The 72089-nt window shown below is 36.4% G+C and overlaps 1 protein-coding gene and 1 long non-coding RNA gene across 2 annotated transcripts; both read left to right on the forward strand.

The window, feature by feature from the left end:
* Positions 1–30163: 30163 nt before the first annotated feature.
* On the forward strand, positions 30164–31715 carry LOC149166034 (putative anthocyanidin reductase). Its single transcript, XM_089431264.1, has 5 exons — positions 30164–30327; positions 30454–30620; positions 30816–31025; positions 31111–31273; positions 31489–31715. Exons 1-5 carry the CDS (start codon positions 30198–30200, stop codon positions 31683–31685), a joined length of 867 nt encoding a protein of 288 aa, XP_089287390.1. The 5' UTR covers positions 30164–30197; the 3' UTR covers positions 31686–31715.
* Positions 31716–32728: 1013 nt separating this feature from the next.
* Positions 32729–35831, forward strand: LOC149166035 (uncharacterized). Its single transcript, XR_016260394.1, has 3 exons — positions 32729–35313; positions 35403–35478; positions 35616–35831. It is a non-coding gene; the product is annotated as an uncharacterized LOC149166035 (long non-coding RNA).
* Positions 35832–72089: the final 36258 nt, after the last annotated feature.

Raw genomic sequence — 72089 nt, forward strand, 5'->3', positions numbered from 1 at the left:
ACAAACCTTGAACATCAGCATTCAGAACCTCGAGAACCATCCCAACCTTTATTCTAACCAGCCCTTCGGTCCCACTGTGATTTTGGACCGCTTGACCCTTAGATGATCCCATGCTCTTGACGCTCCCATGCTATAAGCATGCCGGCATCTAGGGATTATTTTTCTGAGTGGTGTGCTAACGTCCTTGGGATTTGAGCCACTTTTTCAGGCCCAAGGCCCAGGTCAATGCCCAGAATGGAATGACACCTTCATAACAGTAACATAACATGGAAATGACAATACAAACGCAATTACTTGACTAAGACCTTAACTGAACCCCTAGTAGCCATGACAGACATTTTGTCAAACATATGACGAATATGTAATCTACATGTGTAAGTAACAGATTTGGGAATAGGGGTATCATACTTAGCTAAAAATCACTAAGAGGCATTGATGACTCAACACATTAACTGTCATTTCATCGATAATTTACAAGAAAAACATAATGAGAGTCATACATAACTATTGTCATAAAGCACACACATAACCAGCATTATAGCAACAAAAATACTAATGAAATCACAACCATATGATCCATATATAAACTAGTATAATACTCATAGAAATAAAAGGATAAATAACCTCATATTGATGATGCAAAATCCAAACCAAGGATGCGACTTCCACATTCCACTTGACCATAGAATGGCTGAGCCAAATCCCTGTTCAGTCATTCAACCTCGTTCCATATTCCAAGCATGAATGTGGGATCTCATAAAACACATCAATTAAAACTATCCAGGGCTTCCAGAGGCCAACCACCTCAACCAGTGAAATAGTGATTCCTCCTCATAGTAGGACATTAAAAAACCATCATTAGATTGGTCTTTATCCAAGCCTTCCAGAGCTCCAGAGCATTTGTTCCAACCAAGGTTCCAAGACTAGTAACTCAACACACAACTTTTACCAGGCTCCAGAGCGTTTGTCCAACCAAGGCTCGAAGACTAGTAACATAACCCACCAAGGACTCTAGAGCATTTCTCCAACCAAGGCTCCAGGACTAACAACTCAACCCAAGCTGTTACAGGGCTCCAGAGCATTTGTCCAACCATAGCTCTAGGAACTAGTAACTCAACCCAAGCTAGGGAAACATGAGAACCAACCAAATCAAAATAATGAAATAAACCCACAATATCCATGCTATTAAGGAAATGGAAGGGCTAGGAAATCCACTGTCAATCTTGGCTATCCTCCATGTCAATGAAAGATCATAACCAACAAACCACATGCATATGCCATGCATGCCAAAACTAGTGAGGAAAACATACATGCAACTCGGTACTTGCAATCAAAACCCATTGTAGTTGTTGATCCCGATGTCCTCTTGTGCTTTCCTACTCTTCTTTTTCCTTTTTTCTCCAAAAATACATGTATGCCACACCCTCCAAAAGTGTTCCAAGAAAAATTCTAAGTATCGAAGAGTATGAGAGAGAGAGAGAGAATAATGAAAGCGCTCCAAAAGTGAACTGAGAAATGTTACCAACTGATCCTTAGAAGCCTTTTTATGAATGATGCCTCTATTTTCTTCATTTTCTATTATTTTCCTTCATTTTCCTCCTCACATGCAACTTGTGACCTTTCACCACCTTGTTCTCCTAATTTCCATTATTTTCATAAATAAATGTACCAAAAATTCAATTTTGTCTTTCCAAGCCTGAGCCATTGTCTTCGCCAATTTCCTTAGCCATTAATAACCAAATTAACACCCACACTAGGATGTCTTGCCCAATATTCAACTTGGAATAAGTGTCCCATCAACCCTGGTTATTATTTTTCCTTTACTAACTTTTATTACATGGAATTGTTACGAGGGTTGTTACATATGTTAAGTATTTATTTATTTAAGGTGTGTGGATTCAATTTATGTCAGTTAATTTATTTGTTGTAACTTAAAATTTATGTGATTGCAATGCATAATAAGACTACACATAAGAATTGTTAACTAATTGAGTATTTGTTGAACCCAATTACAAAAATATGCAATTATTGTGCCTTATTTGCATTTATTTTTTTAAATTGAAATTAATATACTTTTTGTAGCTAAACTATGTTTCTATAGCCAAACAATAACCAACCTTGTAAAGTATTATTTTATTGAAATATTAGAAACTAAACTGTATATATATACTTTGCATACACTTCAAAAGTTTACAAAATCATATTGATGATTTAATGTAATTGAATTCTAAGAGAAATAGAATTGATCGATAATTATTTACACAAATATCTCGGTGCACTATACATTTCATTGGGTGTATTTGGGGCAGGGAGTGTGGTAGTTAATAGCATGTAGAGGCCTAACTACACACTTCCCTTACAAAATTTAGATTTAAAAAAAAAAATAAAAAAAAATCCCCATATTTTGTAAATTTTGTTAATGAACTATGTTGTATTCTAATATGGGGTAAGTGGAATGGTAATTTATGGATGTGAAAGGATACACCTATTATATTGCAATATTATAAAAGAAATTATATTTAAAAAGATATTTCCAGTTTTCGGGTTTGGATTTCTACGATAAAATATTTATGTTAATGTGTGTGTCCCTTTACATCTTTGTCTATTTTTACTAAGAATCATTTCACAACAAAGAAACTATATAGGGTATCACAACCTCTAGTTGTAGGAGGTCAGTGCCCAAGACATCCACAAAACTTGATAAAGATTTTAATAATATGATTGTTTGCAGACATAACACTATTGAGCATAACGAACTCATTCAACCAAACCAGACTTTACTTAAGTAAATGCAAACTCTAAAATTTATAAATGGAAAAAGAAATAATTTAGAACAAAGTTGTCACATTGGGCCAAAAAAGAATCCAACGTTTACACCTAGATGGCAATGGCCAATGAAATAGTAAAAACAAAGGAGATGATAGTGAGAGGAAATAGAGCGCCCACTAAAGCTTCCTCTAAAGAAAACACAAATATTTTCACAAATAAATATGTATTTAAAAAAAAAACTCGCTGCATTATACATTTATCTCAATTAAATAATATTTAAAGATGAAAAGAACAGAAAAATAAAAGAAACACTACACTGCAATCCATCACAAGATCCGGAATCAATTTGGTTTTACTTTATTAGTATTTCAGGAATCTTTACATTACAGTCTCCCCATTTCTGTGTCTTCGAACCCCTCAAAAATATTCCGATCATATTTTTATTACCCCAAGATCAACTATGTTTTATGAGTCATAAAAAACTGATTTTTTTGTTAAACAGTTGATAAACTACTTTGTAGTTTATAATAATAAAGATTACAAATTTTAAATGAAATTTATACGATATACTTAATATATATGATATTCTTTTTTTTAAATAACCCCATCCCTTATAAAATAAAACCCCGCTGTAAAGGTTCAATACATGATCTATTATTTGTTTGAATGATGGAGTTTTTCCCAAAAAAAAATTATAATACAAAGTTAGAGTTGAAAGAAAGAATGTGGGCCCCGTTTCTGTCATATCCATGTGCGAAACTATGAGCGATTTAAGAAAATGGGAAACTGATTTGCCAGAAGGGTTGTTGGTGGTTTCTGGAAGTAAGCTGTCACTGATTTGTCAATAGTCGGTTTGGTAAAACCATTTTGCGCCGCCCCTCTTTCCATTAAATATCGATTGATTTAGCTCATCGCAACTTGTTGATCTGGGCAATGAATAATGTGGACCGTCAATGGTTTCAAGAATTACAGGAAGTATAAACATTGTTTCTATGCCCAACTGTATTAAATATATGCTATTCTCGAGTTTTCAAACTTTTAAAAGGATTGTCAACGCTGCCAATGTTCACAGAATTTGGTCAACTTTGGGGATCGGTTCATTTAAGTTTTTATTTTCCGAGGTGAGGTATGAAATAGTGATGTTTGTGCCAATAAAAAACTAATGCGTGACACACCTAGACCCAAATTTCCAATCTCCTTTTTCAAAAGGTGCTCCAAAGCAGCAAGCAATTCTTTATTTAAAGTGCTGGTCAACATAACTGACAGTTGTCGTTGGGATCTCTCGCATTTTGCATTTTCTTCCCCTTTTATTCCCATAAGGTATCTACTTGAGCTTTTAGAAGCTTTTCCATACGTTGTACAAGTGTTGTATCCATTATTTAACCCTTTTTTACAGGACTTCTTTTCTTTTCTTTTTTTTCAAAAGGTGGAAAAACCTATCAAACTCAGTTTGTTAAACCAACAGTGAGGACAGCCATCTCTGGCTGCTATCCGCTAATGTTACACGACTAACAACGGTCTTTTTCATTTTTTATTTTTTTTTTAAAGTTGAGTCTAGAGGGTCATTCTATAGCCTCAGTGTGATATGTAGTTTTATCTATCTTTCATCAAAATTGAAAATTTGCTCATCTCCACCAAAATAAAAAATTTAAAAATAAATAATATCATCTCATAAAAAAAAATGGACTTCAAGAAACTGGATCCCTCTCGGCTCATCTTTTTAAAATGGATCTATGTTGGTAAGTAGTTGATTTAGTGTTGGCATAGAAACAACTTGTGTAACTAAATTTTCTATTGAAAAATACTTATAGTATTGGTTGGATCACAATAAGATCCCACTGAAGTAAAAAGAGTTCCCAAGGGAGATATCGAAGGCAATGGTGCCATTATGTTCTTGTTTTTGTATTTTCTCCACTTTGTTCCTAATGGAGACTGAGATGTTGTGGGAGTCAATGTAGATACAAATACTTTACAAGATATATCCTTAATATTCTCTTGACTTTCCTCTATGCTTACATTTTTAGAGTGCTCTTTGTCTTCAAATACTTCATAGTCACCAACAGGTTGAGCATTTCCTAGATTTATAGCACTGGTGGTCAAAGAACCACTTTCTTTTGAATTTTGATTAGCCGGCTCTGAAGCTTGAGAATATGTATTAATAAAAACACTTTATGCTTTCTCTAAATGAATTTCCTCTACTTTATACAAAGGAATTTTACAAGTTTCAAATTTTCATTCTTCAATTTAGTGTTTGTTTCTTCAAATTTATTATGAAGGTTGGATGCATTTTCCCTGCGCTTTCAGAAGATGGTACCACCATGGAAACGATTTTTGAAGGAGTTATCAAGTACAATGGACTGAAAATCACTTAACGTTGAATCCTAATAGTTGTATCTTCCATCTCTTCCTTTACATTTAAACTATCTTCTACTCTAGACATTGTCATGATATTAATAGTCTCCAAAGAAATTGTATCAGGTGAATTTATCATAAAATTGTGAGGATTCCTCTTAACAGGATGTTATTTAACCATATGCTTGTCATATTGTCTCGAATAGAGCTAATTGGGGGAGGTCTTGTTTAAAATTCTCATATGGGCTCTTTATTCTCGATAATATTATGGACAAACTTGGGCTCAAATGAATAGGTACTTGAGAAGACAAATGTACATTATCAGCCGGAACATTCATAGGCACCGAAAGGCCAAAAGTAGTGCCAGTAGATGACACTGAAAGTTGATCATGTGAATGGGAATGGTCCTTAGTTATTGGGAAAAATGGACTTCTATATGTAGAAACCTTATTAGAAACATTGGTATACCTTGGTGACTTGGCACCTAAATTGATGTTGGGTTCTACAAGTGTGAAAGCAGATAAGGTGGATCTCTCAAAGACATCTGACGCAATGTATTCATCCAAAGATCCAATCTCTATAGGTGGTGGAAATTTTACTATGCATGTTTGGGATATATTCCACATGTATGCGGCCACAATGTAATATGCACCTTATGTTGTCTATCACATACAATACCATTTGATGCATTGCGCATAGCATCATCTTCCTATCTCTTAGTTGTGGGCTCCTCCCTTAGGTTGGAACCTTGTATTGAGCTTCCTTATGACTTGTTGTTGGCATTCGATGGTATATGTAGGGAATGAAATAGAGTCAAAGATATTAGGCCTTGAGCCAAATATTTTGATAAAAATGGACCTCCTGCAATAAAGCCGGAAAGAAAAATTATGTAAATTAACTTTTTTACCTATAATTTTGATAAAAAGGACCTCCGACAATAAAGCCCGAAAGTAGAACTATTTTTTTAATTTTTTACCCATAATAAATATTTTTTGTAGGAATCATAATCATGTGACCCCTTTTTCTTGCACAAATTTGAAGGAGCTCCCACATTACCCCTCGCTTCCTGCAAAATTCTATCAGTTTCCTTGGTTCTTTTTCTCCCTTCTCTGGATGGTTATGCTTGAGTGTATCACCACTCTGCCTCCTCTCTGCTCCTCAATTTGTGGTTGCTCCACAACTTCCTGAGGTTCCTCCTTCAGAGTTAAAATCTCTGTTCTGGTGGGATCTCAAGCTCCCTCTCAAGAGGGCATCACATCTCTTTCTCCTCATCAAAATTTACATCCCTTCATGCAACTCGAGTTTTGGTGTAGCCCACAAAAATTGAAAACACTGTTGTCAGCTCAAGCTTCTTCCTCAAATATTTTGAGACATGCCATTAAATAGAGGCTCCAAAATTCCTGAAATGAGACACATCCGACCTTCTCCCCGAGAAAGCCTCCTCTAGTGTAATCATACCAAGAATCCAATGAGGACTTGGGTTCTGCAAGTAGTCTACTATGTTACTTGCCTCTACCAACAAATGCAGTGATAGGCCTTGGTCATGTAGCATAGCTCTCACAGCTCCAAAAATGCTCCAGTTCTTTCTCTCAGCTACCCCATTTTGTTGTGGGTTGTGGGGTGTTGTCAACGCTCTTTGGATGCCTTATTTCACATGGAAATTCTTAAATTCATTTGAAACATACTCACCTCCATTGTCGCTCCTGAGAGCCTTAACCTTATTTTTGATTGGTATGCAGGATTCACGATTGAAGACAAAACTATCTCCCCTAGGTTTGGTGGCTAACCTAGAACAATAGAGAGACAAAGGACTTAATGTTTTCCTTAAAGTAAATAGATGAAGGGATGAAACCTACCTGGAATCTGTTGCACATTTCACTCCTTCTTTGGCTTGAATGCTACAATCCTAGCTCCAGTTGCCAAAATTATAATGTGTGCAACTAGACAGCACAAGCCAAGAAACTACGAGATATATGTACCAACATCTATCTACTTTATTCAACATATCAACATGGTATTGAAATATATGAAATAATGACATCACATATAGGAAAACAAAGAAATCTTATACCTATACTCCGAGGCCCAAATTGGGCTCTTCCTTTTCACATTCATGTTGATGCCTCTAACAAAGCTATAGGAGCATCTCTAGGCTAAATAGATGACAAGCTACCTTATACTATATACTTCATTAGAAAAAATCTATCCAAAGTTGTGTTGAAATACATAGTGACTAAAAAGGAGCTCCTAGTTATTGTCCATCCCTTGAATAAATTTAGACATTACATTATTGGTTACCAGACCTTTGTACGTACCGACCATGTTGCCATTAAATATTTGATGAAAAAGCCTTATGTGAATGCCCAAATTATTAAATGGTTATGTTTGTTACAAAAATTTGATCTAACTATTATTGATAAGCTTGGCTGAGAAAATCTAGTTGCAGATTTTTTGTCAAGATTGGCTTTGCCTACAGGCAAGGAAGGAATGGTCGATGACCAGTTTCCAGATGAGAATTTATTCTCCATTTCATTTCTCTCTCGGTGGTCTGTTGACAAAGCCAACTACTTAGTAGCTACATAGTTCCATCCAAATATGTCCTCCAAGGAGAAAAGCAAAATTATAAGGAAAAGCGCACCATTGACTTGGATTGAGGGAAATATATTTAAGTTGGGCACAGATCAAATTATGAGAAGATATGTTAGGTAGGAGGAATTTTTTGACATGCTTCTGACTTGTCACGATGGGCCTTGTGGAGGTCACTTTGAAGCCAAAAGGACAACCTTCAAGGTACTACAGGCTGTCTATTGTTGGCCCACTCTCCACCAAGATGCAAGAAGGTATACCAACTAGTGTGATCGGTGCTAAAGAATGGGGAAACCTACTCCCAGGGATGAATATCCTTTTCAACCTCAGGTGACTTTTGAGCCATTTGACAAATGGGGCATGGATTTCATTGTGACCATTGATCCTACCTCACCTACCACTCCACCAACAACCTACCTCACCTACAACTCCATGGCCATACCTTTCACTCATTCCAATATCTATTCACCCTACAAGCAAAGAAAGGCCACATAAATTCAAAAAAGGGTAGCTATAGGATTTCCTATAGTAGTACCACAGGAAACCCTGTAGCAACCTATTTTGAAGCAGCAGCAGGCTCCAAGCCCAACCTTTAGAACCCATGCATTGGAGGAGGAACATCACAACTAAAAGCACTATGGCACCTCTCCAAATCTCAGCAACAACAAAGGAAGCCAACACCTGCACATCAACAAGAGGACAACCTATTAGCAAAATAAAATCAACAAAAAGAGAGCAATAGAGAAGATGTACCTAAACCATGAGCAACACAGTAGAGCAACCCTCCAACATGGATCGGAAAGTCAACAGAAGCCATAGGTATGTCACATCATCCACACTCTCTCATAAGTACGAATATGATTAAAACTGTAGGAATATGTACAAAGTTGGTTTTATTAGCGAAGGTGGCTAGTTAACTTGGCCACCCTCAACCCGATAACGCAAAGTTAAAGTGTTAGTCAATTGGACACATGGCAATGTCACATCAAAGGGAATAAATAAGAGGAAGTGTTGAATGATAACTAATAGTGGGACCAACGGTCCAAAAGGAGAAATACGTACTCATCCAACTAGCACATCACTCAATGAAATTGACCATAAATAGAGATATTCCCTAAATTTCATGCAAGATATTGTTCATTTTGAGATTTTGAGAGCTGGGACCACCTAGAGGAGCCATCAAAAGGAAAATCTAGTCTCGACCATCCTACAGTGAGCACCTATAGGAAACATCTAGAAACTACAGGAAATAGTGAGGAAACCTAGTCTTGGCATCCTACAATGAGCACCTATAGGAAAACTACAGGAAATAGGGAGGATTGTAAAAAATGTTGTGAGGGGGTTCCTAGGGATAGAAATTCAAGAATTCTCCTCAACCAAGGAATTACAGTGAGAGGTAGGTGCCTGCTTTCATTTGTAAAGAGAAAAAGAAAAGAAATTGTCATCTCTTTTAGTGATTACAGTGTGCATAGAGATAGGAAGAATTGTGTGGAGGATTGAGTAGGGTAAAAGGATAATTGTAGTCATCACTCTCCTAAACTCTAAACCCCCATCACCTGGGAAATATCTTAAGCTATAGCCAGCAAAACTTCATACAAACAGATTGACAGAGAGAAAAGATGACAGGGGGTTTCAACAGAAGGGAGCCCACCAAAACAACTAGAATACATCAACATCCACTTGTGGTAGAAATATATACAAGGCATCAATGGTTGGGATTCTTCGAGATACTTAGGGGATATGATGATGATATAGCTCGGGAATTTACAATGTCACTCATACCTCTACCTAGAGTCAGTGCCACTGTTGTAGTGAGGGGATTGTCAGTGACAATTACCCTAAAAGAATTAGTAGGATAACCACACTTCCTCTACGTTTGAAATGGAGAAAAGAGGATAAAGCTAGCATCACTCTTGCCAAGAAGAACTTTTTCTTAGAAGGAGAAGAACCAATTGGGAAAAAAATGGGATTAGAAGGGGGAGTATTCCATATCCTTGTGATGAAGTAAGCTGTCACATTCTCAATTATATTTCTTGTGAGGGTAGGCTCAATATAGTCTATGGTTACTAGTTTAGACTCCTCCATGATCTGAGATTTGGATAAGAGTTACCTCCTCATAGCAGATTTAGTGTGCCTTACTTTTTGTTGCAATCAATAATAGACATGAGAATCAAAATACAACAAGGGAAGCATCAATAGTGGGTACATCATGGACTGATCAAGGTCATACTGGAAGAACCCTAAACAACTTAAGAATCCCTATTATGTGGTCAACATTTGTAGACATGAATAGAGAAAATGCAATTCAAGCCATTAAGTATGAAAGAAACCCTACTTCTAGTGGTGAAGAAGAGGGAGAAGAGCTTAAAGAAGAGGAAGAAGAGTTTGAAGAAGAGAAAGGAGAGCTTGAAGAAGAGGAACATGAAGAAGAAGAAGAAGAGCTTGAAGAATAGGAGACAGAAATAAATGAGGCAGAGGATGAAAATGATAGCAAGTAAGAAGCACAAAAGGATGAATCAAGTCTTGGAATACATAAAAAGGAAGGAGAGGAATCCCCAAGAGTTCCCTAAGTCCACAAAGAAGGAGGCAGTTTCTGCCTTAACTTCTCTAAGTACACCTATAAAATAAAAAGGAAAGAGGTGGAGGCAGACTCCCATATACTTCAGAACAAGGAGGAGCACCAGGATAAAACAAGAGTGACCCCAAACACCTACCAATACTTCTATAATAATTGAAGACTCACCAAAATACCAATACAAGTTAGTCCCTCTAGGAATGAGAGGTGAAGAGGGCACATCAAAACAATCTTCCCCAAGGTCACCAATCACCTATGTGAGGAGGCCTGTCATGAGGTCAACCTCAAGAAAACAAATTAAAGAACCTTTGACCCCTTTTCAAAAAGGAAAAGTCCTCCTATAGGAAACACATACATGCCTGTAGGAAGCAAAGACAGTCCTACAGGAAACTCTGTCAAAACTACAAAAAACAAAGAAATAGGAGTAGGAAGGACAACAGGGGCAAAGGGAAGGAAAAGAGGTAGCAACACAAGTACAAGGACACACAGATACTCAAAAGCCAGTAAAGGGAGAGTCCAAGGAGCTATAGGAACCTAGCCCATAGCCAAACCTTAGCTCCTATTGCAGATTCATTGAGGGAGGCAAAGTAATACCACAAAAATTGTCCATCCCTCTATTCCTTGAACTTGAAAAGGAGAGATAAAGGACACACCACTGGATGCAAATTGTTAAATAAAAAAGTGTAGAGGATGTGGGCCATATGGAAGAAAAGCTACTAGAGATGGGCAAAGAGTTGAGTAAGATAAGAGACAAGGAAAGAATGATGAAATGTCAACTAGAGGCTGAGAACACATGGATGATGAGGCAAATACATGAAAAAGAGAGCCAATTGGAAACTATGACAAGTCTCTCCATGGAGGAACTCCAGTATAGGATGGCAGAAAAATCATATGCCTTATACCCCAAAAAACCGTGGATGCAGTTTCAGATAAAAGCCCTAACATAATGAGGAACTATGTAGTTCCAAGATTATAGGTAGTTCATTGACCTCTGTGACCAAATCACCCTACAAGACAGGACCAAGATGTATGAATTCCACCTACATAACTTGGCCCTAACATATTTTTATGTGTGGTGTTGAGATTTGCAACAAGAAATGCTAAAAATAGAAAATGTTAAAAATAACACTGCTATAAATATCTGGGCTATAAATAGTAGTTCAACCATTGTGGATCTTAGCAACAATGGGTGCAAAGTGAAAGTGCTAAAAAAATCTTTTCTAAAAATACCATTTCGGGATCCCTTCTTATTTTAGTCAATCCATAGACTAAACATAGGAAGTAAAATTCGAATTTGATATTAATAGTAGTTTGTAAATTGATTAATTAATTCATCTTGAGTTAATTAGTTAAGGAATTATTAACATGAAGTCTATGTGAGGACATGCAACAATTTCTCCTTTGATTGAGGGATTTATCCATCAGTTATAGAGTGAGTTGTAATTAGTTGGTTCAGTTAACTAAGTCAAGTCCAGTTAGATTAATTTAATAGTTTGTTAAATTAATGAGATTTCAGTTACTTAATGCTTGAATGCATGTAACTATTGTATTTCAGATAACTAAATATTCACTCATGGATAACCCATGCATGTCAGTTCAGTTAGAGACCCAGTTCAAATCAGATGGAGGGACAATGTACTATCAGTTGCTCGAATATTCCATTATGAATATTCCTTGCATGCAGAAGGAATATTATTCCTTAAGGATTACACAGTTGGATCAGAGGTTACAGTGAGTGTGATGAGGCCAATTCACACATGTGATATCATTGGACCCCAATCAAAACTGCGCAAGGAAATAGGAGGCTTGGAGGGCTTGAGGAAGATATATTCTATGTCTATTGAGTTTGTGAGCAATATTGTTTGATCGCAGAGAGAGCAGGATAGCTTGAGCGCTGATTCTTTTTGTAACTTGAACAAGATTTCTTTTTGAGAGCAGGATAGCTTGAGGACAAGGAGGAATGGGGCTAGGAAGGGTTGCAGACAGTTAATTTGTTACAATTGCGGAGGACTAGGCACTACGCCTGTGATTGTACCAAACCAATGTGAATATCTTGTTCGTATTGTGCTCAGTTTGATCATGAAATGGTGGATTGTCCTATGTTGATCACACAGATGCACAAGAAAGGGGTACTCTAGCCTCTTCCGACTCAGAATATCCAAATCATGAGGTTTGAACCACACAAAGAAGACCCAAATGTGAACATGGTACTCAAAAGTGGTGTGACCACAGGGGAGGATAAGGGGAAGTAGCCTGAGGTAGATACATGGGTTTGCAAAGCTCCTACAAAGGAACCTGAGTTTGACTAGAACGTGCAAAGGAAATGTTCATGGAAGCTAAGAAGAGCTTCTTGGAGGCCTCCACTTTAGGTAGTAAGGATCAACTAGAGCCAGGGATGGATCCTTCTATGCTTACTACCTTTTTGGAGACATGCATGAAATTGTTGCGCGAGAACAAGGCAGATAAGGGACTACATGAGTTGATCACTAGGTGCATAGGATCAGGGGAACCATGTGTAGTATAGAAACTAGGAAAGCATGTACTGCACACCAGGAGGGAAATGAGATTGATGACACAAATTGGTGAGTACGAAATGGATCAGGTAATCCTAGACTTGGGTTTAGACGTGAATGTGTTAGCAAAGCAAACATGGGAATGCATGGGCATGCCCGTGTTACAGTGGTCCCGTATTCAATTACGAATGGCAAACCAACAGAATATTTTTCACATGGGGAGGTTGCAAGGGGTAACAGTTGATATCGAAGGCGCAAGAACACAGATGGACTTTGAAGTAATAGAGATTTTCGATGACAACAATCCTTATCTTGCATTTCTAGGAATAGACTGGGCCACTGATATGAATGGAGTCATTAACCTGAAGAAGCAGAAGATGATATTCAAGAAAAGGTCCCTACGCATAGTAGTTCTGCTAGACCCAGCTAAAGGAGCTCGCTACACTGAACCAGTGCGCGACGATGAGCTAGATTGTATTTACCAAATAACGACACGAGACCAGGAGTAGGTGAAACCAACTGCAGATGGGAGAATCTCATGGGAGCGTGACAGTTCTTATAATTCAGATTTAGATGAAGAAGTAGAACGCTTACAGAACTAGCTGCACGAAGTGACAACGCTAAATTGCAACATGATGATTAGATCACTGTGTTACGTGACAACAGAGGCAAGGGAATGACCAACCAATGATGGGGTGACAACGATGGATGAATTCCTAGACAAACTTGAATGTGCAGTACCAGAACAACAGCGGTACAGTGGAATGGGCGTTGCATGCAACACCCACATGATGGTGGATTACACATCCGAAGACCATTGGAAACTGGCGCAAATGTAGAAGATAGATGCACTTATGGTTTGGAAGTCCCTAGCATCGAATGAGAGTCGGGCATCCAGGATGGAGCTGTTTGTGCGCCCACTTGTGTCGATGGGTGCAGACGTGTGTTGTGCAAGCACATCCCATACTAAGGATTGAAAATCAAAACCAAATGTGACAATAGGAAAAGCGATGCACACCACAAATATTCCACGATGGAGCATTCAAAAAGCTATGTGGAATCATGAACAGAGTTCACCAGGTGAGACGAACTGACTGGGACCTGCGTGTACCAGCGGTTCGATGGGCCTATAGGGCCATAAGAAAAAACCGGATCACGGAAATGACCCCAACACTAATGAGAAGAGATGAAACCATAAGAGCATAGAAGAATCCCCATACCACAACTCCCACAGCTGGGATAGTACGTAAGGACCCTGGTAAAGGAATTATGTAGTTATAGGAAGCCATCCAGTGAGGGAGCTTGAAACTTCGCGAACTCGATGAAGATTGGGTATGACTGAGAAAGAAGAGCATGACATTGGATGAAGAAATTAGAAAACTAGAAACTGAAGTCATGCAAGCACGCTGTGTCGAAAAACTAAGCATGATGGGACAAGGTCTAGCCAACCATACGACTGCATTAGAAGAAGTTGTGACCCTACTACAATGGTTGTGACCACACCTTACTAGACAAAGTAAACAGGGGAGCGTACCATACAAAGAAGAGTGTGATGCACTAACAGATGTAAGGGTAATTGAGGGTGCCGACGGCCCTGGCTAGTAGGAAAATTAAAGCCTCACACCGGTGGTGCGACCACCTGACTATCCGTAGGAAGCACCATCTCAACGCTCCAAGTAGTTGAAAGAGAGCATGAGACTATAAAAGAGTATGTATGGGAGATGCACGGGACGGAGGTTGCATGTAGGACCGGGATGTCACAGGGGTCACGACTGCACATAAGGGGCTGCCCTGCTACATGGATAAGCTAGGAGATGATCGTTGGTGTCACTGTTCATGACAAGAGGTCCAATTTAAGGCAAAAGGAAGTGGGCAGTGGACAATTAAGACACGAATTAGGAATGGGATTTGGGACGATCTGCCGCCAAGAAAGCGTTAATGGTGTAGAGGTGGGGGGAAGGGTCAAATTCAAATTCAAAGGACACTATAAAACCCCCAGGGCTAGCTCCAAGGCAACACTTGGTTGTTTGAGAATTGAGCAAGTACAGAGCATTGAGTGCCACGTACTCTTACCATCCTCAAGTGTAGACACAATGACAACTATTAGAACAAGAGTGTGATTCGCTGAAGTTACCACGGAGCCCCGTATGGCCCATGAGGAGCCTGGAGTGGTGGAAGCTACGCCAAAAGTTCCAAAATCACCAAGTATGCCGCGGCCACAAAATGATAAGTAAACAATGGGGTCAGTCTGTGTATCCCCAAGAAACCCATGGTTTGGCAAATTGTCAATGGTGGAGAAGAGAAAAGTCATCACCATTGAAACAACAGAGGAGGAGGAAGACTTGTAGGCCCTAATTGCCCAAATTGAAGTGCAAGACGATGAGACGAAGGATCTCTCCCAAAAGAATTCTCCGATGAAGTTACCTCCATATATGCCCCCGTGGAAGGGGAAAGCCAAGGTACCAAAGGACTTGGAGGCCACAAAGAGAGCGCTCTAGACCCTGCTCCTCCCCAATAATATAAGGTTTGAAGGTCCACCGTTGGGATGAGTACCAAATATGAATTTCAAAGATTGGGACCTCGCGGATAGTGAGAAGTTCTCACATTTGGCCACAGAGAAGTTAATAGAGCAGAAATGGTTGCGCAATGTGGAGAAGGCTAGGTTACTCCATTTGTGATGGATACCCCACTACCACCACGCACCTCTCACCATTTTTGTCATTAGGCAGCTGTTGTACCTGGTGCATGATGGGTCTCTCTGGCTGGAGTAGCCGGTTCCCATCACCCCGATCTAATTCAATGAATTTCTCGACTATTGATCAAAGGAAATGACCCCGCGGCCATAGCAGGGAAAAGCAGCGACTTGGCCCTCGCAGAAGCTATGAAGGCCAAGTATAAACTAGAAAAGAGAAAGTCAGGGTATGCAATAGCCAGTATTAAAGACCAAGGGGTGCGTGTAGCCACCCAGCTACTGGCCGACAAGCTAATGAGGAAATGTCGTGTCGATGAAGTACAAAAATCTGTGATTATGTTGGCAGAGCAATGTGCAGAGGGGGTCTAGTTCAACTGGGCACAGTTCCTATGTGATGAATTTTTTATGAACTACAAGTAGGCCCAGGAGCAGGGTAAGACCTTCCACTATGTGTGGTTGCTCTTATCCATCCTGTTGGTTACCGCAGAGCTACCAATGGAAAGTCAATTTCTCGCGACTGAGGGTGACCTGCCCGAAGCCGTGAGGTACACCTTGCAGTGGGCTACAAAAGACACAAATAGGATACGTGAGATAAAGGTGTTCTGGGTGTTCGTTGAGGCGAGCATCTGAACATGGATCAACCACAGGTTGCACTTGTCCCCTACAGTTCATAATAGCTTGCAAAGCGGATATGCATAACCTGTATATCCGGTTGCGCAAGGATCTAGCCTGAACATGGGTGAAGCTTCTGTTCATTGCAACAGATTATGCAACCTTCGTAGTGATGGAGTCATGGCCTTTGGAGTGGCGCACCTCGGACTTGGCGGAAATGGAGAAGATCGCAACACAGTAATGAAAGAAGGACACCAAGTTGCGCCTCGTGCAACTAGCTGAGAGGAAGCACCTGGAACAAGTAGTAGCCACATGGCAAAAGGCAACCGATGCAGCAGCAGTAGAACAGATGACAGAGACTACAATTGCACCAACTAGAGAGGCTGAGGAAGGCCAGGAGATGTCCTTGAGGCAGCAGACCAGGGCAGTGGACAAGGAGGAGGACCACACAGATCCAAGTACAACATCAACACATCTCAAACGGCTACATGACCCAGAGAAAATAGTCCCCAGGGAGAAAGGGAAAGCCACGAAGACATTTGTCGACCTAATCATGCTCACATGAGGTAATCTATTAGATATTAGAAAAACGATTCGGTAAGTCACGGATGACGCGCTCCATTGATTGTGGATGGAGCAGAGCACTATGTTGGGGGCACTTAGTGTGCAGCTACAAGGTTTACAGGTATAGTGCCCCAAAACAGGCACACTAGCCCAGCATGTCGCAGTAGGAACAGATGAGGCCAAACAATCATTGCGCACCCATATGGGTAACACCTTCATCTTTCCCAAAGGTGCATTAGCAACAACAAACAAGGATGACCGAGCTGCGATGAGCAACATGATATGCGTTAGGTTGAACTTGGTTGCCCTGATGCATGAAATATTGTACCAGCTTTAGGATGGGGTCATCGCCAAACTCTGCGCCTGGGAAGGCCAAGCGGTCTAGGTCCTACATGAGTAGAAAATCAACATGGACCAGCTTAGCATCCAAAGGGATGAGTTGGTGGTAGGCTAGCGGTTTGGAGCAAGCCGTAGAGGATGCATGCATGAGCGTTTTAGAGTTGGTCGTGCTGGCAGAGCTACCAGCAACAAAATGGGTCCATAGATTGATGGCGTGGTCCATGAGGCTTGGGGGGAAACCTCAAAGGTTTAGTTGGAGCTAAACCTGCAAATTGTCGAGCTGCAATTAAAGGCACAGCCCTCCACACCCCCAGAAGTCAAAGAGCAATGTGCCCATGCTATCCAAATGGGGTTGGAACAAATTGGTCAGGCGACACAGGGGTGCACCGAAATGTTGGAACAAGCACTAACCATACTTATGCACCTGCAGGAAGACCCAAATCTACAGTGCCTAGAGACAGAGGTGCGTGAGTTGTAGCAGGAGTATGACAGTGTCTGGGGCACCATGCAGACGGCTTCCCTTACTCAAAGACTCACTAGACTACAATAGGTAAGGGCACTGAAGGACCGACTAGATGCTGCACACCAAAAGGAAGCCCTGCTTAATGCACACATCCAGCCATGGATCGATGAAGCATTCATAGTCACAACTACCATTAAAGGGAAGTGAAGTTGACACAGATGTAGGAACTATATACGGTTGGACAGGAATGTGACCCTACTCACGAAAGTTCAGAGATACACGTGAAACAAGTACAACAGGTGGTAGAATAGTGTGTTGCGGACACCCAAGCTGCGCATGACCTACTGTGTGGACTTCACGCAAAGATCACTGCACCAGAAGAGTGACTCGAGACGGGTCACAATGATTATGTTGGGGGCCTGTTGGGTAGCGGATCCCCCCATAGCATGTTTTTGGGGCTTGAAGCCCGAATTTTGGTCAAGTGTAATTTAAAGACCCCAAGAAATGTGGGCGCGGAGTGTGAGAGTCTAGGGTTGTCCGCCCCCAGATAATGTAATTTAATGTAGAGTGTGCCAACCTACCCATGGTCCATGGACCATAGGATTGTATAAATACAGTGAGGCTCTAAGTGTAAAGTCAGTCTTAGTTTGACAAGGAACAGATAGATGTGAAGGCATGGTTAGTTTAAGTGTCGTAGTAGTAGGTAGAGGCTCTATAGCTAAGTGCACAGAGGGCTAGTAGAGTCCACACCTGAGTGTGCAGACCCCTGTAGCTTAGTGTGCAGGGCAGAGTCGGGTCTGTAACTAAATTTGAGTGTTAATAAAGATAATATTAGTTCAAAATATTGTGCATCTGGTTGTAGACCTGTATTTCTATGTTCTGGTTATTCTTAATGAATTTATATTATTTTCAAGTACGCGTGCTAATCTGAAAGCTGAAAAAGTAATAAGAATATTGGGTCCACAAAAACTAATTTAAGCACTAATATAATAGTAAGGATCGGATTGGATCGGAATAATAAGAAGGTGCGCATGGGTTGAAAAGAATAGGAAGCTACGAGGAGCAGTGCAGTATGCAGATTAGGATCGCGAACCTCCAGAACCCTCATCAAGACATCCCTAGGGTGCAGAAACCTGGTTCTAGCACCCTTCCATACTACTTCGGGTGAGACCTCAGTCCGTGCTTTGCGGACTGTTGCCGAAAGGGCCAATAGTACTAGGATTTTCTTGGCTAAACTCACTGCTGAACCTGGGTCAGGCCCCATGTAGCCAACAAGAAAAACTTGAGAAAATTTCAAAATTCACCAAAATTCCTCAACAAAGTCACAACCTTGGCCCAGTACTTGCCTGATGAATTCATATTTTACAACATAAGGCTTCAACCAAGACTTGTCCAACACTTGGAGCTTGTCATGATTATCTATTTCTAGCCACCTTGATGGTTGTTGAGTAAGTATGAAAAGTTGTAACTCCTCCATATCTCTCCTGTCCATCCTTGCAGAGAGGCACCATTCAAATGAAGAGGATGTATTATAATTGAAACACAAGAACAATGTCGAATAGTTTCCATGATATATTTCAAAACATCCTAAGTTAGTAGTAGCTAGAACTATCTGTGAAAATGAGATGTTGGTTCCTTTTTTCTAACTCTCTTATCTAACATTAGCTTTCTCACATTGACTACATCATCCCATAGAAGTAGCATAGATGTTTGACAATATCACATATGCTCCATTCAAATGTCTCAAGTGGCTGAGGAGGTAAACTATGCATGCATGATGCTCGACTCTAGGCTTCACCTCAAACTTTCTACTATTTTAATCGAAATGATGCTAGCCTTCATCTACTAGTCCTATATGGATGCAGGCATATAAAATAACAATGAAGCTGATATGGCCTACCTTAATACCTACTTCTTTTATTTCATAAAAATTTTAGGGTATCTTCCTCATGCCCATCCTTTCAATACCCACACTGCAAAGCCACTAAGTCAGTACATGAAGGAAAAATAATTTCTATGGTAATAAAGTTAGTATTCACCCCTACAACTTGCATTCAACTAGAGAGTTTCAAGGATTCAACAGAATGACCAAATTGGGTATATAACTTAATGACCACATTAATTACATCTATTGATTCCTGTCATTTTGAAGTTGATAAAAGAGTCCCAACACCTCATTACAATATCCATTCAATGCAGGTAACAAGAAATTATTGCATTCCATGATATTAGATCCCTCTTTGGTATTTTGAAAAACACTTCATATGCATCATCCTTTCTTTTTATTGTTGCAGCGCTGCCAATTCTACATAGGAAGTGAGAGAACTAGAAATATTGACTGAATTGGATTTCACTCCAATCAACTGCATTTTAGAAAATATCTCACTACACTATTTTCTCAACTATTCTACTCATACTTCGATATCATCGCGCTCAAAATTATCACATCAAGTTTCAACATTCCAACTCCATTTCATCAAGTAGCTTTCCCACCTCTTCACAATTTCTAATTTCAAAATATCCTGTAGTCGTGGTGTTCCATGTAACTATGGATTTTCCTACCCTACTACAGGGCTGCAATCTCAGAGAAAAACTTAAGGACAATTGGAAATGTGTGTCTCCACTTATTCCTCCCCATCGCATTTGGTAATACAGCCTAAGGGTTTCCTAGCAGTGTCCATCCTTGACACAACCTCTGAAAATAAAATTCCATGTGAACACATTTTGATTGGGAATTTTGCCAAACACTTGGCGTGTGCCATTCATACTTCCATAATAAGAATACATGCAGACAAGATTAGCTACCAACAAAACACTCTGGGTTAATACTCCTATGACGAGCATCTAGGCATGGAATTTATGGCCTTCTGATGGGGTTTTCATGTTGATACATTCCTACAAAAAGAAGTAACAACCATTTAAGTCAATGGTGTATGTTTCATTGACACCCTGAAAGTCCGCCTTTATATGAGAAGAAGGCATCCTTGTAATCATGGAGGTATTCATCATTGTAGTTGTTGTTGTAGTGAATGGTGTTATGGTTTGTTGTTTGTATTCAAGTTCAGCAGGAGTTGGAAAAATTACTATAGAAAATTCTTCCGCGAGTGAGAAAAGGGCCTCAGCAGAATCAGATTTAGATATTTGAAAAACATAGGCATATGATAAAACACCAACACACTCAGAGAAATGGATGAGTGAGGGAAATTAGGACATGCCAAAGTCTTCAAAGAGAATTGAAACAAAGAGGGATAAAAGAAAGCTAAGAAAAAGTGATTATCTCAATCTACTAAATTAAAATATGATATGTTCAGAAGGTACCTCCTTGTTCATATAGGACCGACAATTAAGCAAGAGGTAGATAGCCTAATCAAGAAACCCATTTTCAGTGATGAAAGTAAAAAATGTGTGTCAAACCTTATGTGAAAGGAAATGGTGATGTAACCATGTTGTTGGAGGAAATTACAAAAGGGTTGATCTTAATGAACATGATAAAGATAAGGGCAATTCATAATTGGCGATACTTTTTTTCTGGCTAGTTGAATAATCTGTTATTTTAGATTCTAGAATCATGTTAGCTAGGTGAAAAATTCCATGTTATACTCACTATGTAGTGATCTTCTATCTGATTCTCAAAGTATCAAATATATGGCTGATAATATATGCCCATAATATCAAGTATAGCCAAAAAAATATCCTGTATGGAAAGTATAAATAAAATATTATTTAGGAGGAGCATTGCTCCCAAATTACAAGGGGGTTACACTTCAAGAGATTATAGAGAAAATTTCCAAATACTAAGACTAAGAAGTGTGACACTATGTTAAATGAGTTTTCATGTTTTATATCTCTACTAGTTTACTCGTGATCATGTAGCCCTCTAATTTGGGATGATGCGCTTAATAACATTAATCATTATATTAGGTTAGGATCACCACAAACTGGACAAAGCTCACATTCAATTTTAGAACCATGTATCGACTCATGGATGAGGAAAATTGGATTAAAGAAGATTAAAGCTTATTTACATACAATAATTCAAATTAAGATGTTTGCTTTTCACTTTACAAAATAGAGGGAAAATATGATAAAAAGGACTAGCCACTCCCTGTATTCATTGTTACTTAAGGAATGTTTTACAGATTCAGTACGAAGCATAGACATCTCTACTCACTCTAGGAAAAAGCAGGAATTAGTTCATAAGGTGATTTAAGTTGATGTCTTGCATTGGTAAATTTCCTTAAATTTTTGCTGAATAGGGGGTCATCTTGAAATTCAAAGAGATGATATCTTGTCTTTTGTGACTCAAAGAAGGCTCATTTTCTAGGTCAATCAGTATTGTCAAAGTTGTGTTTTTCTCTTGGGGCCTAAAATCTAGTAGATTGGCTCAACTTATTTCATTGATATGTGCAGGGGAATTTATTGCAATGGAAATCATGGAACTCAAAGATATTATAATTGCACCCAAAGGGATGAAATTGATAATTGCTCCCTTTGGTGCTATTTGTGTTGTGTTGTTTACTGCTCCAACCTCACCGACAACACAAGTAGGCTTTAAACATTTATGATCCATTTTTCTATTTTGAGCAATATCTCAAAAAAAGTAGAAATCACATTTCCAGGAGTGATATGGTTCAACTCAGACTTAAACACCATCTCTAAAATTGCTATAAACATACTAAATTGGTCATTTAAAATCAGTACTATATTAAACTATCTGATATGGGAAATAGACAATGAGACCTCTTTTTTAGCATTTTGTAAATTTGAGAACATTGATTTTGAACTTCATATGCAGAAATACAATATGTGTGTTTCTCATATTGGTTGTGCAGCACTTGAAGTGATTTCGTTAGCCTTTTTGGGCCCAGGTTGGGTTGCTCGGAGTGTTTCCTTAGCTAGATATGTGGCATTGATGATATATTTTGGTTCTTTCCATCCTCCTGGTGTGTTTCCATTCATTTATCCCATTCTTGAAAATTGTATGTATATAATATCACATTACTTGGAATCAATTTCACTTAAGCCTCAAACCTGTTGTTGCATTTTCAAACAAATTTGAGTCAATTTGTTGTAATTTCAATTTGATGTTGGGCCTGTGAAACAAAGTTGATTTGATATCTTTATAAATATCTAAAGTTTGGAGAATTGTTTGTAGTTGCTAGACTAACTATACTTTTCATTGATGGACAAAAGTTTCAACACCTACAATGGAGGTACTTCGTATTTCTTGCAGTAGCAGACTACATTCTATTATATTTGATGGTAAGTCTTGCCCTATCTTGAATGATTTCATTAACTCTATCAATAGTGATTCTCGTGTTGTTTCCACACTAGTGTAGATTTATCTTAACTAAATATATATTAAGCATTAAGAGAACTAAAAAAGAAACCAAGGTGTAAATTTCTCCATGCTTAAATAAACATAGTTGTTAAGATGTACTTATAAAAATCTATAAGACCATAACTTGGAGTCTCCAAATAATCCCTACTTTGTTTGAAAGTTGTTTTCACAAAAATGATGTACACAAATAGATTTCTAATGTTTCAAAATAATTTATTATTTTCAAACTCACATATTATTTATTTCTATAAATTAATGTTCAAAACAAAAGCATGGACCCATTGTCTTTTTGATTAGCTGCAAGTTGTAGACCTTTTTCGGTAAGTGTTGTGGGCTTCTAAAATGTATGGAAGTAGAACTTACTGCATTGTATGAATCATTTCCATCTACAACAGGATGTTTCACTACCAAACTACATGCACATCATTAGATTTATCTACCCTGAACTGTATTAAGGACTCCAAAGTCACTACTTGAATAACATCTTGAGCTTTAGAATATTCTAGTTAAGAGATCTTAAATATTTTAATTTGAAATGTTTCTCTAAACTATACTAATTTGGTTTTGTTCTGCAGCAAGAGTTGGTGAATTTCTTGAAAAAAATTACAAGTTCTTAAGAGTTGATGTAATTCGAAAAGCTGGTATCTCCCTTGCCAAAAAAAGGGTTATAGGTCACAAAAGTACCAAAGTTTTGCCTGTAAGTGAATAGTTCTTTAGCAAAAATAAAAAATGGAAAATGCACCACAACTATGTTCATGGAGTGCCTTTTGATGTCTATTTCAGCAAGGTAAAGCATCTCTTGCGCCCTTCTCATTAAATCTGTAGTGGAAGGTGAAATTGCTTTATGAACTTTTTTGTTGCAATTTTAATGTAAGAAATTGTTACATGCACGTTGTCATTTGTTTGGAAATATTTAGAATTGGTTGTTGAGGTTGTTCTAGGAACCAATGTATATCTGCATGTAAGAGAAAACCTGGAATTAAAAATGTAAAATAATTACTTTTCACAGTTTCCAGGTTTAAATGGTTCAAATATTGTCCTTGAAGATGCTTGTAAGCATAAATCTTGGTTTGTAATTTTATGTCGATCCCTAAACTTAATGGCTAAATGTTCATATCAAAATAAGCTTTGTTGTAAGATTGTGTGTATCTATAATTTCTAGAGAGATTAATTCTCTGTGAAACCATGATGGAATACCATTTTGAGCTAGTAGATTAGGGAACATGTACTGGTCAACTGTGCATGAAAACAACAAATTTGCAATGTTCAAAATATTCGGTTTCAAACAATTAATGCAGAATAGGGTAGGGGAGGGTGGTGGAGGGTGTGGGTAGGAGATGAGGGTGGCGAAGGAGGATGAGGTGACGTTCAGTGGAGCCCATCAAGTGATGGGAGGAGGAGGGGTCACCCGAATCGAGTCACTGATGCCGGGGGAGCTATCACCTCAGCTTTGCTCCTTCCCTATAATACCCCACTCCATTATAAGTTACATGTTTCCCTAGTCATTGTCTCTACCTGACTTTTCTTTTTTATTTTTTTAGTGGTTCATGGTCCCTCAAGATCTGTGTTACATTTACATAGAAATTTAGATATCATTCAGATATCTAAAATTTTTACTTTTTTATTTGAATTTTTATGTGATAAAGGAAAGATAGAGGTCCCAATTATAAAAAGTCACCCATCAACAACAACATTTAGATTTTTTTTCACTCAAACTATAACATATTGCATAGATCTGTCTTCATCAATTCTCTTCCTCCATATGCTATTTCATTTACAATGTTTCTTTTGTAACATCTGGTGCAATTGATAGTTATAGGTCATTTATAGGCTATAAATGTCTTCAAAGTTTCACTTCTAATTGAATATTCAACTAAACATATTGAGTTTTTATACGTAACTATTTTTCCCTCTAACCCACTTTTCATAACTTCCATAACCATTAGGTAGGAACGTGCAATGATAATGCTATTTTCTTTGTTTAGTTAAAGATATGCCAAGACTTTTCTAAATTTTCTAATTTATTAAAAGTTGTAGAATTTACAATTTATAAAGTTTCAAGGTCTAATTTTTTAAATTCTAATTCTTTAAAAGGTGTTAGCTCAATGGAAGTGTGCCTGCTTTACAAGGAGGAGGTTGGTGGTTCGATTCCATCACACCATGATATTGATATGGAATGTTGACGATTATTTTTTGGTGATAGAGGCTCTTTTTTCCATCACCAATGAGCTTATGGTAACATTTTTCGAACCTCGCCATAATATGAAATGGTGAAGGTCAACGAATGCCACCATATACACATCAATAGTGATGGTGATGAAAGGTTCATCACCATAAATTATTGTTGTTGATATGAAATGGTGACGACCACTATCTGTCATTATAATCATTATTTGTGATGAACCTTGAATGTCACCAATGAGCTTATCATGACATTTTTTAACCCTAACCAAAATATTAAATGGTGATGATCAACGAACATCGCCAAATATATGAACAAATAGTGATGACCATTAAAGGTCCATCACAATAAATCGTTGTTGTACATATGAAATGGTGATGGTAACTATCCATCATTATAATGATTATTCGTGACAAACCTTGAATGTCACAAAAACACCAATACTTTTGGCGACACCATCTTTGGTGATGTTCAATTTTTTTGTGACCAAGGCTAAAGTCTGTCACCATTGCTCATATGAAATGGTGACGGTCACTATCCATCATTATAAATCATTATTGGTGGTGGACCTTGAACATCACCACAACACCTATACTTTTGATGACGCCACCTTTAGTGACGTTCAGTGTTTGGTGACGAAGACTCTTTTGACCATCACAATGGGCTTATGGTGAAATTTTTCGCCACTCACCAATATCTTTTTTTCTTGTAGTGAGAAGCCAACTAGCTTGAAGGTCAAAGAAAGTGTCGGGTCATAGGCAAGGTCAGATTGTTGATATGATTAGAACTTGGATTGTGCTAGATCTGGTTGACTTTGAAATCATTGTCAAGCACCATATGTTGGTCACACCATGGATCGCCAATACTGGTTCAGGAGAAGTATTCATTGCTCCATGGGAAATGTGGAGAAGTGAGACATACAAGATATATGTGTGCAATGTACTATACCCAGGGAAATCCTATGTAGGGCTACGAGGATACACCAACAACCTAGGTCATGGATTCACAGGCTTCGAATCAGGAATGCATCACCAACTCTCTCATGATGAGATGAGGTTAGGCATTACAACTTATCAATGGAGGATCAATTGACTCAAACCTGGGCGTAACCCTAAAAGGGCACAAGCAAGTCTCTAAACTAGTAGTGGTGGTTGAGAGAACATTTATAGGGACTGTGACAACAACAAATTGATGACAAACCTATGGGCATTAGTTAGGCACTCAGAAGGGCAGAGGCATCTAAATTTGGGCCTTGGGCTCTCTTACAATGTCAGTCAAGCTAAGGAATGACTCTCCAATGTTCATTTCCATTAATATAAACATGATTATGTAACATGAAGAGGTGTGATTTTTGGGATTCATATTCCAAGGTTTTTTATTATTCTAACTCTTCAATTTTTCTCTTATTTACATAATTAGAAATTTCTCACCGGAATAGTAAAGATTAGTTGTCTAACACCTACAATTTACTAAAAAACTAGATTTTTTTAATAATGTTAAGACCTTTTAATTTGCACTAATAGAAGGCCTTGTAATTTCAAGGATATAAAGACTTTCATTATATATATATATGTGTGTGTGTGTGTGTGTGTGTGTGTGTGAGAGATCTTAAATTTAAAAATCAAAATGCATAAGAAAATTATATCCTCTATAGCTTTACATATTTTTGTGGCAAGATTCCATTATTTAGTTATTTAAACATTATAGTAACATGTATGCATTATATTTTGCATGAAAAATAATATATTAATAACAAGAAACTCAAAATTAACATATTTAGGTTATACATTAAAAGAGATAATTCATTCGTCTATTTTTATATTTTTACAATATTTCCAAACTCAACATATAAGTAATTCTAATAATTTCTCGAGATTAATAGATTGAATTTTTTCTAAATTTATATTAATACTACTTCTAATATAAAACCATCATTAATAAATTTATACTCGCAATAAATTAAAATACAAAAATAATAATAATAATTATCAAAACTTAACAAATAAAAAAATTAAAAATTAATTACACGCACATCAAAAATATAAATAAATGTCATTTAACAAAGAATCCATTCTGTATAGCAACTTCACAACTAGAACATGCCTTAAACACAGGTTATTGAAGTTAAGAAATATAATATTTGATCCACAGATATTTAAGACAATGATACTAACCCGCCCACTAACATGTTCACCATAAACGAAAGATATAATGAGAATTTCATTTACCAATCAACGCACCCATAAATATAAAACCCACTCTGGTAAGCTACACACCGAAAAGTATAAATCGTCATGCATGTCGACATTGGAGAAGCACGGATCCTTCGTACACAAGCAATATTGGTTCATGTGACTACATGTTGACACTGAAAACATGTGGATTTTAACCACTCCACTATAACTCTTAGGAACTTACATATATGTTGTTTACAATTATAAGTGAATTAAGGATTTGAACCTCGAATTTTTTTTACATAAATTTCATTTTCACAATTATGACTAATGAAACGGTTCCAAAACTAAAGAAAGATATATTCTTTTATTTAAGAGTAATAAACAAAATTACACTAAATATATAATATATAAATTTAATAATAAATTTTGCAAAAAAATTACTATATAGATAATAAAAACTATTTTAATCATAGAAATCAATCAATTTATCAAAATATGGTAAGGTTTATATGGGAAAAATAAATTTTTAATAATATGATTTTGATTTATTATTAAATAAGAAACAATAGTTATAAGTGAAAATAAGATTAAGTGATTAATATTTTAAAATTCTAAAATTTCATATTATAAATTTTAATTTTTTAAATTGAAAATCTCTTTCATAATCTTAGATTTCATGTTTATTCCTTATATCCAAAATCATTTGTACATAAATAAAAAGTGAAAATTAATTGAAAATTATCATTATAGATTACATAGATAAACGTCATTATAGATTACATTACATAGATTAAAAAACTAGTAGTCATAATGTACGCTAGACTTCCCTTAATAATGTTTAGTTGATATAGTGGAGTAGAATCATTAAATAAAGTTAGAGGTAATTGTCATTCTTTAAAAAATGACAAATGGCCATCGTGTATTTATCACAAACCTCCTTTGCAACCTACCAAGCATGGTTCTCTATTTTTGAGAGAGATATATTTATCACAAACCTTATTTGCAACCTACCAAACATAGTTGTCTCTATTTTTGAGAGAGATATATTTGTTCCCAAGGATATAAACTTGTTTATCCTCCTTAAAAGCAACATTATCATTTTTATCTAGGGCTTCCATTTTTAACTAATGTTACTAGAGGAGAAACACACTATTTAATGAAATCAAAGGGACTAACTATGCACATAACTTTGACATAAACATGTACCAAATGGACAAAACATAACATTATGACCTAATTACATCAAAAGATAAAAATTGAAAATAAACTATTGGAAATAGACATAGTGTTAACTATAAAGAGTTTTTATTTTTATTTTAAAGGTGACAAATTTTAAATATACATCATTTACTATGGTGAAAGTCATAATTACATCAAAATTTAAAAATTTAAAACAAACAAACTATTAGGAAAATATATAGTGTTAAATATAAGGAGTTTTTATTTTAATTTTAAAGGTGATAAATTTTGAATATACATAATTTACTATTATAAATGAATGTAAGCTATTTCATTATTGTTTTTTAATGAAAACAATATCACTTCAAATGACTCATTGTGATTTATAAGGAAATATATTTTTGCTATTAGTAAATGTTTTGATATTTTAATCCATTAATATGTTTCTTTTACGTGAGTAGAAAAAAGAAAATTAATTGTAAATTTCCCTCTAAAACCTAAATTCTTTTATATTTTTAAGAAAATTTTGTAAATTTTTTATATCAAAATAAAATTTTAAAAAAACTTTTAAAATATCATTAAAAATAAAATATAAAGAAAATTATGTTAATTTCAAAATATTGTTGTAAAAGCTGAAATTTTTTAAATAACTCAATTAGGAAAAAAACACCATCAAAACATTAAGATCGAAAAAAATTTCTATCGGAATATATTTTTTTTTTTACGTAATAGAATATATAGGGTGTCGTGCGTACTCCATAAGCATATTAATATGAAGAGGTCACTTTTGATTATGTGGTAGAGGATTGTTCCACGTTGCTAGTCCTATAGACTTGCCCAACCTGACCTCTTTTAGGTAATTATCAAGCATATTTATTTTTAATTTATGGCTTATCAAGTATTTTTTAAAAACAAATTATTATTTTTTTCAAGAATTTTGATTGGTAAATATTGGAAATTTTTATGTTTCTTTTAAGTCAGTTTTAACATCATATAGTTTCCATAATAATTTTAATAGTGTTTTTAGGTAAAAATTACATAAGAGAAATTTTTATAGAAACGTTTCAAACTAGCGAGTACAAGATACTGTTAAAATCATATAAAATCTTTATATCAAATCACTTCAACGAAAATCTTGAAACTAAGTACTTATGAACCCCTTTGTCCAATAAAAACCCACCAATAATTTTGGAATATATGAAGTGTCTCGAAATGATTTTTGAAGTTTTTGCTTCAAAAGAGCACCGAGTATTATCTGCTAGGTCAATCTCCATACCGTAGCCTTTCATTTGGACTTATTATGCATCATTTCAATTTGAATTTTATAAATATGAAGTACTAAGGATGCTTTTGAAGAAAAAATTGCAGATTTGACAAATCATGGAAAATGCCAGAGACTTGAATAGACAAACTTTGAATGTCAGGTTTAAAAATACAAGTTGTATTTTACTTCCTGAAGAATAGGTACACATGCAAAGCATGAATAAAAGTAGGTACACCTACAGAGCATGGGTAAGACTTTTAGGAATAGAATTTGTATTCTACTTCTTGTGGATCGAGGTAACATTTAAGTAAAGTTGGTTTTAAGCGAAACACTGCACCAATTAGAAACGTGCTTAGTGATGACGAATTACGTTGAAAAGAGGTGAGGAGTTGACATGACCAAATGCGTTGAGAAGAAATGAGTTGTTGGATTAGATTTTTGTTGAACTCACTGATTCTTTTCAGTTTGATTTTAGAATAATTTCGGAATTGACAATCCGGCTGGTTATTGGATATTTATATTGCACTCAGCCTCTCATTTTGCAACTTGCATATCAATATCATATTCGCTGTATGTTCCGTGCAGAAAAATGCAAGGTCACGAAGGTGGAGAGGGCATGAAGGTTTGCGTTACAGGAGCAGGAGGGTATATCCGATCATGGCTCGTCAAGAATCTTCTCCAGAGAGGCTACACTGTTAACGCCACCCTCAGAAACCCATGTATGTAATACAGTTTGTTTTGCCGCCATCTCATAAGAAATTAGCTGCTATTAATTAATCAGTTTGTTCCGCCGCACTCCGATAAGAAATTAGGTTTGAGCTATTCTCGTATTTTTGTGCCTTCAGATGACAAGGCAAAAACTGGGCCTCTGCTGTCGCTGCCTGGTGCTGCAGAGAGACTGAAGCTCTTCCAAGCAGATTTAAGCGAAGAGGGCGCCTTCGATTCCGCGGTGGAGGGCTGTGATGGGGTGTTCGACGTGGCCAGTCCTATGGACTTCTCCAAGCCTTCTGAGGTACTTATTATGCATAAATTTCTATTAACATTTGATTTGTGAAGTACGAAAGGTATTAAAAGGGATTTAACAGCGTATAAATTTTATATTTCTTGCGACTTCATTAATTTTAATCTTGATTTATGCAATTTAACTTATCTTTCTCAAAAACTTTTGAGAGATAATCCTGATAAAAAGTATAAAATTATGGGACAGGATGATTTTGTTCAGCCTGCTTTGAAAGGGGTATTAAATATATTGAAATCCTGTTCGCGCGCTAAATCGGTGAGGCGTGTGGTTTATACTTCCTCGGTGGCAGCAGCCTGTCCGCTGAGTGAAGAAGGGGAGCTTATTACTGGCTCCAGTCTCGACGAGTCAAACTGGACTCCATTGGAATTCATGCGCAGGAAAGCCGGCCCTATTAGTGTACGTATATAAAGTGTGAGTAGTATGGTTGAATTTGCATCTCAAATATGGTGCAACTTACATGTCGTGCTTATCATGCGTGCAGTTCTATTGCATATCCAAGACTTTGGCGGAGAAAGCCGCCATTGAGTATGGATTAAACAGTGGCCAAATGGAGGTTGTGACAATTGGACCGGGTTACGTTGGTGGGCCAGCCATTATCTCAACATTTCCGTATTCATGTGGTGAAATATTAAGCCCCATTACAGGTATGTAGTCATTTTATTATATGTTCGTTAAAAATTTTGAGGTGTTTGCTATGGGGCTTCTTGTGAAGGTGAAACAATCAAACCAGGAATAGGGAGAAGGCGAATGATAGGACATTTCTATTTGAGTTGAGGAGGGGGTTTGGCAGAAAAATATGTAAAATATTTTAGTTTAAACTTTAAAACACTAAGGGCAGCATGACAATTTCGGTTTACAGGCCATCATGAAGGATTGAAATGGAGTGAGTCATTTCTGGGATCATTACCGTTAGTTCATATTGAGGATTTATGTCAGGCTCATATATTTCTGATGGAGCAACCAAAAGTACAAGGTCGACATATTTGCTGTGTTTCCTCTCTCACCGTTTCTAAGTTATGGGACTCCATCCATAAACTCCATCCACAATTCAAGTAAGTAGCTTCTCCCAGCATGTTTCTCAGTTATCGCACTCCAGCTCCCGGGATGAATCCATCATCTTAATATTATTATATTATTAAATTAAGGTATGTTTTTAATTATATTTAGACATATTTTTCATCCATTAGTTTTAATTTTTAAGAAATTTTAAATAAGTATTTTTAATAAGTTTTGAATTATATTATTACATAAAATCAAAATAATATAAATATACCAAAAAATGAAAAATAAAATAAAGTTGTGAATACATATAATACAAATATATTGTTTAAATATGTAAATGAAATGGCTAATAAATGTTGATAGACATCAAAACACTTAACTCATAATCAATATAGATTGATTATGATTTTGTTAGATCTAAGACTTTTGTGATCCATTATGTACAGAATAGTCTTTCAGAATAATCACATTGTAAGGATTGGGTCGAACCAACTAATCTGGTTCATCCTCACCACAAGGTGAGAAACCAATCGATCTCAGAGACTAAATAGCAGGGATGCATCAATGTTAAGGGTAACCTATTCAAAAATAGTTGTTTTTGAAGAATTATTAAGTTTATTAAAAACAATTATTTACTTAGAAAATAGCCATTATATAATAATTAATTATTTAATATCGAAAATGTAAATAAAATAATATTATTAGGGTTGACCTATTCAAAAGTTAATAAATCTATTTGTCGATTCAAATAGTAATTCTTTTATATAAAATTAATATTATTTAAAAACAAATTAAATATTAATATTAGGTTGAAGATAAGTTGTTAGGTAAGGAATTGTTTAGTGATAATATTAAAAATATAAATTATTTACCAATTCAAATAAAATATTATCATTTTAGAAAATAAAATAATTCATATATCATTATTAATTAATATATTTATCGATTAAAATGTTAATAATATTTCAATATAATTTATTTATATAATAATTAACATTAAGAATGGAATAGATAGTACTATTAGGTTTAAGATTAGTTGTTATGTAATTAACTAGGTAGTGAATATATTAAAAATTATCTATTTACCAATTCAAATAATAATATTATCTATGAGTAATATTCTTAGTTAGTTAGGATTTACCAGGGAAATTAGGTAGAAAACTAGTGGTTATCTTGATTTAATAAATAGGTTAATATTATTTAAAAGAATTTATAATAGTATTTAAAAACTAACCATTATGTAATAATTAAATAATAATGTGACCAAAAAATATAATTATTCTCATGGTTAAAGGTATAAGGTTAAAACCTCATCGCTAGGAAAAATTCAAGATAAATATTATTGAAATTACCATGACCAATAAGGTCTAATAGATGGAATGAAACAACAAAGGGAAGAATATCCTCATTGAAAAGAAAAGATCAAGACGAAATATAGGAACCAACAGATGAATGAACAAAGATGAGGGAGAAGGAGCTAGGAAGTGAGAGTTGGAATCCAACTTTCACTTAATTTCTAGCCATCATCCCTATTGAGGTTTTTGGCATGCCTCTCAATCTCAATCGCTTCCCTAAGTTTCCTGTGGTGGAAATGATCAATTTAGCAAGGACTCTAGATTCTTCAATGCAGACATGGTGTTTTGATTTTTCAACATGTATTGTAAGGGCCGAGGTGTGGAAGCGATTGTTTCTGATGTCAACAACATGTTCATTGATCCTCTGCTTAATAGATCTTCCCGTTTCACCAATGTAGGGGATACCACAATTGTAGGGAACGAGGTAGACCCCTTTCAAGTCCTTCGGGTCAATATGGTCTTTGACCGATCTAAGAGAATTTTTAATGGTATTGAGAGGCTTGAAGGACAAAGAAACATTAGTTTTCTTAATAATATGGTCGATCCTATCCGTGGTTCCTTGGATATATGGGAGATAAATCTTAGGAATAAGATCGGCAAGAGCGGGCTTAACCTTCTGCTCTTTGCTAGCTCTGTGAAAAGCTTTGAGGCTAAGGGGTCTGCTATACCCATTGTTTTCAAAAACATCAAGAAGATAAGACTTCTCCTGATCAAGATGGTCACTATCAGAAATGCTTAGCGCCCGGGTAGTGAGAGTGCTGAGAACCCCGAATTTCTAAGCTGGGAAACGATGATAATTACCATGGAGGTACTGTTTCGTGTGAGTCTTCTTTCGAATAACTTGGTGACAAATGGAACCGTCATCCCTCCTGGAAAGGATAATGTCGAGAAAGGGAAGTTGACCATTCTCCTCAACCTCCATAGTGAACCTGATGGAATCTAATTGAGAATCTAGGTGGTTGAGGAACAAATCAAGCTTCTCCCTACCATGAGGCCAGATGACATAGGTGTCATCGACAAACCTATTCCATTTTTTAGGACGAAGATTAGTGAGGCAAGGGCTCTTGTCTCAAAATCTTCCATGAACAAGTTTGCGACAATGGGGGAGAGGGCAGATCCCACCGCAACACCACAGGTTTTTTGATAGAACTCACCTTGGAAACTAAAGAAAGTAGAGGTGAGGCAAAGACCTACTAACTTGGAAGTGTCTTTATCAGTGATGCAGTTAATGATATCAATGGCTTCTTGGGTGGGAATTTTGGTGTATAAGGAAACGACATCAAAACTCACCAGTAAATCTTTGGTATCTAATTTGATGTCTTTCCACTCTTGAAAAAAGGAGGCAGAGTCTTTCACAAAAGAATCAGTGTGACCCACAAGAGGTTTGAGCTTTTGGGCTAGGAATTTAGCTAGAGGATAGGTTGGACCGTTAATGGTATTAATGATAGGTCTCATGGGGGCACCATATTTATGAATCTTCGGAAGAGGATAGATTCTAGAGGTAAGGGGGTGCTTACAATGACTTCTCAGGAGAGGGGATTAAGAGATGGATATGCTTTGATCACAAAAGTGACCTCCTTAGAAATGGACTTAAGGGTATTTTTCTTGAGCTTGATGTAACTTTCACTATTAGATAGATGTTCTACCATTTTGTGGACATAATCAAACTTGTAAAGAATGACAACAACTGTCACATATCTAACCTGTCTTTAAGCATGTAAAAAAAAATTTCACTATGATGTCTGCACCATCATTAACTTAGTCGTATATTCCTATGTCATTTATAATTGGCATTTAAATATTTCTATTATCGAATCAATGGTTTAAGTTAACGTATGGCCTAAATGTCAAACGCCATTACGCTACCATGCTGTCTCGGTACTATGCCAAGGTTAACCTTTTATGTGATTATAGAACAACCCAACCAACATTATATGCTGGCGCTCCCTCCGCTAGACACCTGGACTGGCTTTTAAGGCTGCCGGCCTGATCACGTGCTCGGGCATGGCTTTCCAAGCTGGAACTCTCCCGCGCTTGCACTTTGGTTTTACCGCCATGATCGACGGTGTAAGGATTCCGGGAAGGATCGAAGGCGGAGGTTGCTCCACGTCTCAAGGTTGGGACTTTGCGTTTATAAACTCAATATTCCGGATTCTTTGCGATTTGGCTGGTTATTGTTCAGCGCTCCGACGCTCTGTGCATCTCTTCATTGTAACTGGAGATCTGTCTCATATTCCGGCGCCATTCCTCTGCTGCCGCTTCTTGCCCACATGCAACCTCACCGTGATGGTCTCCGCTCCGAGGATGTAAGTCTCCAAATGCGCATGGTAAGAGCTCCATCTGTAAATGTTCTCATTGATTTTTAGAGTTGTTTAATTAACACACAGAATAACGACTGCACACTGTTGATTGACAGATGGAGATAATCCGCTATCGAGGCTCCCTCGGCGGTCTGCTCTTCTCTCCGGCGTTATCCTCCCGAATGTTTACAGGTACACAAATCATTTCTAACTTACCTTACGGGTAAATACTCTTGGTTCCATGTTTCAGGTTATATTTCCTCTGTGATTTATACTTCTATGCTTATTTTGCAAACCCCAGCCACCTTATCCCTCTACGATTGACGCAGATGGCGGTCAAGGACTTATGAGTTTACGGGTCCATGCGTGTAGGGTTTGATCTTGGTGGAAGCTGGTTAAACTTTCCCTTCTTCCACGGCAGTTTGAGTCTGAGTCTCAAGTCCATGAGACTATACAGCTCGACTGTGTCTATGTAACTACTGTACATTGTTTTGTCATATTTTATTTGTATTGATGGCTAAATTTACATACCCATCATGTTTCCTTCCGAATTAATAGATTTGGGATTGGACCCATATGGGTTTGACGGTTCTTGTTTTAAATGCAATGCCATGTTAACTATACTGGTTTACTTTTATTTTCCGCATGAGGTTTTCCCAGTAAGGGTCGGCTTTGAACATTATACAGTTTGCTTATTTAAGTTCTCGTTCTGGGTTCTAATCTCGTATTACCATATCTTTGATTTATGACGGCATTTGTCCCTTTTTACAGCCGGACTTAAGGGTTTCCAACGAGTTCGCCCTGCATTTCATTCTATAGATGTAAGGACGAACTCGATGTTGAGTTCTGGCAAGAGAAAGACCTTCGGTCTTACATTCAGACTTTGGATATAAACTTTATGCTGTTCCTTTATTATCGAGAAGTAGATTCTGTATGCTATATAAGATTTGCTCTATAGCTCTCAGTTATGAATGTCATGGCTTAGCCAGCTTTTCTATTACAACAATAATGGTTCTCTTCATGGTTACAGTATTTAGCACATGACTGCCCGTTCACTAGGATGATGGTTTCTCTGTTTGTTACAGCTGATGCGGACCGTCTGGATAAAGATTACTATCTATTGGCTGATAGAATGATACTGTTTACCTATTGATAAAATAATGCTGTTCATCTGTTGATGAAGTAATACCGTCTCTATGTTGATGAACCAATACTGTTTATATGTTAATGAATAACACTGTCGCGTATTCAGGTTTAATGCTATGAAAGTCTGCTTGCAGTATTACCGCTCAGATTCTGGTTATTATTTGTAATCCATGCGTAGGTTAGGTTCTGTCTTCGAACTGTTTATCTTCGAAAAGAATATTGGCAGAGTCCGGCTACGGCCAGCCGCAGGTATCCACCGAGTCATCCCTGTCGCGGACTTGACCCGAATGGAGTCTTAAGGGTTTTGTTTCGACTCTACCGTCCTTCAGACCTAGCAACCTGAGAGCTATCTAAAGGAGTTCTTTTCAAGGTTATAGTTACACAGTTAATGGTACTTTGGCTTTCTATGTTCCTTATATGATAGGGGTCGATCCTACTACAGGACTCTTGGGTCTGTTCGCATGTTACCCGACCATCATGCTCTAACCCTATCTCCTGCTAACGTATTCATGTTACTATAACAGTTTATCTTCCCATTTCAGTTGTGCGAATAACTATGGTACTTATTTAAACATAACAGTATGCATTCTGAATCTTGCATAAACAGCTACAGTTTACTATCTACCAGTATTTTGGAGATTCTGTCGCTGTTAGCTATAGGTATTCTAAATTACCTGTACTGTGTAAATAACTGCAGATACTTCAGAGTTTTAGCTACTTACCTGTTTGCTGCCGGTGGAAAAATCTCTTCAGTAAGTCTCCTGTAAATTCTTGTGTCAAGCTCGTTATCCACCCATCCGTGAGACTTGTCCTCCGGGACCTGAGCCTCCCCCCGAGCTTACCCTTACCGGATCACAATCCTCAGTAAGACAGCACTTAGTGCTTGACTATCTGGTCACTACCAGACTTAGTCCAAAACAAGGTTTTTTTTCCTTTTTTTCTTCTGTCTGTCTCTACAGCACAGAGAAAACTGTCCACCCCCCCATTCCTTTTCCTGGAAATCCTTCCAGTTAGAGGAGGTGGTTATTTCAGTTTCATTAACTACTTTCTTTTTCTTTTTCCAGTTCCCTTTTGGGAGCCCAATGCTTTTCTGAGTAATTCTTTAAACATTATTTTAATGCATATTTAAAATTAACAGATTACTCTTAAAAGAAAATAAGTTCCTCAATGTCATTCAGTTTTTACCACAGTAAACTTTAAATAATTACATTTACGGGGTCATCACATCTCCTCCCCCTGAGTTTGGACATCGTCCCGATGTCTAATGTTCTCAAACAGCTCCGGATAAGCTTTCCGAAAAAGCTCTTCATCTTCCCAAGTAGCCTCATCCGGCCCATAGTGCTGCCACTGCACTTTAATTTGGGTAATAACCCGCTTCCGCAGCTGTACTTCTCTCCGGTCGAGAATGCTCAGCGGCTCGACCAAGACCTCTCCTTCCGGTTCGACCTGCAAACAATAACAGTGTCAGTTTTCTATCTCTTGACACTTCTCCAATTAGTTCAATTGAAAGTAACTCTTACCCGTATATCTTGCCACTTGATCACATGCTTAGGGTCATAAATATACTTTTTAAGCATGGATACATGGAAGACATTATGAATTCTAATGTGGCTTGGTAAAGCTAGCTGATAAGCTACTGGCCCAACTCTTGCCAAGACCTGAAAAGGTCCAAAGTAACGAGGCGCGAGTTTAGCGCAACTGCTCCATTGTAGAGTACTCTTCTTGGCTTGTATTCTTATATAAACGTGGTCGCCCACCTGATACTCTTTGAACCTTCTTTTCCGATCTGCAAAATTCTTTTGCCGATCTTGAGTGGCCTTCAGGTTAGCTCGCACCCTTTTGACCATGTCCTCCATTTCCTTGAGCATTTCGGGTCCCAACCTTAACTTATCCTCCGGGCCACTCCAATTTGAGGGCGTCCGACATTTGCGTCCATACAAGACTTCAAATGGAGACATTTGAATTGATGTGTGATATCCATTGTTATAAGCGAATTCCACCAGGTGTAGGTAATCTTCCCACTGAGTCGGTTTTTGCATTACACATGCTCTCAGCATATCTTCCAACACCTGATTCACTCTCTCCGTCTGTCCATCAGTCTGGGGATGGTATGCTGTACTAAAGTTCAACTGTGTACCCAATTCTGCAAATAGTGCTTTCCAAAAAGCGGATGTAAACTTTACATCCCGATCTGATATTATAATCTTTGGAAGCCCGTGGAGTCTGAACACATTCTGCATAAATATGTGTGCAATTTGGACTGCCCTGTAGGTCGATTGCACTGGAATAAAGTGGGCTGCTTTACTCAATTTATCAACTACCACCATAATAGAGTCATTGTTCCTCTTTGTTCTAGGCAACCCAGTTATAAAATCCATGGATATAATCTCCCACTTCCATTCCGGAATTGGTAGGGGTTGCAATAACCCAGCCGGGTGCTGGTGCTCTGTCTTGATCTGCTGGCACTCTAAACATCGCGCTAAATATTCAGCTACATGTCTTTTCATTCCTGGCCAGTAGTACTCCTTCCGAAGTGCAGCAAGCATTTTCTGGTATCCAGGATGACCTGCGTAGTGACTGGTATGAAACTCATTCAGAATTAAGTTTCTAAGACTATTGTCATTTGGTACAAACAGTCGTTTTTTGTAAAACAGCATTCCATCCTTGCTCACTTCATACCCTTGTTGGCTTTCCTGGCTGGAAAGTGACTTTTGTCGCTTCAATTGCTGATATTCGGCATCCTGGTTTGCTGCTGTTTTTATCTTTTCTTGCAAGGAGTTTTCCCACTTGCTGAGAGTAACTTCATATAAACATTGTACTTTTCGGCTTAGAGCGTCTGCTACACGATTTTCTTTTCCTTTCAGATGCTTGATATCAAAATCGAACCCGCTTAAGAAATCTGCCCAACGGGCTTGCCTTTCATTCAATGTGGGCTGACTGAAATAGTTTGTCAAGCTGTGATGGTCTGTTAATAACAGAAACTTCTTACCCAAAAGATAATGTCGCCACATTTTAAGGGCATGTATAACTGCTGCCAACTCCAAGTCGTAGGCAGAATACTTCTGCTCATGTTCTTTCAGCTTTCTTGACTCGTAGGCGATCACTCTCCCTTCTTGCATTAGCACACCCCCAACGCCTTCCCGACTAGCATCAGTACATACTACATAATCCTTATTAGGATCAGCTATGCTTAAGATGGGAGCAGTAGTGAGTAAGTGTTTAAGTCGTTCAAAACTTTGCTGACATTCCAAAGTCCATTTGAATGTCCTCCCTTTCTTCTGTAAAGACGTGATAGGATATGCCACTCTCGAAAAACCCTCCACGAATCTTCTGTAGTACCCTGCTAACCCCATGAAGGATCTGATATCTGCCGCATCTTTAGGCACGGGCCAATTCATTATGGTTTTAATTTTCTCAGGATCCACTGCAATCCCTTCCTTGGTGATCACATGGCCTAAGTACTGAATCTCTTCTTTGTAGAAATCGCACTTGCTGAATTTAGCATACAGCTGATGCTCTCGCAGGGTTTGCAGCACTATCCGGAGGTGCTCCTCATGTTCCTCCTTGGAACGAGAATAGATCAGAATATCATCAATGAATATTAGTACAAACTTGTCTAAAAACTGATGGAACACGCTGTTCATCAAACACATGAATGTGGCGGGTGCATTAGTCAATCCGAAAGGCAACACTACAAATTCGTAGTGCCCATATCGGGTTCTGAAGGCTATTTTAGCAATATCTTCTTCTTTAATTCTGATCTGATGGTAACCAGATTGCAGATCGATTTTGGAGAATACTGTCGCCCTTTGACCTGGTCAAAAAGCTCATCAATCCGAGGTAAGGGGTATTTATTTTTGATTGTGAGTTTGTTCAGCTGTCGGTAATCGATACACATCCGAAAGGTTCCATCTTTCTTCTTGACGAATAGCACCGGTGCTCCCCATGGAGATACACTGGGACGGATATAATTTTTATCCAGCAATTCTTGTAATTGCATTTTCAGCTCAGTCAACTCAGGTACACTCATCCTATAAGGTGTCCGCGAAACTGGGGCAGCACCTGGTATTAACTCAATGGTGAAGTCAATATCCCTCTTCGGAGGTAATCCAGGGATTTCCTCCGGAAACACATCCGCGAATTCTTTTATTATTGGAAGATGGTCTAGCGGACTCCCTTTATCTTTGGTTTCTGCATAATTTACCTGAATGGCATACACTTGGCATCTTTTCCGAATGCATTTCACTAACTGGGATGCAGTGATTGGCCGGACCTGCACTGGCCGTTTAATTCCCTGCATCTCCTGTTCCATTCCCAAGTCATCCTTGAATCGTATGACTTTCGTTTTGCAGTTCACTAAAGCCCAATGCTTTTCTAACCAATCCATCCCAATCAGGACGTCATAGGATCCAAGTGGAAGCATGTTCAGATCTGCTACCACCTGCTGTCCTGCTACCGTTATGGGGCAGTTTTTGATTTTTGCCATTACTCGTCTTTTAGCACCTGTAGCTAGCTGTACCAGCCACGGATTCTTGAATTTTTCAGGCTGCAATTTACACTGTTCAACTATCTTTGGACTAATATAACTTAAAGTAGCTCCTGGGTCAATTAGAACAGTGATAGAAAGGTCTGAAATTTTACCTTCGAATTCTACCATGGTGGGCTGATATTCTGCCTGGCGGTCGTCCAAGGCTGCATTAATTTTTGGCACACTTCGCCCCACGTCGCCCACGGTTGATGCCTCATGAATCTGAGAGATCTGATCAGTTCCCTTCCGTTGCGGACAGTTCTTGACATAGTGTGGTCCGCCACAGCCCCAACACTGTACTGGGGGTCTGGTTGCTCCCTCATTATCCAATTTGATGGATGGCTCTCCCATTCTGGTTTCACTAACAGGCTTGGACCTGAATGAGCTTCTCGGTGCTGCTCTGCTACTCTGGCCTTTGACGCTTCCTTTAGCTCCACCAACCCGGCCTCCTCTATTGTTTCCCACAATTTTACTACTCTTTTTCTCATTCCATTTTCTGTTGGAACTGTCCCCTTTCTGTTTGCTCTGCTGGTAGCACATTCTGGCTTTACGGATAGCTTCGTCCATGGTTCTGGGATTGTCAAATTCAATCCTTTCTCTCATATACATGGGCAGGCTGCTAACGAACCTTTGCACCTTTGCTTTTTCTTCTTTCAGGTAGGGTACATAACGGAGCAAGGAGGTGAAACGATTGATGAACTCATCCATAGTCTGCTGTCCCAATCGCAGATCATGGAATTCCTTTGCTTTTTCATCATAAAAGCGCTCTGTCAAATATCTCTCTTTAAAGTATTTTTGAAATTTTTCCCATGTTATGGTTCGCTCACTTACCCCCTTTACGATTTTAACTTCTTCCCACCACAATGTTGCCTTCCCTTGCAACTGAAAAATGGCCAATCGTGCCTTCAAGTTATGGTCATACTCATATAGCTGGAAATATTTATTCATGTTAATCAGCCATGCTTCAGCTGCTTCCTCTTGCTCTCCATCGTAGTGTGGGGGTTTAATTTTCCGGAATTCTCCCTGCAATTCCACCTTTTGCCGCTTTGAAGTCTGCTGTTCTGATGCATTATCAGATTGATCTTCTCCATCTTCTGGAATCTCAGATTCTGCGTGATAACGCTGCTCCTCCGTCATTCTCTGTTGCTCTGCGCTAGGGTTGGCCAGTGGCGGGTTCTGTTTGTCAGACAAACTTTTTAATATCCTTTCCTGCTCCATTGTCAAACGTGCATTGTCCTCACGCAACCGAGCCATTTCATTCTTCAGCTCTTGAACTGTTTCTAATATGGCCAGATTTGTACTACGGGTCTCCTCCCCCAACTGCACCCACAACTCTGGGTTGTTTCCCGGATTCATTTTCCCTGTATTCACCTGGTCTGTTCTAATCATAAAACAGTCAACATTGTGAGCTTCTGGCACAATTTAATCACCTCAATCAAGAAATATCAATGCTATAAGGACTTCTTCTTTTTTTTATAAAGGAAAACATGCTATTCATACCCCAGAGGCCACAGTATGGCAACCCGGGCTCTGATACCAATTGTCACATATCTAACCTGTCTTTAAGCATGTAAAAAAAAATTTTACTATGATGTCTGCACCATCATTAACTTAGTCGTATATTCCTATGTCATTTATAATTGGCATTTAAATATTTCTATTATCGAATCAATGGTTTAAGTTAACGTATGGCCTAAATGTCAAACGCCATTACGCTACCATGCTGTCTCGGTACTATGCCAAGGTTAACCTTTTATGTGATTATAGAACAACCCAACCAACATTATATGCTGGCGCTCCCTCCGCTAGACGCCTAGACTGGCTTTTAAGGCTGCCGGCCTGATCACGTGCTCGGGCATGGCTCTCCAAGCTGGAACTCTCCCGTGCTTGCACTTTGGTTTTACCGCCATGATCGACGGTGTAAGGATTCCGGGAAGGATCGAAGGCGGAGGTTGCTCCACGTCTCAAGGTTGGGACTTTGTGATTATAAACTCAATATTCCGGATTCTTTGCGATTTGGCTGGTTATTGTTCAGTGCTCCGGCGCTCTGTGCATCTCTTCATTGTAACTGGAGATCTGTCTCATATTCCGGCGCCATTCCTCTGTTGCCGCTTCTTGCCCACATGCAACCTCACCGTGATGGTCTCCGCTCCGAGGATGTAAGTCTCCAAATGCGCATGGTAAGAGCTCCATCTGTAAATGTTCTCATTGATTTTTAGAGTTGTTTAATTAACACACAGAATAACGACTGCACACTGTTGATTGACAGATGGAGATAATCCGCTATCGAGGCTCCCTCGGCGGTCTGCTCTTCTCTCCGGCGTTATCCTCCCGAATGTTTACAGGTACACAAATCATTTCTAACTTACCTTATGGGTAAATACTCTTGGTTCCATGTTTCAGGTTATATTTCCTCTGTGATTTATACTTCTATGCTTATTTTGCAAACCCCAGCAACCTTATCCCTCTACGATTGACGCAGATGGCAGTCAAGGATTTATGAGTTTACGGGTCCATGCGTGTAGGGTTTGATCTTGGTGGAAGCTGGTTAAACTTTCCCTTCTTCCACGGCAGTTTGAGTCTGAGTCTCAAGTCCATGAGACTATACAGCTCGACTGTGTCTATGTAACTACTGTACATTGTTTTGTCATATTTTATTTGTATTGATGGCTAAATTTACATACCCATCATGTTTCCTTCCGAATTAATAGATTTGGGACTGGACCCATATGGGTTTGACGGTTCTTGTTTTAAATGCAATGCCATGTTAACTATACTGGTTTACTTTTATTTTCCGCATGAGGTTTTCCCAGTAAGGGTCGGCTTTGAACATTATACAGTTTGCTTATTTAAGTTCTCGTTCTGGGTTCTAATCTCGTATTACCATATCTTTGATTTATGACGGCATTTGTCCCTTTTTACAGCCGGACTTAAGGGTTTCCAACGCGTTCGCCCTGCATTTCATTCTATAGATGTAAGGACGAACTCGATGTTGAGTTCTGGCAAGAGAAAGACCTTCGGTCTTACATTCAGACTTTGGATATAAACTTTATGCTGTTCCTTTATTATTGAGAAGTAGATTCTGTATGCTATATAAGATTTGCTCTATAGCTCTCAGTTATGAATGTCATGGCTTAGCCGGCTTTTCTATTACAGCAATAATGGTTCTCTTCATGGTTACAGTATTTAGCACATGATTGCCCGTTCACTAGGATGATGGTTTCTATGTTTGTTACAGCTGATGCGGACCATCTGGATAAAGATTACTATCTATTGGCTGATAGAATGATACTGTTTACCTATTGATAAAATAATGATGTTCATCTGTTGATGAAGTAATACCATCTCTATGTTAATGAACCAATACTGTTTATATGTTAATGAATAACACTGTCGCGTATTCAGGTTTAATGCTATAAAAGTCTGCTTGCAGTATTACCGCTCAGATTCTGGTTATTATTTGTAATCCATGCATAGGTTAGGTTCTGTCTTCGAACTGTTTATCTTCGAAAAGAATATTGGCAGAGTCCGGCTACGACCAGCCGCAGGTATCCACCGAGTCATCCCTGTCGCGGACTTGACCCGAATGGAGTCTTAAGGGTTTTGTTTCGACTGTACCATCCTTCAGACCTAGCAACCTGAGAGCTATCTAAAGGAGTTCTTTTCAAGGTTATAGTTACACAGTTAATGGTACTTTGGCTTTCTATGTTCCTTATATGAAAGGGGTCGGTCCTACTACAGGACTCTTGGGTCTGTTCGCATGTTACCCGACCATCATGCTCTAACCCTATCTCCTGCTAACGTATTCATGCTACTATAACAGTTTATCTTCCCATTTCAGTTGTGCGAATAACTATGGTACTTATTTAAACATAACAGTATGCATTCCGAATCTTGCATAAACAGCTACAGTTTACTATCTACCAGTATTCTGGAGATTCTATCGCTGTTAGCTATAGGTATTCTAAATTACCTGTACTGTGTAAATAACTGCAGATACTTCAGAGTTTTAGCTACTTACCTGTTTGCTGCCGGTGGAAAAATCTCTTCAGTAAGTCTCCTGTAAATTCCTGTGTCAAGCTCGTTATCCACCCATCCGTGAGACTTGTCCTCCGGGACCTGAGCCTCCCCCCGAGCTTACCCTTACCGGATCACAATCCTCAGTAAGACAACACTTAGTGCTTGACTATCTGGTCACTACCAGACTTAGTCCAAAACAAGGTTTCTTTTTTCTTTTTTTCTTCTGTCTGTCTCTACAGCACAGAGAAAACTGTCCACCCCCCCATTCCTTTTCCTGGAAATCCTTCCAGTTAGAGGAGGTGGTTATTTCAGTTTCATTAACTACTTTCTTTTTCTTTTTCCAGTTCCCTTTTGGGAGCCCAATGCTTTTCTGAGTAATTCCTTAAACATTATTTTAATGCATATTTAAAATTAACAGATTACTCTTAAAAGAAAATAAGTTCCTCAATGTCATTCAGTTTTTACCACAGTAAACTTTAAATAATTACATTTACGGGGTCATCACAACAACTCACATTTTAATCGATAAATATATTAATTAATAATGATATATAAATTATTTTATTTTCTAAAATGATAATATTATTATTTGAATTGGTAAATAATTTATATTTTTAATATTATCGCTAACCAATTCCTTACATAACAACTTATCTTCAACGTAATATTAATATTTAATTTGTTTTTAAATAATATTAATATTATATAAAAGAATTACCATTTGAATCGATAAATAGATTTATTAACTTTTGAATAGGTCAACCCTAATAATATTATTTTATTTACATTTTCGATATTAAATAATTAATTATTATATAATGGCTATTTTCTAAGTAAATAATTGTTTTTAATAAACTTAATAATTCTTCAAAAACAACTATTTTTGAACAGGTTACCCTGAACATTGGTGCATCCCTGCTATTTAGTCTCTGAGATCGATTGGTTTCTCACCTTGTCCTAAGGATGAACCAGATTAGTTGGTTTGACCCAATCCTTACAGTGTGATTAATCCGAAAGACTATTCTGTACATAATGGATCACAAAAGTCTTAGATCTAACAAAATCATAATCAATCTATATTGATGTCTATCAACATTTATTAGCCATTTCATTTACATATTTAAACAATATATTTGTATTGTATATATTCACAACTTTATTTTATTTTTCATTTTTTAGTATATTTATATTATTTTGATTTTATGTAATAATATAATTCAAAAATTATTAAAAAGACTTATTTAAAATTTCTTAAAAATTAAAACTAATGGATGAAAAATATGTCTAAATATAATTAAAAACATACGTTAATTTAATAATATAATAATATTAAGATGATGGATTCATCCCGGGAGCTCTGAGGAACTAGGGTTTTGAGCAGGGGGCGGCAGGAGCAAGCGGGTATCGATGGAGGAGCTTGGGGGAGGGAGATCCACTCCCTCCTACAGTAACGTGGTTTCAAACAGAAACAAAGATGCGAGTCTGAACAATTTCCGGAAACCACCAGAGGTAGAGACAAAGAAAACTGGCATTCACAAGCCGGGAAGCAGCAATTCCCATGAAAAGGAAGGGACCCACAAGGATGCTAGGTGGGAAACAAATCCTAGCGACAACAGTCAGAGAACTGAGAAAATGTCTACGATGGGATCCTGTTAGCAAAAGACTAACTTTAAGCCCCAGGTGGTCTTAAATGATCCTGCACTACAGGTGCACAGAGACCATATGGCGACTTATGTAGTCATATGCAAGTTCATGGGCATATGGCCCATGGAGAAAGCATTGTATACATGAATAAGAAACAACTGGAAACCAAAGGGAGAAATAACTCTTCATCTTGGCTCCAAGGGTTTCTTCACAGTGGTTTTCACTAACCTAGAGGACAAAGATAGAGTTTTTGAAGGAGAACCCTACTTCTATGCTGCTGCAGGCCTTTACATGCGACCTTGGGTGATGAACTTTGTCCCGGAGTGAGAAACGTTCACATTGGTTCCGGTATGGATTAGATTATACTCCTTACCTTTATATTACTGGCTACCAGAATCTTTAAAAGCTATAGGTAACAAATTAGGGCATTTTATAAAGATTTCATAGGTGACCCTGTGAGGGAAATACACCTCCTTTACCTGCATATGTGCAGAGATGGACTTATCGGGAGCACTCTCAGATGAGGTCATCCTGGAAGTTTATGATGAAGAATGGCTCTAGGCAATTGACTATGAACACATCCCATTCAGATGCCGTAAATGTCATGAACATGGGCACCTCTTCAGAGACTGCCCACTCAACAAAAGGGAGGAATACTCGAATCCCAACAAAGAAAAAGACCCTAAAGGTTTTACCAAAGTGGGAGGAAGAGGAAAAGGAGGGGGAAAAAGTCCCAAAAGAAACCTAGCGAAAGCAAGATACCAAGTCATAATAGTTTCAAATTTTTAGAAGGAGGGGAAAATGGAATGCACAAGGAACCAGAGGACTATCATATAGGGAAGGAAAAAGAGGACATCATGGAAATCATATAGGAATACAGTGGACAAAAGGAGGACCCACCGAGCATCATGGAACCTCGAAGGGACCATGAGATGACCCCAAGCGAAGGAGGTATGAAGGACCAAGACCTACAGGAGATCCTTGAGAGGGGGAACCTTGAACTAGAAAAGTTTCTAGAGTAGGGAATCAATAAAGGAATTGACTCTCTACCACAAGAGAACTTTGACAGAGTACAACAACTATTCCTCCGAAAGTCTCATACAAAGGCAGTAGGAGTCAAAAGGAACCACGATAGCTAGGAGAACAGAGGGGTCAAATCAATGGAGATAATAACAAGACACTCCACCAAGAACCCAGGCAAGAAAAGAGGAAGGAAGGGACAAAATGAACTACTGACAGCTTGTGGGAAACTCATGATTAATTCAGGTAAGATGAAAGATCTCACCAGTTACTCCTTTACAAACCAATCATTATGAATCTTACAACCTAGAACATTAGAGGACTAGGGAGTAAAAGGAAACAAAGAAATCTCAGTAATAGAATAAAAGAAGAAAAACCAGACATGGTGTTTATACAGGAAACAAAATGCTCAGTAGACAAAATCAGAGAAATGCACAACAAATGGCTTATGAAGTATGAGTACCTATAAGTCAAAGCAAATAATTCAGCTGGAGGAATCCTCACTCTATGGAATCCTAAAAAATTTGGAATCATGGATGCTGAGGCATCCAGAAACCACCTTTCAATGGTTATCCAACCTTTGGGGTACAAGGATTGTTACTTGATCACAAATGTCTATGGTCCTCAACTTCTGGAAGACAAACTTAGGCTCCTCACCTCTATGGAGGAGCTGAGAGAGAGACATCCAACACTGCCCTGGATTCTGGTAGGGGACTTCAATATGATCAGATCTCTCATAGAGAAAAAAAGGGGAACCAAAAAACTTGGTAGAGACTCAATAGCCTTCCAAAACTTCCTTAACAATATGAGACTGGTGGATAAGGACATAATAAATGGCATCTTCAGATGGAACAACAAGAGAGGAGGAACTTCCGAAGTAGCCTCGAGATTATACAGATTCATAGTCTCGGAGGATCTCCTTTTAACCGACTGTATCATGATAGCTTTCATACTCCCTTTTGGAGGCTCGGACCATTGGCCCATTCAGTTGGAAGCTTCCTTTATTGGAACCCCGAGGAATAGACCTTTCAGGTTTGAAAATGTCTGGATTACTCACCCTGATTTCATCACTAACATTGGAAATTGGTGGGCTGAAGAAATACCTACCCAAGGCACAAAAGTGTTCCTCCTATAACAGAGACTCAAACACATCAAAAGAAAGCTCAAGGAATGGAATAAAAATGAGTTTGGCAACATATTCAAAGCCAAGGGAGAAGTGGAAAAAAAATTACAAGAGATTAATCAAATTCTCATCACAGAAGGCTTCATAGAGGAAAGAAAAATGCAAGCGAACTCACTTCAACAAGAATGGGACAATAGATGTCAGCAAGAGCAAATCTTCTAGAGACAGAAATCCAGAATGAAATGGATTAAGGAAGGGGATAGAAATACCAGGTTCTTCCACAAGTCTACCATGGAACACAGGGCACATAATGGGATCACAAAACTTATAGATCCTCAAGGAAAAGAGAAAAACACTCACAAGGAAATGGAAGCTGTACTAGTTCAACATTTTCAAAATATAGCAGAGGAGACCATGGAAGACAGATCTCAATTCATAAAAGTTTTACTCAGCATATTCCAAAAATGGTAACTAGAGAAGACAATTATAATCTCAACAAGCCAGTAACAGAGGAAGAGTTCAATGAAGCAATCAAAGAAATGCACAATGGGAAAGCTCTAGGCCCGGATGGTTTCAATGTAGATTTCTTCAAAACATGCTGGGAAACAGTCAAACATGACATTTTGGAGGTGGTGGAGGACTCAAGAAAATCAAAATTAGTTCTTAAAGTGCTTAATGAATCCTTCATAGCCTTAATCCCCAAACAGGAAAAATCCATGACTCCAGATAGATTCAGACCAATTTCTTTATGCAACATGGTGTACAAAATCATTTCCAAAGTAATTGCTAACAGACTGAAACCTCTTCTTCCAACACTTGTGTCAGAGGAGCAGACTGGATATGTGGAAGGTAGACAAATTCTTGATAATATCATTCAAGCTCACGAAGTGGTGCATTCCCTCAAGACCAATAAGCAAGAAGGTATGATAATACAATTGGACATAGTGAAAGCTTATGATAAGATAAGCTGGTCTTATATCAGGGAAGTTCTTAAAGCATATGGCTTTGACCAGAACTGGATAAGATGGGTCATGGCTCTTGTCATCACTGCCAGTTGTTCAATTCTTCTTAATGGCTCTCCATCCAGAACCTTCAAGCCATCGAAAGGCCTCAGACAAGGAGATCCTCTCTCCCCCTTCCTCTTCATTCTCATGATAGAAGGATTGGGCAGAGAAATCATCTCAGCCAAGGAGGAAGGAAGAATCCACGAACTCAGACTCTCTCCAAATGGGGACGCTTTGACCCATCAACAATTTGTGGATGACACTATGCTGCATGGCACACCCACAGTCAAGGAAGTCAAAGATTTCAAACAAATCCTGTTGGAGTTCGCAATGGCTGCGGGTACTGAGCCTCACAAAATCTAAAGTTTTTTTTTCAACACTGATATTTCAATACAAAGAAATCTCTCCAGAATTCTTGGCTTTCAAAGAGATCATCTTCCCTCGAATTATCTAAGAATACCCCTTACAGACAAACCTCTGAGCAAGGATGTCTGGGAGTCTGTAATTAACAATTTGAAGGAAAAAGTCAGCAAATGGACAATCAGATCCTTGAATTTAGTAGGGAGGTTAGTTCTCACAAAGGCAGTACTACAAACCATTCCAAGCTACATGTTATCAGCCCTTCGGGCACCAACAAGAGTCTTACAACAAATCAAGGATATTCAAAGGGATTTTATTTGGGGAAAAGGGGAAGAAAAAAAGAAATGGGCTCTGGTTGCTTGGGACAAACTCTGCAAACCCAAAACCCATGGCGGTTTGGGTCTTCATGACCCGGACATCCTAAGCAAAGTTTTGGGTGCAAAAATTTGGTGGATATGGCTTAAGGAAATAAGAAACCCCTAGTCTAAACTCTAGAAACAAAAATATGCAATGGACTGGCAAGAAACAGACCACATTAGAATGGCATGACACATTAGAGGTTCCCAGATTTGGAACAAGGCGTGGGAGAATAGAGCCTTAGTTCAGAAACATAGTTTCTAGGAGATCAGAAATGGGAAGCTTGCATGGTTCTGGGAGGACAATTGGTAGCAGGAACATAGCCTTTGTAGAGAAGGACTGGACATCATCAAAAATGACACCATTAACAAAGGACTGAAAAAAGTAAGTGACTACTGGGATCAGTCAAGGGACACAGGTAAATGGAGAATTTGGAAGGTACCAGACTACAGTGAAGAGACCCTGTTGAAGACCCAAGCTACAACTCTGGAAGCTATTCTAGAAAAGAGACAAATTTTTATATCCACCTCGAATGATATACTAAGATGGGGTAGAAACAATAAGGGCATCTTCAACCTCAAAGAAGCTAAAAGAATAGACACATGACTAAACTACACAAGCCCTAATAAGACATGGAAAGACCTATGGAACAACCCACACTGGATTGATCAGGTGGCTGGTTCAGCATAAAAAGATTCTAACTGGGGAAAATCTCAGAAAGAGAGGTTTTGTTGGGCCTTCAAGATGCCAACTATGTGGCCTGCAAGAAGAAACTATGGATCATCTTCTCAACCTCTTGTCTTTCACCTCCACCTTATGGAGTTGGGTAGCCTATATCTTCAAGCAGACAGACAGGAACGAAAATGACATCACTGATACTTTAAAGAACTTGAGGAAGGACTTATCAAACAATGAGATAGTCAACACAGCATGGGCTCTGATTCCAAGATTCTTAATCTGGGATGTTTGGAAAGAACGTAACAACAGGATCTTCAAAGATAAATCTGGCTCAGCTCAAAGTATCATAGCTCAAATCCTAAAACAACTCAAAGAAACTGTCAATGCCCTTCGGAAGCAACCTCCTGAGAAACCCCCGGGTCATAGGGATGCTCACATTCTTGAACTGTTAGGACTCCAGTCTCATGTCCCTCAAGGAACTAGTAAGACAACAAAGCAAATCTCAGTAGAAAAGGCTTTCTGGCAACCCCCTCCTCATGGATTTTTTAAATTCAATATAGACAGTGCCTCAAAAGGTAACCTGGTGGACACTAGTTATGGAGGAGTCACAAGAGATGAAGAGGGCAACATAAAAATCATCTTTCACAGTCATCTGGGGAGGGCCATTAACAATATGGTAGAACTCATGGCCATCGAGCAATGCTTATAGATTCTGATAGAGTTCAATCTACACAATACAATCATCAAGGCTGACTTGGAATTAATAATCAAATCAGTCAAGCAGCTGGGCACGGGCACTGCACCAGAAAAAGTCTCGAGACACTAGAGACTTTTGCAAGTCTATTATCGAATTCAATCGCACCTAAGAATTCTAAGAACTCTTAGTTTTGTTCATGTGTGTAGAGATGTCAATAGAGTAGTGGACTGGCTTGCTAATGAAGGGGTGAGATGCACAAAAGACAACAAGTGCTGCTTGTGGGAGTCGGTTCCTGTAGGACAAATGCACAAGGGTTGCCACACTCTGGCCCTCATAGACAAGGAGCGTTATCAGCACATGAAAGGGAATCCGCCAGATGACCTTTAATCAAATGGATGATAGGGGCTCGATTGAAAGTCAACCTGAGATTTGGCATATTCGGGTTTCGCAGCGGAATACTACAGGTCACCTTCTCATTGGTTTTGCAGGTGAGAGGACAATCAGAAGAATGGTGATAATCCACTCTAATCTCCGAGGCATCTGTTCAAATAGGTGGCACAGTTGAATGGATGGCAGTAGTGCTACATATCCGTGGTTACCGGGTTATCGGGCATCAAGCGGTTTCCGTATTATCGGGCATCCTCAAAACCCAAAGTGGTTTATTAGAAATGTCTCCAATGCCACTCAGCGTTCAACACGTGGCTTTCGGAGGAGAGAGAATATCGCCTCTATTGGGTGGGTATTCCTCCGGCTTCTTCTCCACTCGATATTTCCCTCAACTGTTGGATCATGTAGCGGCAGATCAAGGGCTTAGCTTCGACGAGTAGGTTAGTGGGTTCGGGCGATCCCTAGTAGACCCGGAATCTTTATTATGTAGTCCCTATTCTCCTCTTCGTGTCCGCTCAAAGTCTTTTTAGGTTTTCTTGTTTTAGTTCCGTTCTGCCCCTTAACTGCTTGACCTCGGTTCTCGGTTCAGGTGGTGAAGGAAGTGAGTTTTGTTTTTTCTTGGGACTAGACCCAGTTCTCAAGCAGTTGACTCTTCTCCCAAAGCCTGAAGTGTTTGCTAAGGCTTTAGCCCTCTTCCTCGTTGGGTGCGATGTATCTTATGTAATATATTTTTTAATGAGAAGATAATAGAAGGACCGACTCTTGCTTTAGCAAAAAAAATATATATATATATATAACAACATTAAAAAATATTTTAGATTATAAATGTTGAGAAGAACTTTACACTTTTCATATGAGAGATTTTGTCGTAAGTATATTTATAAAGAATAATAATATTTATATTAAAAAAATTAAATACAATATTAATAAAAATATATAAAAAAAATTATAATTAAAAAGAATTAATGCCTATCACAAATAAAATATTTTAATGTTCATTTTAAAAACATAATTTCACATCAATTTTTTTAAAAAGAGATAAAGTAATTGAAAAAAAATTATAATTTCAACATAAACCATATGAACCTCTCACTTAGTTTAAATATAGTTAAACCAAAGTAAAAATATGGAATTGGAGTTAGTATTGAGGTTTAGAATCCTGTCAATTTAAGTTTTACTAATTGGTATTTTGAGGTATTTTATTAATTGTTATTCTGTAATGTGGAGGTAGAGAATCCAAACATTTCTAACAAAAATAACAATGTGTTATTGATAATATTTTTGTTGAGAAGGTTGTCTAGAAGGTTTTACATTTTCTATGTCAAGTATAAATAGATATATTTTCTATGGCGATACATGTCCCTGGGGATTGAACTTTCAATTGGAGGTAATATAAAAAGATTTTTTTATTTTTATTTTTTATTTTTTTAATAATTATAGAATTATGAAATGAATCTATATTAATTTTTTGAAGCGTCAAACTATTTTTAACATATATTAAATAAAAAATTATGGTTTGAATAAATTTTCACTTAATTAATAATGAGTTTATCCCACTGTATTTCTTTATGAATAAAGCTATTTAATTCAAATAATACAATTTTAAACATGCTAACTAACCATATTTATTAATTTTGAATTTGTTAATTAATAATATTTATTATAAAATTATTTTAAATATTATAAATAATTAAGTTACATTTTAATTAATTAATGGTTAGTAAGATTTCAAAAAAATTGCAATAACCTACTCCTAAGGGTTGAAAAAGACAAATTATTGTTGGTAGTAAAAAATTATGTAAGTGTATTTAGTTGCATCTTGTTCTATTCATTTTTTTATACTTGCTTAAATTATGGTGGGTAGTAATTGATGGTAAATATATTATTGAGGTGAGTATTAGCTATTTTCAAGGATTTTAATTTTTGGTGGTTTCCTATAAATATTAACATTGAAAATTCTAAAAGGGCATAAACATTGCAAATGCATCCAAAACTTATAGCAAAAAAATCTAAGGCGGTTATTCAAATATTGCAACAAATAATTTTAAATTTCAATAAAATTAATAAAATTTAATCCATAATGTTAAACTATGGAGAAGTTGCAATTTTTTTGGTAAAAAACAAAGTAATATGCAGGCAAAGGGAAAAATTGAATGTGTAATACCATGCTTGGAAAAGGTATAATAATAATGATATTACATCCCATTATGAAGGGAGATGTATAATTTCTCTAATGTTCAACACAAGCACATGTCATATTTTAAAAAGAAATATTAATATTAAAAATATTCTTTTTGTTATTCACAAATAAAACATTTCAATTTCTATATTAAGTAACATAATTTTATATCCATGCTTTATATAGAGAGATAATGTAATGGAAAGTCAAAAATTAACAAAGAGAGAGATGTTTCTTATGCAACATTCAAAATATTAATAACAACTTTTTTCCCAAAAAAGTATCAAATATACTAACTCATTGTATATGAAATACAGAAATACGTGTTCCATATATAACAACATAAGAGGCCAATAGTTATCTAAAGATAGCTATAATAATGAAGCACATAATAACAACTACATGAGCTTAGAACTCACAATAGTTGACGCATTAGGAAGAGCATTAGAAAATACTGACGCTAAAACCCAACTTTAAGTGAAACATAGGAATTAAACATAAATAAATATTTGGTACTTGGAACAAGACTTATAAAGTTCCCAAGTAGAAACTTTCATAAGTGGAGAAAAGGAGGAAAACCAGTACGAAAACACTCCTCTCAAATAGAAAGAAAGATCCGAATGCCAAAAACATGGAGATGAAATTGTATCCCACATTGTATACGAAAGGCAAAATAGAACCCTACTCCAATTAGGGAGTACCAAACTTTTGAATATCAGAGCCAAAAATCCTTAGTGAGCTTGTAGATGCATAACAAAGACAAACACTGACAACCATGTCATAAAAGCTTCAAATAGGCATCTATAAAAGTATAGAACAAATAATTAAAACATAAGAAAGCACCATCAATAATCAACAAAATAATGGGACCTGGAAACACCGAAAGCCTCAAACAGAAAGTATGGCATTAAAGTATTGCATATCTTTCCCCCTTGGTTTGTTTTTAACTTCAACACATGATCAGAATGTGATACAACTACTCCTGAAGAATTTTGAATGTTATCACCATCAACACTTTTAAATGATAAATAAGAAAATACTATCAACAAGACAATGAAACAACATGATCTATTCGATCAACAAATTACGCTGTACTCATCATCAGATTTCCCCTCCATAAAAACAACTGAGTAAGGCCCAATGATAAGAAACAAAAAATAAGATGAAAATTATATGATTGTATGGTCATTGATATACAACGATATGATGTACATAAACAATTGTTTAAATGAGTCCATGACCATTCATTAATATAACCACAATTAATTCGAATGGTTGGAATTTCTCCACAATTGAGTATTTCATGTAGTTTGTACAATTATTCGAATGTATAAGTACTAAGCTTTAGATTCATGTGTAAAATCATCTGAGATGAAGCCTCAGAATTTGGTTTTGTAGGCTCAAATCTAGGTGTAGAAACAAGAGGACAACCTTGTATATCAACAACTTTGTCATCTATGTAAACATTTTTAGCAATCTCCTTAAGCTATGTAGCACAATCAGTAGGGGGTTTTTCTTCCAACAATGTAGTCTTAACTCCACTTGCAATAAAAGATACCCTCTTGGATTGAACAAGATCAAATGTAGGTAGTGAAGTAGAAGTAGTAGAATATCCAAGGTCTGCTCTATTTGTTTGCATTTTGGACATAATAGGAAGATAAATTCCCTTTCCATTTTTCCCATGACCTCCTCTGATATATCCCATTCTTCTTGGTAGTTGAGAACTAATATTGATAGTGTGTTTTTCAAAGATGGGCGACACAAAAGCATGTGTTGAGACACAATCATCAACCTCAACCTTCTCATAAATAACAAGGCTACAATCATGATCATGAAGGGTGGAAGAAGGTAATCCTGGAAGGTCAAGAAAAATGGTACCCTTTTCAAAATTTTGTGTTGAAAATAGCAACAAGAAATGATAAAAACAGAATCCAAAAATTCCAGTTTAATTTGTCCTTGAATTAAAATGAGAATTAAAATTGTAATTCTTTTCTCATAGCAACTTGTAATACTTAACTAAGTTAAGTTTACTTAGTTAACTTAGGAATTTTGAGTTGGAAGTCTTTCTGAGGCCATGTATATGTTCTCCCTATATTATAGGGGTCCATGATGTGTTAAGTGTGAGTTGTAATTAGATAACTTAGTTTACTGAGTTAAGTTGAGTTAAATTAATTTCAAACTATTCGAGGAACTAATAGTGAGTTAATAGTGATTTGGTGCACTAATGGAATAACTTGTTCTACCACAGTTAACTCAAGATTCCCTCATTAGAAACGCATGCATGTCGATTCTGAGAAAGGTCTAGTTGAGACTAGAGTGCAAGGACAATGTACTATTAGTTGTATAATTTTCTAAGTTATACAGATGGTGCATGCAACCAAGAACTGCACCTTGAAGGGATGCACTGGTTTACCTTTAAGATGGGCTAATCATCCATAGGAATTGTGCAAGGAAATAGGGGCTTGGAGAGCTAGAGAATTGGCTAAGTGTTGGCCAAGAGCTTTCTTATGGGCTGGGGATTGATTATACTGAGTGTTTGGATTGTTTTTGTGAGAACAAGCATTGTATTATCATCTTGGATTTGTGATTAATGCAGTACAAATAGTGGGGTTTTGAGTTGTGGCTTTCCTTGGATACTTATTGTGTTATGTGCCATTGATTTATCTTCCTCTTGTTGATTATTGTTTTCATCGATATATATGGGCTTCCGCTGTAAAGAATAGAAGTAGGTTCTTGTCTTTTTCTTTAGTAAATTGCATGATCTTGTGAATCTACATGATTTTCTATATGGTATCAGAGCTATATTTGTAGAAATTTTCTACATGGTATCGAAGATGACAACAATATACTAGAGGAGATTTCGAAGTTTGAGTTCTGGGTTATAGGTGAAATTCGAATTTGCAATACATACTTCAGGACGACAAATGGCATTCTACAGTTTGTGGCTCGAGTATGTTTTGGATGGTAGCTCAAATTATATAGCCTAGACGGACAGGTTGGAGTCTTTGTTGGAGAATAATGGCTTGAAGGAATTCATTCATCAGAACATTCCTAAGCCACCAGCATCGGATGCTCATAATCTGGACAAATGGAAGAAGTGTGTGGCAAGGGCGGGGTGATAATCCTTGAGAGAGTTAGAGACCACATTGTCTCGAGTCCCCATGGGAATGAAACTCTGCTTGCTATGTGGAAAGCATGGAAGGACCTTTTCCAGAACAACAGTGACCAAAGGAAGTTGGCACTGACATATAAACTTCGAAATATCAACATGGAGGTGGATGACTCAATTCCAGATTACTTGACCAAGCTCACTCAATGTCATGATGAACTTGGAAGTGTTGGAATCACTATTGCCGAGGATGATATGGTGAGCCTTTCTCTTCTGGGGCTTCCAAAGAGTTGGCATAGTTCTCAGGTAATTCAATTATAAATTGATAAGTGAGAGAGCAATCCTTTCCGGACCAAAATACTTCGTATGTTCTGGTCTGGCGGAGACAGGATTTGAACCCGTGACCTCAAGGTTATGAGCCCTGCGAGCTACCAGACTACAATCTATCAATGGTCAGGAGAAGCTGCCAGATTGGGAACGACTGTGGTTGGATTTGATGCAAGAGGAGATCAGGAGGAACACCAGAGGTAGGACCTCTTCCAAGGACATGGAAGAGGATATTTCCTTAGAAAATAGGGCAAAGAAGGCCAAGGGAAAGAAGTCCAAAGGTGAGGAGGGTGGAAAGAAGATGGACTTGACGAAAGTCAAGTGTTTTGACTATCATGAACACGAGCACTTTGCCAAGAACTACCCACAGAACTGACACTGCCATGGGAGATGTGTGGTATCTTGACAGTGGTTCCTCATTCTACATGACAGGGAATAGAGATATCTTTATTGATTTTGAGGAGAAGGACCTCAAGCATAGCATAGAGTTTGGAGATGACGAGAGGTATAGAGCTACCGAGATCGGTACGATTACGTTTTAGAGGGAGTCTAACTCCACTCTCAGGATCACAAATGTGATGTATGTTCCAAGGCTAAAGAAGAATATTGTTTCATGGATATGATGTGGTTTTTTAGTTAAGTGTTTTGATTATGATTTTGTTAGATCTAAGAATTTTGTGATCCATTATGTAGAGAATAGCCTTTTGGATTAATCACATTGTAAGGATTGGGTTGACGTTTGGAACCAACTAATGTGGTTCATCCTCAGGACAAGGCAAGAAACTAATCGATTTGAGAGACTAAATAGCAGAGATGCATCAATCTTCAGGGTAAGCTATTCAAATAGCCATTGGTGAAGAATTATTAAGTTTATTAAAAATAATTATTTAGTTAGAATTATTAAATATTGAAAATGTAAATAAAATAATATTATTAGGGTTGACCTATTCAAAAGTTAATAAATCTATTTATCGATTCAAATGGTAATTCTTTTATATAATATTAACATTATTTAAAAACAAATTAAATATTAATATTAGGTTGAAGATAAGTTGTTATGTAAGGAATTGGTTAGTGATAATATTAAAAATATAAATTATTTACCAATTCAAATAAAATATTATCATTTTAGAAAATAAAATAATTCATATATCATTATTAATTAATATATTTATCGATTAAAATGTTAATAATATCTAAGTATAATTTATTTATATAATAATTAACATTAAGAATTAGGTTTAAGATTAGTTGTTATGTAATTAACTAATTAGTGAATATATTAAAAATTATCTATTTACCAATCCAAATAATAATATTATCTTTGAGTAATATTCTTAGTTAGTTAGGATTGACCAGGGGGATTAGGTAGAAAACTAGTCATTATTTCGATGTAATAAATAGGTAAATATTATTTAAAAGAATTTATAATAACATTTAAAAAGTAACCGTTATGTGATAATTAAATAATAATGTGACCAAAAAATATAATTATTCTCATGGTTAAAGGTATAAGGTTAAAACCTCATAGCTAGGAAAAATTCAAGATAAATATTATTGAAATTACCAAGACCAATAAGGTCTAATAGACGGAATGAAACAACAAAGGGAAGGATATCCTCATTGAAAAGAAAATATCGGGATGAAAGATAGGAACAAACAGAAGAATGAACAAAGATGAGGGTGAAGGAGCTAGCAAATGAGAGTTGGAATCCAACTTTCACTTAATTTCTAGCCATCATCCCTATTGAGGTTTTTGGCATGCCTCTCAATCTCAATCGCTTCCCTAAGTTTCAGGTGGTGGAAATGATCAATTTTAGCAAGGACTCTAGATTCTTCAATGCAGACATGGTGTTTTGATTTCTCAGCATGCTCTGTAAGGGCCGAGGTGTGGAAGTGATTGTGTCTGATGTCAGCATCATGTTCACTAATCCTCTACTTAATAGATCTTCCCATTTCACCAATGTAGGGGATAACACAAGAGCAAGGAACGAGGTAAACCCCTTTTGAGTCCTTCGAGTCAATAGGGTCTTTGACCGATCTAAGAGAATTCTTAATTGCATTGAGAGGTTTGAAGGACGAAGAAACATTAGTCTTCTTAAGAATATGGGCGATCCTATCCATGGTTCCTTGGATATATGGGAGATAAACCTTAGGAATAGGATCGACAAGAGTGAGCTTAAACTTCTACCCTTTGCTAGCTCTGCGAAAGGCTTTGAGGCTAAGGGCCTGCTATACCCATTTTTTTCAAAAACCTCAAGAAGATAAGACTTCTCCTGATCAAGATGGTCATTATCAGAAATTCTTAGTGCTCGGGTAGTGAAAGTGCTGAGAACCTCGAATTTCTGAGCTGGGAAATGATGAGAATTACCATGGAGGTACTGTTTCGTGTGAGTCTTCTTTCAAAAAACTTGGTGAAAAATGGAACCATCATCCCTCTTAGAAAGGAGAATGTCGAGAAAGGGAGGGGGACCATTCTCCTCAACCTCCATAGTGAACTTGATGGAATCTAATTGAGAATTTAGGTGGTTGAGGAATAGATCAAGCTTCTCCCTTCCATGAGGCCTGATGAAATAGGTCACCGACAAACCTCTTACATTTTTTAGGACAAAGATTAGCGAGGCAAGGGCTCTTGTCTCAGAATCTTCCATGAACAAGTTTGTGACAATGGGGGAGAGGGCAGATCCCATCGCAACACCACAGGTTTGTTCATAGAACTCACCTTGGAAACTAAAGAAAGTGGAGGTGAGGCAAAGACCTACTAACTTGGAAGTGTCTTTATCAGTGATGCAGTTAATGATATCAATGGCTTCTTGGATGGGAATTTTGGTATATAAGGAAATGACATCAAAACTCGCCAGTAACTCTTTGGGATCTAATTTGATGTCTTTCCATTCTTGAAAAAAGGAGGCAGAGTCTTTCACAGAAGAATCAGTGCGACCCACAAGAAGTTTGAGCTTCTGGGCTATGAATTTAGCTAGAGGATAGGTTGGACCGTTGATGGTATTAACGATAGGTCTCAAGGGGGCACTAGATTTATGAATCTTTGGAAGACCATAGATTCTAGGGGTAAGGGGGGGCACTTAAAATGACTTCTCGGGAGAGGGGATTAAGAGATGGATATGCTTTGATCATAGAAGTGACCTCCTTAGAAATGGACTTAAGGGTATTTTTCTTGAGCTTGATGTAACTTTCACTATTAGATAGATGTTCTACCATTTTGTGGACATAATCAAACTTGTCAAGAATGACAACAACTCACATTTTGATCGATAAATATAATAATTAATAATGATATATGGATTATTTTATTTTGTAAAATGATAATATTATTATATGAATTGGTAAACAATTTATATTTTTAATGTTATCACTAACCAATTCCTTACATAACAACTTATCTTCAACCTAATATTAATATTTAATTTGTTTTTAAATAACATTTATTATATAAAAGAATTACCATTTGAGTCGACAAATAGATTTATTAGCTTTTGAATAGGTCAACCCTAATAATATTATTTTATTTACATTTTCGATATTAAATAATTAATTATTACATAACGGCTATATTCTAACCAAATAATTGTTTTTAATAAACTTAATAATTATTCAAAAACGACTATTTTTGAACGGGTTACCCTTAACATTGATGCATCCCTGCTATTTAGTCTCTTAGATCGATTGGTTTCTCACCTTGTCTTGAGGATGAACCAGATTAGTTAGTTCAACCCAATCCTTACAGTGTGATTAATACGAAAGACTATTCTCTACATAATGGATCACAAAAGTCTTAGATCTAACAAAATCGTAATCAATCTATATTGATTATGAGTTAAGTTTTTTTTTATGTCATTTCATTTACATATTTAAACAATATATTTGTATTGTATATATTCACAACTTTATTTTATTTTTCATTTTTTTAGTATATTTGTATTATTTTGATTTTATGTAATAATATAATTCAAAATTTATTAAAAATACTTATTTTTTTTTTTTTTTTAAATTAAAACTAATGGATGAGAAATATGTCTAAATATAATTAAAAACATACCTTAATTTAATAATATAATAATATTAAAAAATATTTTAGGTTATAAATGTTGAGAGGAACTTTACACTTTCGTATGAGATATTTTGTCCCAAGTATATTTCTAAAAAATAATAATATTTAATTAAAAAATTTAAATATAATATTAATAAAAATATATAAAAAGAAAAAATTATAATTAAAAAAATTAATGTCTATGACAAATAAAATATTTTAGTGTTCATTTTAAAAACATAATTTCACAACAATTTTTTAAAAAGAGATAAAGTAATTAAAAAAAAAAAATTCTAATTTCAACATAAATGATATGAACCTCTTGCTTAGTTTAAATATAGTTAAACCAAAGTAAAAATATGGAATTGGAGTTAGTATTGAGGTTTAGAATCCTGTCAATTTAAGTTTTACTAATTGGTATTTTGAGGTATTTTATTAATTGTAATTCTGTAATGTGGAGGTGAAGAATCCAAACATTTCTAACGAAAATAATAATGTGTTATTGATAGTATTTTTGTTGAGAAAGTTGTCTAGAAGGTATTACATTTTCTATGTCAAGTATAAATAGATATATTTTAAAGGGTAATTGTTCTTGTTCATATACCAAATTTTGTAATAAACATAAAAAATAAATACTTTGGTAATATTTGATTTTTTTGTTTAGTTGGTGATACATGTTCATGGAGATTGAACTTTCAATTGGAGGTAATATAAAAAGTGTTTTTTTTAAATAATTATATAATTGTGAAATTAATCTATATTAATTTTTTGAAGCGTCCAACTATTTTTAACATATATTAAATAAAAAATTATGGTTTGAATAAATTTTCACTTAATTAATAATGAGTTTATCCCATTGTATTTGTTTATGAATAAAGTTATTTAATTCAAATAATAAAATTTTAAACATACTAACTAACAATATTTACTAATTTCGAATTTGTTAATTAATAATATTTATTATAAAATTATTTTAAATATTCTAAATAATTAAGTTACATTTTAATTAATTAATGGTTAGTAAGATTTCAAAAAAATTGCAATAACCTACTCCTAATGGTTGAAAAAAACATAAATAACTGTTGGTAGTAAAAACTCATGTAAGTGTATTTAGTTTCATCTTGTTTTATCCATCTTTTTATACTTGCTTAAATTATGGTGGGTAGTAATTGATGGTAAATATGTTATTTAGGTGAGTATTAGCTATTTTCAAGGATTTTAATTTTTGGTGGTTTCCTATAAATATTAATAATGAAAATTATAAAAGAGCATAAACATTGCAAATGCATCCAAAACTTATAGCAAAAAAATCTAACGCGCGGTTATCCAAAGATTGCAATAAATAATTTTAAATTTCAATAAAAATAATAAAATTTAATCCATAATGTTAAACTATGGAGAAATTGCAATTTTTTTTGGTAAAAAACAAAGTAATATTTAGTGAAAGGAAAAATTGAATGTGTAATACCATGCTTGGAAAAGGTATAATAATAATGATATTACATCCCATTATGAAGGGAGATGTGTAATTTCGTGTTCAACACAAAGCACATGTCATATTTAAAAAAGAAATATATTTTTTTTTTTTTTTTTTTGTTTGTTATTTGCAAATAAAACATTTCAATTTCCACATTAAATAACATAATTTTATATCAACACTTTATATAGAGAGATAATGTAATGGAAAGTCAGAAATTAACAAAGAGAGAGATGTTTCTTACCCAACGTTCAAAATATTAATAACAATTTTTTTCCCTGAAAAGTATCAAATATACTAACTCATGGTATATGAAATACACAAATATGTGTTCCATATATAAGAACATAAGAGGCCAAGAGTTATCTAAAGATAGCTATAATAATGAAGCACATAATAACAACTACATGAGCTTAGAACTCACAATAGTTGATGCATTAGGAAGAGCATTAGAAAATACTGACGATAAAACCCAACTTTAAGTGAAACATAGGAAGTAAACATAAATACATATTGGCTACCCGGAACAAGACTTATAAATTTCCCAAGTAGATCATAAGTGGAGAAAAGGAGGAAAACCAGTTGGAAAAGACTCCTCTCAAATAGAAAGAAAGATCTAAATGCTCAAAACATGGAGATGAAATTGTATCCCACATTGTATACTGAAAGGAAAAATAGAACCCTACTCCAATTAGGGAGTACCATACTTTAGAATATCAGAGCCAAAAATCCTTAGTGAGCTTGTATATGCATAACAAAGACAAACACTAACAACCATGTCATAAAAGCTTCAAATAGGCATTGATAAAAGTATAGAACAAATAATTAAAACATAAGAAGCCACCCTCAATAATCAACTAAATAATGAGACCTGTAAGCACCGAAAGCCTCAAACATAAAGTATGACATTAAATTATTGCATATCTTTCTCCCTTGGTTTGTTTTTGACTTCAAAACATGATCAAAATGTGATACAGATACTCTTGAAGAATTTTGAATGCTATCACCATTAACACTTTTAAAAGATAAATAAGAAATACTATCAACAAGACAACGAAACAACATGATCTAGTCTATTAACAAATTACGCTCTACTCATCATCAAACTTCCCCTCCATAAAAACAACTGACTAAGGCCCAATGATAAACAACAAAAAATAAGATGAAAATTATATGATTGTATGGTCATTGATATACAATGATATGATATACATAAACAATTGTTTAAATGAGTCCATGACCATTCATTAAAATAACCACAATTAATTTGAATGGTTGGAATTTCTCCACAATTGAGTATTTCATGTAGTTTGTACAATTATTCGAATGTATAAGTACTAAGCTTTAGATTCATGTGTAAAATCATCTGAGATGAAGCCTCAAAATTTGGTTTTGTAGGCTAAAATCTAGGTGTAGAGACAAGAGGAAAACCTTGTATATCAACAACTTTGTCATCTATGTAAAAAAAATTAGCAATCTCCTCAAGCTACGTAGCACAATCAGTAGGGGGGTTTTCTTCCAACAATGTAGTCTTAACTCCACTTGCAATAAAATATACCCTCTTGGATTAAACAAGATCAGATGTAGATAGTGAAGTAGAAGTAGTATAATATCCAAGGTCTGCTCTATTTGTTTGCATTTTGGACATAATATGAAGATAAATTCCCTTTCCATTTTTCCCATGTCCTCCTCTGATATATCCCATTCTTCTTAATAGTCGAGAACTAATATTGTTAGTGTGTTTTTCAAATATGGGCGACACAAAAGCATGTGATTAGACACAATCATCAACCTCAACCTTCTCATAAATAGCAAGGCTACAATCATGATCATGAAGGGTGTAAGAAGTTAATCCTGGAAGGTCAAGAAAAATGGTACCCTTTTCAAAATTTTGTGTTGAAAATAGCAATAAGAAATGATAAAAATAGAAACCAAAAATTCCAGTTTAATTTGTCCTTGAATTAAAATGAGAATTAAAATTGTAATTCTTTTCTCATAGCAACTTGTAATACTTAACTAAGTTAAGTTGACTTAGTTAACTTAGGAATTTTGAGTTGGAAGTCTTTCTGAAGCCATGCATATGTTCTCCCTATATTATAGGGGTCCACGATGCGTTAAGTGTAAGTTGTAATTAGATAACTTAGTTTACTAAGTTAAGTTAAGTTAAATTAGTTCCAAACTATTCGAGGAACTAATAGTGAGTTAACAGTGAGTTGGTGCACTAATCCATTAACTTGTTCTAATCCAGTTAACTCAAGGTTCCCTCATTATAAACTCATGCATGTCGATTCTGAGAAAGGCCTAGTTGAGACTAGAGTGCAAGGACAATGTACTATCAGTTGTATAATTTTCTAAGTTATACAGATGGTGCATGCAATCAGGAACTGAACCTTGAAGGGATTGTGTAGTTTTTGATGCACTGGTTTCCCTTTAAGATGGGCTAATTATCCATAGGAATTGCGCAAGGAAATAGGGACTTGAAGATCTAGAGAATCGGCAAAGTGTTGGCCAAGAGCTCGCTTATGGGTTGGGGATTGATTATACTGAGTGTTTGGATTGTTCTTGTGAGAACAAGCATTGTATTGTCATCTTGGATTTGTGATTAATGTAGTAAAAATAGTGGGGCTTTGAGTTGTGGCTTTCCTTGGATACTTATTGTGTTATGTGCCATTGATTTATCTTCCTCTTGTCAATTATTATTTTCATCGATCTTTATGGGCTTCTACTATAAAGAATAGAAGTAGATTCTTGTCTTTTTCTTTAGTAAATTGCATGATCTTGTGAATCTATAGGATTTTCTATATGGTATCAGAGCTATATTTGTAGAAATTTTCTACATGGTATCGAAGATGACAACAATATACTAGAGGAGATTTCGAAGTTTGAGTTTTGGGTTACAGGTGAAATTCAAATTTGCAATACATACTTCAGGATCGACAAATGGCATTCTACAGTTTGCGGCTCGAGTATGTCTTGGATGGTAGCTCGAATTATATAGCCTGGAAGGATAGGATGGAGTTCATGTTGGAGGATAATGGCTTGAAGGAATTCATTCATCAGGACATTCCTAAGCCACCAGCATCGGATGCTCATAATCTGGACGAATGGAAGAAGTGTGTGGCAAGGGCGAGGTGATAATCCTTGAGGGAGTTCGAGACCACATTGTCTCGAGTCTCCATGGGAATGAAACTCTACATGATATGTGGAAAGCATTGACAGATGTTTTCCAGAACAACAGTGACCAAAGGAAGTTGGCACTAAGATATAAAATTTGAAAAATCAACATGGAGGCGGACGACTCAATTCCAAATTACTTGACCGAGTTCACTCAATGTCATGATGAACTTGGAAGTGTTGGAATCACTACTGCTGAGGATGATATGGTGAGTCTTTCTCTTATAAGGCTTCCAAAGAGTTGGAATAGTTATCAAGAATCTATCAATGGTTGGGAGAAGCTGCCAGATTGGGAACAACTGTGGTCCGATTTGATGCAAGAGGAGATCATGAGGAACACTAGAGGTGGGACCTCTTCCAAGGATGTGGAAGAGGATTTTTCCTTAGCAAGGCAAATAAGGCCAAGGGAAAGAAGTCCAAAGGCGATGAGGGTGGAAAGAAGATTCACTTAATGAAAGTCAAGTGTTTTCACTATCACGAACATGAGCACTTTGCCAAGAACTACCCACAGAATAAAGAAAACAAGAAGGAGCTGATAGTAGTAGCAACAGGTGAGGCTCTAACTTCACAATTCAAAACTGATTTCACTCTCATTTCATGGATGACTGACACTACCATGGGAGGCATGTGGTATCCTAATAGTGGTGCCTCATTCCACATAACAGGGAATGGAGATCTCTTCAGTGATTTTGAGGAGAAGGATCTCAAGCATACCTTAGAGTTTGGAGATGACGAGAGGTATAGAGCTACTAAGATCGGTATAGTTACCTTTTAGAGGGAGTTTAACTCCCCTCTTAGGATCACAAATGTGATGTATGTTCCAAGGCTAAAGAAGAATATTGTTTCATTTGTAGTATTGGAAGACCATGGCTATGATGTGGCTTTTTAGTAAGGGAAAGGTTTTCCTTAGACACAACACCATGAGACAGGTGAAACATATTGGTTCACAGATCAAGACCCTGTATTCTCTTGAGCTTCAAGGTGCATGAAAAGCCTTCAGGAGCAAGGAAAAGGTCAGAGACTTGGTGGTTGAGAGGGAGAGTAAATTAGCTTTCAACATGTAGCCCCAGAAGAAGCCTCGGAAGCAACTTCAGGAAGTTGTGGAGAAGCCACAACTAGAGAAGTTGAGAGGAGACCAAGTGGAGAGATATACTCAGGCAGAGAGGAAGCAATCTCAGAAGCAAACTCAAACTATTATGGAGAAGAAGAGACGATACTGAGTTGAAGCATCCATTTATGCATAGATGTCCAATAGGGGGGAATTTTGAGCCAAGTGGGAAGAGGGATCACATGCAGGCATACCTCTAGGTGTGACGTGGGGTGATGTGAAGTGATAGTCCCAATAGGGCTGAAATTGGGCAGGGTCCATTGAGAGGTTTTATCTCATGGATCGTACCTTGCTACGAGATCCCAAAGTACATAGTAGCAGGAAGAATGAGTGAGATTGATGCAATCAGAGATAAGAGTGACATAGGCTAGAGTAGTTAGATACTGAAGAGCATAAAGAAGGGTTGACAATAGTGAAAAAAGGTAGAGTAAACAAAAGCACAGAGTTTTTAGTTGGCAGAGGCAATAGGAGTCAGAGACTTTGATGATAAACGCACCATTCTGATTCAGGTTGGATGCTTTTTTGTTTCTAAAGTTGTTGTAGTAACAACACTAGAGATAAGTGTTGCATGCAGAACATTCCAAAGGTTCAAAATTGGGATCAAGTTGTATTCCTTTCTTGTTGAGAGGGAGTGTTGAAAATAGAAACAAGAAATGATAAAAATAGAATCCATAAATTTTAGTTTAATTTGTCTTTGAATTAAAATGAGAATTAAAATTGTAATTCTTTTCTCATAGTAGCTTGTAATAGTTAACTAAGTTAGGTTGACTTAGTTAACTTAGGAATTTCAAGTTGGAAGTCTTTTTCAAGTCATGTATATGTTCTCCCTATATTATAGGGGTCCAGAATGAGTTAAGTGTGATTTGTAATTAGATAACTCAATTTACTGAGTTAAGTTCAGTTAAATTAGTTCCAAACTGTTTGAGGAACTAATAGTGAGTTAACAGTGAGTTGGTGCACTAATGCAGTAACTAGTGCTACTCCAGTTAATTGAAGATTCCCTCATCAGAAACTCATGCATTTCAATTCTAAGAAAGACCCAATTGAGACTAGAGTGCAGGGACAATGTACTACAAGTTGTACAAATGGTGCATGCCATAAGGAATTGAATGTTGAAGGGATTGCGCGATTTTGGATGCACTGATTTCCCTTTAAGATGGGCTAATGATCCATAGGAATTGCACAAGGAAATAGGGACTTGGAGAGTTGGAAAATTGGCTAAGTGTTGACCAAGATCTTGCTTATGAGTTGGGGAATGATTATATTGAGTGTTGGGATTGTTCTTGTGAGAAAAATCATTATATTATCGTCTAGGATTTCTGATTAATGCAATACAAATAGTGGGCTTTTGAGGTGTGGTTTTCCCCAGATACTTATTGTGTTATGTGCCATTGATTTATCTTCTTCTTGTCGATTATTATTTTCATTGAAATTTATGGGCTTCCGCTATAAAGAGTAAAAGTATATTCTTGTCTTTTCCTTTAGTAAATTGCATGATCTTGTGAATCTATAGGATTTTCTAGATGGTATCAGAGCTAGATTTGTAGATATATTCTACGTTTTGTACATGACTTACTATGAATTCAAGGTTAGTTTTGCACTACTACAAACCTTGAATAATATTATTTTTCTTCTTCATCTATAACAATAATGAGTTATGATCAGGGAAAATTTTAAGAACCCCCCCCTAAATTTACATGTATAATAAATGGGCGAATCTCCATGGTATATAGGAAAAATGGAAGGCGATTTTATCAATAATATGATATGTATATATAATTTTTTGGCGAATCTCTCACCAGGCATGGCGAATATTTTACTCAATTATAAAATCTTGTGTTTATTGAATACACAAATGAAATCATTGCATTTCTTTAAAATATCTTTTGAAATCAAAATTACCGAAATTACATATCGATAACCTAGTGGGTGTAGGATAAAATTCACCCGTGCAAAAAAACCTAATACTATATATAAAACCAAGAAAAATTCAAATTCATCACTTCTAGGGACCTCGTAACCACCCTGGCAATACACAAGTATGTTCCTGTTTGCAATTAGAAAAATTACCCAAATTACAATCTGTTTACTCCAGCATATGTTGGAAAGTTATAGAAGGATGACTAGTGCAATCAATCCATTCCTTTTAGCCCTGGATTTGTTTCAGTTTAAAACAGAAGTATACAAATATACTTGTCCAATGTCTATGCTTTAACCATTCACCTTAAGATGTTTTTACAATATAATTTCCTAAGTCTATTTAATATCTTCATTATCATAAAAACCAACCTATATCCATCTTAACTCCACATCTACCACTCTTAGGGGGATAAAATCTATTTATCCCTCTGAGCACTTGGTAGACCCAGAATTAAGATGGATCTAAGATGATAGAATTTCCCCTTTAAATAGTCTATGCTCACATGAATATCATGGTATTACCATGGGTCAATACCATGGGTTATCATAAACCTGGAGTATTACCATGGGTCAATACCATGGGTTATCATAAACCTGGAGCTTAGAAATTACTATTAGAAATTTATAAAAATTAATAAAATTAATAGTTGATTTTTATTTTATTTTTTATTTTAACCAAGCTAAAATGTTTAACATACATTAAATTACAACATCCATTTTTACTCTTGATCGGATCAAATATTATTTCACTCTATGCTAGTTTGCATATCATGATATTTGATACCTCTCGGGGGTTAGTAGATCCAGAGTAAAGATGGATCTATGCTGGTTTTATTCCCCCGTTTAAATAGGCTACATTCCAGGTGAATACATGGGTCAATACCATGTGCCATTTTGGTGAATACCATGGGTCAATGCCATGTGCCATTTTTATTTTTATTAATACTAATATTAGGGTCAATAATGTTTTTTTTGCATGGTATTGTCCCATAGTATTTTGCCCATAGGTTTCATCTAAATATAACACATTTTTTGAGTGTTCGTAAATATAAGGTGACTTATGGAGTAAATATAAAAAAATGTTTTATTTGTTTACCATACATCTCGTTTATTTATATTTTTATTAATTTACCATACCTTTTTTACAAATATGGTATTTGGCCCATAGGATTCACTTAAATAAAACCTCTTTCTTGAGCCTTCATAAATAGAACGAGGGTTATGGACTAAATATAAAAAGAGGTTTTATTTATTTACCATGTGTGTAGTTTATTTATATTTTTATTTATTTACCATACCTTTTGAGTAAGTATAAAAAGACGTTTTATTTATTTACCATACCTCCACTTTACTTATATTTTTATTTGTTTACACCCTTGTATGTATATAAGGTGACTTATGAAGTAAATATAAAAAATGTTTTATTTATTTACCATACCTCTCATTTATTTATATTTTTATTAATTTACCATACCTCTTTTATAAATATGGTCTTTACTTATATTTTTATTTGTTTACACCCTTGTATGTATATAAGGTGACTTATGAAGTAAATATAAAAAATGTTTTATTTATTTACCATACCTCTCATTTATTTATATTTTTATTAATTTACCATACCTCTTTTATAAATATGGTATTTGGGCCTTTGGCCCATAGGATTCACTTAAATAAAACCTATTCTTGAAAATGGGCGAATGGAAGGTTGTAACTCTTAATTTCAAGGGCTAAATTTACCTTTTTTACCCTCTCCCTTAAAATAAGGTGGGCTACTTGAGGTGATTTGTAAAAATGTACTATGATACAAAATATTCGCCCACTAAAAATTTAAAACCCCTTAATTCCCCCAAAGGGCGAACATTCACCCCTAAAATTTTCTATGGTTATGACCTTTCTTCAAAGTATGATATTGGCCAAATAGTCTATTGTTATCTTATTGAAAAAGGAAAGATTCTTCAACAAATATTTCCATAGTCTTTTAAATAAGTATCCTTATTTTCTTCTTGATAATTTTGCTCTTCCATATTGCAAATTTTATTCTTCAAGATAGTATTTCTTGAATTAGTTAGAGACTTAAATTCCTCCTCCAAATAATCAAGGAGTTCACCTTAGTCTAAAATTCATTTATGAGATTCTGGAAATAAGTTCCCATGATTGAATCTAGTTTATCGACATTCTTTATTTTCTTAGTAATACCAGATTGAAATTGATGCTTAAATTTTGAATTCTCTTATTACAATATAGAAGCAACAAACTACAAATTATGGAACTCATTAAGAAGTTTATAAGCTAGATCCTTCTCATTCTCATGAAGGTCCTGTAATCTTTTACCCATTTTTCTAACTTATTCACACAATATGGGAAATGATCTCAAAGAATAGTAACCACTAGTCAATACACACAAATTAAAATATGTACAAGGCCATGCTGCTCACGATAGAAATTAATATGTTGACTAAATTCAATACATTTTACCTAGAATTTCAACTATATAAAT

The sequence above is a fragment of the Pinus tabuliformis genome, chromosome 5_1 (assembly GCF_031772625.1).
Source record: "Pinus tabuliformis cultivar Carrire ecotype Pingquan chromosome 5_1, CPIR1, whole genome shotgun sequence".
In the NCBI taxonomy this organism is placed as follows: Eukaryota; Viridiplantae; Streptophyta; class Pinopsida; order Pinales; family Pinaceae; genus Pinus; species Pinus tabuliformis.

Excerpts from the sequence above, each read along its gene's own strand:
- LOC149166034 (XM_089431264.1), top strand. The coding sequence starts at position 30,198 with ATGCAAGGTCACGAAGGTGGAGAGGGCATGAAGGTTTGCGTTACAGGA. Across the intron at positions 30,621-30,815 it reads ACTTCTCCAAGCCTTCTGAG|GATGATTTTGTTCAGCCTGC; the intron begins GTACTTATTATG and ends ATTATGGGACAG. Across the intron at positions 31,026-31,110 it reads GGAAAGCCGGCCCTATTAGT|TTCTATTGCATATCCAAGAC; the intron begins GTACGTATATAA and ends TCATGCGTGCAG.